Source organism: Phalangium opilio, unplaced genomic scaffold (genome assembly GCF_054372755.1).
Source record: "Phalangium opilio isolate 3A_F unplaced genomic scaffold, DU_Popi_V2 ptg000200l_1, whole genome shotgun sequence".
Classification (NCBI taxonomy): domain Eukaryota; kingdom Metazoa; phylum Arthropoda; class Arachnida; order Opiliones; family Phalangiidae; genus Phalangium; species Phalangium opilio.
Genome location: NW_028324213.1, coordinates 2,814,232 through 2,886,320, shown reverse-complemented (window position 1 = coordinate 2,886,320; position 72,089 = coordinate 2,814,232). Strand labels below are relative to the sequence as shown.

At 37.6% G+C, this 72,089-nt stretch overlaps 1 protein-coding gene and 2 long non-coding RNA genes across 3 annotated transcripts; 1 reads left to right on the top strand and 2 right to left on the bottom strand.

Moving 5' to 3' along the window:
- Nucleotides 1–22,139: 22,139 nt before the first annotated feature.
- Nucleotides 22,140–43,571, bottom strand: LOC149622107 (uncharacterized). Its single transcript, XM_089853651.1, has 4 exons — nucleotides 43,448–43,571; nucleotides 43,210–43,379; nucleotides 22,276–22,365; nucleotides 22,140–22,192 (listed from the first exon to the last, which is right to left on the bottom strand). Exons 1-3 carry the CDS (start codon nucleotides 43,546–43,548, stop codon nucleotides 22,328–22,330), a joined length of 309 nt encoding a protein of 102 aa, XP_089709777.1. The 5' UTR covers nucleotides 43,549–43,571; the 3' UTR covers nucleotides 22,140–22,192; nucleotides 22,276–22,327.
- On the top strand, nucleotides 29,440–30,696 carry LOC149622109 (uncharacterized). Its single transcript, XR_016374993.1, has 2 exons — nucleotides 29,440–30,342; nucleotides 30,414–30,696. It is a non-coding gene; the product is annotated as an uncharacterized LOC149622109 (long non-coding RNA).
- LOC149622108 (uncharacterized) lies at nucleotides 30,648–32,340 on the bottom strand. The gene is made up of 2 exons (XR_016374992.1): nucleotides 31,437–32,340; nucleotides 30,648–31,269 (listed from the first exon to the last, which is right to left on the bottom strand). It is a non-coding gene; the product is annotated as an uncharacterized LOC149622108 (long non-coding RNA).
- Nucleotides 43,572–72,089: the final 28,518 nt, after the last annotated feature.

Sequence of the window (72,089 nt, the reverse complement as noted above, 5' to 3'; positions counted from 1 at the left end):
ATTGGAGAAAGAAAATGTGGGCTTCAACAATTAGCTGTGAATGACGGGCGGTCTTAACAACGATGAAGTCTATACAATAATCACTTATTTATTTGTACCCATACATATCACCTGTGCTTACCTTTCTAAAAATTATATTAATACAATTGTATGTGTGGAAATTTGATTTACTATAAATTTAAAGTTAAACAATATGTTGTTCTTTTCAACCTCATTGTGACGTGATTTAGGCATTTTGAGTAACTGTTAAATTCAACTTCATGTTCACATGTATTACACGGCCTAAATCACCACCAAACTTAGTGTGATATTTTCCACCAATTCTCCACGTGTATTAAACGCTTTAAATCCCCACCAAATTAACGTGATGAGTTCAACCAAAACTCCACGTGTTTTACATGTCTAAATATACACCACAATTAACGTGATAGTTTCAAGCTATTCCCCACGTGTTTTACAAGTCCTAAATCATCAGCTCTATTAACGTGATATTTTCAACCTATACTCCACGTGTTTTACACGTCTAAATATACTCCACAATTAACGTGATAGTTTCAACCTATTCCCCACGTGTTTTACACTCCCAAAATCAGCACCACAATTAACGTGATATTATCCACATATACTCCACTTGTTTTACACGTCCTAAATCATCAGCTCTATTAACGTGATATATTCAACGTATACTCCACGTGTTTTACATGCCTAAATATACTCCACAATTAACGTGATAGTTCAAGCTATTCCTTACGTGTTTTACACGTCCTAAATCATCAGCTCTATTAACGTGATATTTTCAAGCTATACTCCACGTGTTGTACACGCTTTACATCGCCACCAAATTAACGTGATGTGTTCAACCAAAACTCCACGTGTTTTACACGTCTAAATATACTCCACAATTAACGTGATAGTTTCAACCTATTCCCCACGTGTTTTACACGCCCTAAATCATCTGCTCTATTAACGTGATATATTCAACGTATACTCCACGTGTTTTACACTTATGAAAAACCCAAACACGTTATATACACTTATGAAAAACCCAAACACGTTATATACACTTATGAAAAACCCAAACACGTTATATACACTAAGAACACTCAAAATACACGCAATTTACATGGTGAATTGCTACCTGGGAACATTAGCGTATAACAAAACTAAAATAATTAATTTCTCACAAACTAAATTTCTGATAGATACGTCATTTATACCACCGTTTAGGACATTATTGGTAGTATATTTTATCAAATTATGATAAAAATACACCGAGCCATTTTCGAGAAAAATGACTTTTTGACTTTTGTGTACGCCCATAGAAATAACATTAGCGTACAACAAACCTAAAATAATTAATTTCTCACAAACTAAATTTCTGATAGATACGTCATTTATACCACCGTTTAGGGCATGATTTGCCTTCATTTCTGAAGAGTTAGAGTTTAAAGAAATTGAAGCGGAGCGTAGCCAAATTATGGAAGAAATTAGCAATTTTTAATTCAATAAAATAAATTTAAAAAAACATGGCAGTAACGGAGCTTTACAAGATTTGCCTTCATTTCTGAAGATTTAGATGAAATTGAAGAGGAACGTAGCGAAATAGTGGAAGAAATGACCAACAGTTAATGTTTTTTTCCCAACGTTTTGTTTTAATAAAACAGTTTTGAAAAACCTGGCAGTAACGGAGAATTACAAAACTTACACACCAGGAGTCCCTCGTCCCCTACCTCTACCAACCCTCCCACACCTTTACCTACACTCCCACCAGGTCTATCTGCAAGTCCAAATCCTTTATACATACCATCCTCGCTAGGATACCTATTTCTAATTTTATTAACGGCACAGGATGGGACAACTTTCCCGTTCCCTCTTCCTAAGGGACCATTGTGCCAAGAACTAAAAGCTGCGTAAGCAGCGAAGCGATAGCGTGTATTGAGTTCAGCTTCATACCGTATATTTCCCCAGCCGCATAATAATTCCATTTGGATATGGAGGGCTTCTCGATCGAGAAGAAGTTTCTCAAATCGGACAGGAGGTAATGTAATACTACCAAGTCCCCTAAAATAATTTAGGTAATTAGTAAATTATCTGAATGGGTAATTTTTCTAAGTCAACTTTTGTCTAGACGCACAGCATACCCTTTCTATAGGGGTAGGCATTTCGGTACAATTCCTACATTTGCACCAACTAGGGCTTTTACCTTGATCAGGTGGCGCTAACGGACAATCAGGCGGAGATGTTCATGGAATGATTACATTGTCCAAGGTATCAATATCATCATATTATTCATTAATGATAATGGTCTTTCGGGGTTATCCTGGTCTGCCATATTTTTGGACTCTTTTCCAAAACTCCATCAAAAGTTTCACAAAGAAAGGGATGAGCATCTTCATAATCTAGGCGCAAATTAAAGTTGTACGCCTAAATTAAACAATTGTTTTTAAATAATTACCTTTTCTGTTTGTATAATCGGCATTGGTTTAACAACGCGCCGCTCCATTTGCTTTGGGTTATTAACCACGGCAACAGTCTCCATTTTAATGATTTCACTAAGACTTTGCTACGAAACACGACTGGAGTGCGGACTGAACAGGCTATTCCAATAGAGAGAATAGAAAGGGGGCTAACAACCAATCACAGGAGAGATTGGCCGTATGTGAGAAACCACTTTACTAGCAAGAAATTATTCCTTTTTGACGCATTTTACGTCAGCAGCTGACGTCAAAAGAAAGGGCGAAGGACTTTTTTAAAAACATTCAACGGTCCGCCGACCGGTTTAGAGTCCCTTTAACAGCGGCCGTAGGAATTTTGCTAATAATTTTTAGTTTTGCCGCTCTTTAGAGCTGGAAAACTATTGTTCCGCCCTCTGTTGGCTGGACGGCTGGTCGGCAGGTCGGCTGGCTGGATTTTGGTGTGACCTGATGAGATTCGTCATAAATAAACTTTTTAAATTTCAAATTTCCCGCGAATTTTCGACCCGAAATTCATCCGTAGTTCACGTTACACCTCATAGGTGGCGTAACGTATTTAATTTCAATTGAAATTATTTTTTCCCGTCGGCGCCGGGCCTCGAACCCGCCATGTCCCAATCCATACGAGACGTCAGTGAAGACGCCCGAGCGAGCGCGTTACCACGAAGCCACGCTTGCTTAGTACAAAACCCGAGTTAAGTTAGACTGTAGAGTAGAGAGAGGTAGAAGTTTGTGGATCCCCACCCACCCTCCCCTTCCCGACGCGCGGCAACCAGCTGCGGCTGGATTTTGTAAGTGGGAGAGGAGAGAGAGTAGAGAGAATGACTGCCTAGCGCCCGCCAATAACTTTTAGCAATGCGATTTAAATCAATGAAACATACTCATTTAAAGTTAAATAATTATAATTAGCTAATATGATTATTATATTTAAAAAAATTATATTATTTAAGTAATAAATTTAACGATAGTTGTTGAGAGATTCAATAGAGGGCAACATGAGATGTCATAAATAGACTGCGAAGTTTGCGAACTCCGTCTAGTTTGTTGTCTGCCTATTGCAAGGTGGATGATCGATGATTAGTTTAATCAGGTGTTTAAATGTAACTTGATTCCGGCGATACCATTAATGACAAACGCAATCAACATACTCATGGTTTAATTAAAGTTAATTAAATTGAATTGCTCAAAGATAATTATAAAATTAAATCAACAACTCAACTAAAATCACTTGTGCAATTTAAAACCAAACTTAAACAACACTTAAACCTTTAATTAATTCCCCTCACAATTTTCAACCTAAGAAATCGCAGCTGTAAGGCTTCATTCAGCCCTAGCTCGTATCCCCCCTCAGGAGCAAAAAAAAACAAAAAAACTATCTGCTCAACGATAATTTGGCTAGTTTTTGTCAGATTTGCTGTTTATTTAAACGTAATTAAACAATGGTTAAATACTGCAGCGTGTATGGATGTATAAATAAAAAGTGGTGTCCGCTTTCACCAATTTCCGCGCGACGTTAAATTGCCGAAACAATGGGATATAGCTTTAAAAATGGGTAAACCACACACCAAGTCCATGGTTGTCTGCTCCATTCCGAAATATGAACATTCAGGTATGTTTTAAGCGTATAATATTAATTTAAAACCAATTATAATTAGAGTTATTATTGTTGATAAGTTAAGTTACCCTCCCAGACTTGGACCTTTGGCTGTTCCTTCCAAAAAACTCCCGTTAAGGAAACATGATCAACAACAATAGTTCAAGGCTAATGGGAGATTGGAAAGACTGAAAAAAAAGGAATCGGCTCTCACAATCTCCAACTTTGCATGCAAGTGAAACAGCTGAAATAAATGGACCAGCAGACGCAGAAATTCTAGCTGAAAGATTGGGGATTGATGCGGTTCAACAAACTACCGAGGAAACTACGACCGACAAATGCACCACTCCAAACCCCAATGATAAATCAGGGTTGCCACGGGTCAGGGAATTTGAAAATGGGCCAAAAAGGTCAGGGAAAAGTCAGGGAATTTGAAAAATTTCAGCAAAGTCAGGGAAAAGTCAGGGAATTTAATTTTAGTAGGTAAAATTTCCGGGGATAAGTCTTTATTGAAAGAGTAATGAAAGTTTCTTCTCATCCTCTCTTAACACAGAGTGAACTCTAGAGCAATCCTAAAAAATGTCTAGAATTGTTTTTGTAAAGTTAATGCTCTCTAAAGAAATCTCTCAGACTGTTATTTATATCCTAGATAAAATTTTTCTTAATCATTTAGGTGAAAATGTTTCTTAATCTTTTTGGTGTGAAAAATACATTGGAAAACTTAAATGTAGAGACTTTATTTAATTATAAGCACCACTTAAAACGTGCTGTAAACATTTACACTTTCGGCCGAAAAGGTCAGGGAAAATCTCAGAAAAAGGTCAGGGAAAACCTGGAAAAGTCAGGGAATTTGGTTTTGAATATTCCGTGGCAACCCTGTAAATGCATTATGGTCAACACCTTGGAAAATCATACATGTTATGTTAATGCTTCTAATGGAATATTGAATACCCCCTCTATAATTTCATTAACAGGATTAAAGAGTACTGGTCTATTTGATGCAATCATTAAAAATATTAACAGTAAATTCATACCCCTTTTCATGGACAAATAAGGTAGAGAGGAAGCATGGGCCAAGAATGGGGGAAACTACGAGTCTCGAGATAGGGTATTTTTGACACTCATGAAACTAAAACTTGGCATTTGATTTCATTCACCGCTCTATCAGCTTTGTTTGGAATAAGTAAAGTTCAGACCTCAAATCATTTTAAATTAACTCTTACGCAGTTCCCAAGCTTGTTAAAACCCGTGAAAAAAAATGCAAATGAATAATGCACCCAAGACTCGTGAAATTTTGTAAAACAATTTTATTTAATAAATTTGTAAGATTCTATCACATTTTAAGGAACTTAAAAATATCACTTCAGCCTTATTTGCTCCATTATTTTTCCATTTCAAATAATTTGGAATGTAGTAATTAAAATAAGCAAAAAAACCTTTTGAAATAAGTAATTTGTAATCTTGGTTAATTGATTGTTAATAAATTTTTGGTCTTTAGGCACATATAACAAAACAATCATCTTCCAGTTTGAATAAATTACATAATGACAACTTTGAAGTCCTAAAAGGGCCAAACTAAGTTGCACTTGCCCATAATACATTTGTTTGGGTTTCAAAGAAAATGTTCCGTCCTTCTTGATTACGTAAGGAGTTTTCTTGAGGACTGTTTCTAAGTTTCCTTTTTCACCAATGACTGGACACTTCATTTCGACCAAATTATCGTTGACTAGACCGTCAGGGGAACACCCCAAGAATCGATAAGAAGGGTTGACTTCAAACCAATCTTCGTTACTTTTAAATTAGACTCTTTTTTAAAGCAACAAGAGTTTTTTTCGTTTATAATTCCATACTGTGTGAATTCATTTCCCTTAAAGTTTGACTGAAGAGCTTTTCGAATTTTTTCAGTAGGATCTTTTGGAAAATATGTGTAATACTCGTAGCAATTTTCACAAGAGAGCAACAGGTACTAAACAAAACAAAACAGTATGACCAATTTTATACTCGTGTTATGACCAAGGCTTAAGAGTTTACATAACTAATCTGGTTAATATTAGGGTGATTAGGTTTTCAACACTTATCATTTTTGAAAATATTCTCTTCTGAAAATTGTGGTTCATTCATTGCAAAAAATTTCGAGTACTAATTTTCATTAGGCACTTAATTATAAGTTTAAACGTCACATACACTGCCGTTGATGCTACAGGTCTCAGGCCTGCCATTTTTGTTTCACCTAGATCAAGCTTCGCGTTTTCTCCGGACGATGGCACTAGTGAAACTTTTCGTTCTAGGCGCGGAATCTGAGAAAAATTTCCTCACTAAGTGTTTACTTTCGCGAGTTTTAGAGGTTCGGAAAAGTATTGGTCCGACCCTGCCTGGCAGGCTGGGCGTACCTTCTACCACATTTTTATTTATAAATTATTTCCTTACTAAGTTTTTAGTTTCGCGCGTTTTAGAGGTTCGGAAAAGTATTGGTCCGACCCTGGCTGGCAGGCTGGGCGTCCCGTCAACCCCATTTTTAGTTCTAAAATTGTTTTATACTAAATTAAAATATATAAAATTGTTTTTAAATTAACTTTTTTGGCACAAATATTATGAGATTTTTGTAAGTTTTTTCGGTTCCAGCTTCTCTGATTAATTAACGCTTAGTACATCATAAACAAAAAGGATCTTTATCTCCACCATCCGTTTCCGTGTCCCGTCTAGCGTTGTTCTTTAGGGCTTATGCAAATTACTTCATTTCTATTGCTTCAAGTTTCAAGAGAACATGACTCGGGGCTAATTCTAAGCGCTTGTTGCATATTGCATATTGCATAAGCGTGCAATCAATGAATAATTTTAGTACCCAAACGCATCAATTATCCCACAAATATTAGGTTTGCAACAAAAATATCAAGAAAATTGTTCCATTTCATAGGACAGAAGTTGGTTATTTACTTGTTTCATAATCTATAACCCAAAATCAAGCTAGATTATTTTTGTTCATAATTGTTACGATATTTGATATTTAAAAGAAAAAATAACCGTAAAGTATATAGGCCGGGGTCACCTTACAATAAATTTAGCTAGCCAAGGCAAAACGTTAATATGGCCGGGGCCATCTTGTTTTAATAATGCACTAATCTTTATAAAATACGGGTGGCGCCACCTATTAATCACTTGAAGAACTCCTTTACTACCGTCTGCTGCTATAACCCGCGTAACAAGCTGTCAAGATAGTTTTTTAAACGTGTTAAATAAAATACGCGAGTTAAATAAAAAACTCTAGTCCTTTTTAATCTGATAAATAGATGAAATAAAAATCATAACTATGTTTCTGATTGCAAATAAGCGAGTAAACTTTGTAATTGGTTCCGCTAGAGGCTCACAGATGGCGCCGTCACGTTTTGATAAATGTCCTTGACGAAAACAATGTGTTTCGCAGTAAGCCCGTTTGAATTGTAACTCTCTCTATCTAGGGTACGAGAAACGTCGAGCCTTCCAATGGCTGTGGATTTTCTTCTCATTTACTGTGAACCAATCGCCTTATATACCCTTTTACAAAAGTTGTTAAAGAGGCATACGCTAGAATTCAAACGTCAACAATAACTTTATTTAAAATGATTTTAGGAAACACGTTTCTTAAAACGTCTTAACTAATATTTATGAAAATTACTGGCGAAAAAATAATTAAAATTAGATATATTTAATCAATTATTTAAGAAAAACGTCTCGACTCGAAGAGGTTTATTTGGTTTCCCAACTTGTTAATCCTAACGAAAGCAGTAGAAGCCAAAAATTGCTTTCTGCGAACACGTTTGCTCCGATTTGCCAACTGCGAACGCGGTGACAGACAGACACAAACACGTCCAGTGTAATACCTATCCGTGACGTCATCGTCACTCGGAGAGATAAAAAGAGAAGTCAGGCTATCACAACTTTAAATCAACTCTTAATTATTTCACCAGAATTCTGATGTCACACATTCACATGTTAGATTGGTAAGTTGTTTACAACCATTCTTACAAGCCAATATGGAAGTGACTCGTTGTCTTAAAGAATTGTTCATCGATTTGCTTGGTACTCTCTTTAAAAATGGCTGTTGCCTTTTGATGTTTACGTCCTTCGCAGTTTTCCTGTCAAAGTTGTCAAGAAAGTGAATAGACACTCTCTTAAAGAAACATAGATCATATTTTAAATAAAACGAAACATAACAAACCGTCCTATTTAAAGGAAAGAGGAAATGAATGTAAAACAGGATATTTTTGGTCATGAGTAAATTACCATTGTAGTTTACACGGTAATTTACCAAGGCAACTGTAATTTACGATTTTCTCAGGTAAGTTACGAAAACGGTAATTACCCTCGTCGTACCGTGGTAATTTACCACCAAATTTTCATTTATTTCTCTTGCAAAAGGGCCTAAAAGATCCGTCTTCTCAAAATGGGTAAGAAGAAGAATGTGGATATTGCTATTCAAAGGTTTTTGAACTGCAAACATCAAAACTCTGAGTTTAAATAATGTAAAATACTATTCTACCAAAAGTATAGCTGTGTTCAACTGATTTTTTCATTATTTAGCTTATAAACGATCAATATAATTCATTTTTGAATTTTTCGTCACGGCGTAATTTTCCACTTTCCAAAATTACCGTAATTTTCGAACCCTAATTAGGAGGCAAATAAATTTTCTATCATTGCAAGTTGGATTGTCCTTTTTAAAGATGGCAGCACGAGGCGTGCTATAATATTACCAATTCGTAATATATTTAAATATTAACGTAAAGAATCTACACGTTTGTCACCGCGTTACTGTCCATTAATCTACGCCAGTAACCATTCCTGCGGTTAAACAAGATTATAGTTTAATAAAGCTACTTAAATTAACACAATAAAATTATTTTTTCAAAAAAAAACCTTGACCCATCTTTCCAGACGCGAAACTACTTGTGTTGCTTAATTTTTTAACACTTCGTTAAAAAAATACTGTCTTAATATAAAGTACTTTCATTTAAATTTCATTCGCAATTTTATACGCAATTGCCATTTCAAAAATTCCTCATCTTATTTCAACTTTCTGATTAATGTTCTGTCACCTTAACGAAGTTAACATTTTGAACCAAAAATGAGTAGGCCTAGTTCATATTTCTGAAGGATTAAATTAAGTACCAAAAATTTAACAGGTGGGTTAGCTATTAGATGAGGACAATGTTGAACGTTCCGAGATCAGGTCTTTGCTTCAAATGTGAACTTATGAAGTCTGCAATCACAAGTTAATAATACAACTTCAAGGTAGAAAATACAATGGAGGATATTATGTGTTTACGGAAAATAATAATTAAAGAATGGAGCCATATTGGTCCAGGACGTTAACCAGAGTTCGACCAAGTCGACAACCTCAAAAATACACTGAAACTTTGCGCCATAACACAGCGAAAAATCTACTTACACGAAAAAAAAAGGTCCCTAAATGACGCCACTAACTATTCCCTTACGTTAGTACTACACTGTGAATAGCTTGATTTCGTGTCACCACTTCATGAATGAAAATTAAATTATGAACTTTAAATTTTTTCTACACGCGCTCCCTTGCGTTTTTAAACCCCACAATGTCGACAGAAGCTCTTCAGCCAATCAGAGAAGAGGAGACAATTTGAGGTGAGGGATAAATGAGGTGAGATTGATTGGAAATGATGACGGTCAACCTGCGGCACCGTAACTCTCCCAGCATCCCTCGCGCACGCCCCTACCCTTTGGTAGGCGATTGTGAAGTACTGCCGCGTAGCTCCATTGTATTTGTAAGAGAACTAGACTCGAGCGTGGGAAATAAGGCGGTGGCACAGGGCAAATGACCAGTTTAAAAATTAAATTGGAGGAGGTGGTTCAGTGGGCCACGTGACCACTAAGAAAATTCAAGGGTAACCAAAGTCCAGACATTAATTCTATGAGAGCGGTAGCTCTCTTAGATAAGACTTCATACTGCTCTTAATGTATAAGGAGGGTTTTTTGTTTGGATGTAACTTTTTTTGTATTGTATTAACTGTTTTGAAAAAAATCCACAGAACTACAATTCTGGCCCTCAATATGTGGTTAAAATTTCAAAGAGATCCATTAATTAGTTTATTTTATAAAAAATAAAGTTGCTAAGGGTGGTTTTCATTTCCATAAAATTAATCAGCCCTTTTGACGAAAAACTGGAAATTTCCCATAGAAATAACATGGGATTTTTTTCGCAAACAGCCATTTTGTCCAGGCACTTATAGACATAACTATACATTTGTTAGACTTGAAAACGGTTTTAAATGAAAGGTACAACATTTTACTTGGCGCTAGGCGATTTTCATTAACTATAATTAAGTCTAAGTGTGTTTAATTTAAAATTTTTAAAACCATTCCAATCTGCGATATTTTAGAATGGATAAGAGTCAGTTTATGATAATAGCACGGTTAAGGCTATTTGGTCCAATTTTCGTAGTGGTTAGAAAACAAGAGAACCTAAGCTTGTGTTAGCTAACAAGTTAAGTTGGTAAAAGACCACACACATATATATTAAGTTAACAAGATTACCGACGACTGGTAATTAAACGAGATTACCGACGACTGGTAATTAAGCTAGATTACCTACGACTGGTAATTAAGCTAGATCAGCGACGACTGGTAATTGAGCTAGATCAGCGACGACTGGTAATTAAGCTAGATTACCGACGACTGAAAGTTAAGCTTGATTACCGACGACTGGTAATTAAGCTAGATCAGCGACGACTGGTAATTAAGCTAGATTAGCGACGACTGGTAATTAAGCTAGATCAGCGACGACTGGTAATTAAGCTAGATTAGCGACGACTGGTAATTAAGCTAGATCAGCGACGACTGGTAATTAAGCTAGATTAGCGACGACTGGTAATTAAGCTAGATCAGCGACGACTGGTAATTAAGCTAGATCAGGGACGACTGGTAATTAAGCTAGATTACCGACGACTGGTAATTAAGCTTGATTACCGACGACTGGTAATTAAGCTTGATTACCGACGACTGGTAATTAAGGTAGATTACCGACGACTGGTAATTAAGGTAGATTGCCGACGACTGGTAATTAAGCTAGATTGCCGACGACGGGTAATTTAGCTAGATTGCCGACGACTGGTAATTAAGCTAGATTAAAGACGGTTGGTAATTAAGCTAGATTAAAGACGGCTGGTAATTAAGCTAGATTACCGACGACTGGTAATTAAGCTAGATTACCGACGACTGGTAATTAAGCTTGATTACCGACGACTGGTAATTAAGGTAGATTACCGACGACTGGTAATTAAGGTAGATTGCCGACGACTGGTAATTAAGCTAGATGCCGACGACGGGTAATTTAGCTAGATTGCCGAAGACTGGTAATTAAGCTAGATTAAAGACGGCTGGAAATTAAGCTAGAATACCGACGACTGGTAATTTAGCTAGATTACCGACGGCTGGAAATTAAGCTAGATTACCGACGACTGGTAATTAAGCTAGATTACCGACGACTGGTAATTAAGCTAGATTACCGACGACTGGTAATTAAGCTAGATTACCGACGACTGGTAATTAAGCTAGATTACCGACGACTGGTAATTAAGCTAGATTACCGACGACTGGTAATTAAGCTAGATTACCGACGACTGGTAATTAAGCTAGATTACCGACGACTGGTAATTAAGCTAGATTACCGACGACTGGTAATTAAGCTAGATTACCGACGACTGGTAATTAAGCTAGATTACCGACGACTGGTAATTAAGCTAGATTACCGACGACTGGTAATTAAGCTAGATTACCGACGACTGGTAATTAAGCTAGATTACCGACGACTGGTAATTAAGCTAGATTACCGACGACTGGTAATTAAGCTAGATTACCGACGACTGGTAATTTTTTATATTGGACTTACGGCGTTTTTGTCGTGATTCACGCCGTTAGAGGGATATTAAGCAAGAAAAACATGGCGTTTGAGCTCTCGGTTAGGTACTTGTGGATTCTTGTGGGTGCTTGTAGGTACATTTGGGTATTTGTATACTTGCTTGTGGGTACTGGTAGGTGCTTGTGGGTACTTGTGGGTGCTTGTAGGTACTTGTGGGTTCTTGTGGGTACTTGTGGGTACTTGTGGGTGCTTGTAGGTACTTGTGGTTTCTTAAGGGTACTTGTGGGTTCTTGTGGGTACTTGTAGTTGCGTGTCGGTTTTTGTAGGTACTTGTGGGTGTTTGTAGGTACTTGTGGGTGTTTCTAGATACTTGTAGGTGTTTCAAGGTACTTGTGGGTGTTTCAAGGTACTTGTGGGTGTTTCTAGGTACTTGTGGGTGTTTCTAGGTACTTGTGGGTGTTTCTAGGTACTTGTGGGTGTTTCTAGGTACTTTTGGGTGTTTCTAGGTGCTTGTGCTTACTTGTAGGTACTTCTGGGTACTTGTGCGTGCTTGTAGGTACTTGTGGGTTCTTCTAGGTACTTGTGGGTACTTGTGGGTGTTTCTAGGTACTTGTGGGTGTTTGTAGGTACTTGTGGGTGTTTGTAGGAACTTGTGGGTGTTTGTAGGAACTTGTGGGTGTTTGTAGGAACTTGTGGGTGTTTGTAGGTACTTGTGGGTGTTTGTAGGTGCTTAATTGTAGGTGCTATGCCCGGGTGCTTGTAGGTGCTTGTGGGTACTTGTGGGTGCTTGTTGGTAGTGGGTACTTGTGGGTGCTTGTAGGTGTTTGTAGGTACTTGTGGGTGCTTGTGGGTACTTGTGGGTGCTTGTGGGTACTTGTGGGTGCTTGTGGGTGCTTGTGGGTGCTTGTGGGTACTTGTAGGTGCTTGTGGGTGCTTGTGGGTGCTTGTGGGTGCTTGTGGGTACTTGTGGGTGATTGTAGGTACTTGTGGGTGCTTGTGGGTACTTGTGGGTGATTGTAGGTACTTGTAGGTGTTTGTAGGTACTTGTAGGTACTTGTGGGTGTTTGTAGGTACTTGTGGGTGTTTGTAGGTATTTGTGGGTGTTTGTATGTATTTGTGGGTGTTTGTAGGTACTTGTGGGTGTTTGTAGGTACTTGTGGGTGCTCGTAGGTACTTGTGGGTGCTTGTAGGTACTAGTGGGTACTTGTGGGTGCTTGTAGGTACTAGTGGGTACTTTTGGGTGCTTGTAGGTACTTGCCCCGGGTGCTTGTAGGTACTTTGCCTCCTCCATAGGATTAACATTACACTAAATTTTCGAAGCTCGTAACTCTGGTTATATTAGAGATACGGGGATATCCTTTGATTATGTAATAGTCCTATTTGCCCCTTCCCTCATTCGTTAACATTTGCTCCATAGGATAATCCATATACGGGAAAAACCTGGAAACCTCAGGGAAGTATATGGGAAAAAGCCTGGAAATCTCAGGGCAATTTGTTTTCCAAAAGTTGTATGAACCCTGTAAACTGGTCCGTGACCATACAAGGATTTTTTAAACTGGACATTAGGCCAGCGACTTTCCTGACTTGGAATAAATAAACTGGTCCGTGACCATTGACCAGAGCACGTCGTCTGCTAAACTAAAGAAGTCGATAATAAAATTAGAATGGAGTGGAAACCCCCATACCTATAGCGTTGCCTGTGTACCCCCACCTACGGCACCATAGTCCTCCCAGCATCCTCAGCGTTTAGGTAGGGTCGTACTGGACGAAATTGTAAAGGGCGCTCCCTCTATCTTCAAAATAGAAGCTAGTTCTCATACAAATAAAATGGCGCTACGTGGCAGCACTTAGCAATCGCCTACCGAAAGGTAGGGGCGTGCGTGAGGTGCATTGGGATAGATACGGTGCCGCAGATTGCAAATTATTATTTACAATCCATTTCAACTCCCTTATCCCTGTCCCAACCCCCGCGACTTCCAACAACTAGCATAGCCCACTCGATCACGTTCTCTTTTCCCCGGCTACATATTTTGTGGATGGCACTTTTTAGGCGTATTAACAATCTTGGATCATCTTTGGGAACTTTTAGGGGAGCCCTGATTATATTTTGTTTAAGGTTTTAAGCTTAACATCAAACAGACATTAGTTTATGCTACAAAAAAGTTTGATATTGACAATCTCGGATCGTCTTTGTGAAGTTTTAAGGATATCCGAATTTCATATTGGGCTTATGACAATTTTGAGCTAAAGGTTAAACGGACATAAATCAGCATTTTTAAAAATTTTGTAAAATTGTCAATTTGGTCCTATTTCTGGAATTTTTTTGGGGGGGGGGGCTCGCGTTTCAATAAATGATTGTAAAAAATTGTATTATGTTAATTACAATAAGAATGCAAACTTTTAATGATTTACGTTTTTCTTTAAGTATCATTATAAATAAATGTCTGATTGAGCTAAAGTTATGGACCCCTTTATATATGTTTCTGCTTAGTGCAGATTTTGAAAATGTAAAACAGTTTCTTAACATTCTTAATTAAAATGAAGACTGAAGGAACAGATATTAATCAAAAATGTCTTGATTAGAATCAAGACCTAAAAAGTATCGATAAGACTGAGGTTATCACTTGTCTGAAGGATCAGATATTAATTTTTCTTTTTAATTGAAACTTAAATGCATGCTTAAGAAAAAACAACGTTCCATTACCGTTTTCCGTTGAAATAAATTATTTTACTGGTAATCAATTTCAAAAATTTACTTATCTCGGCTTTTCGACCACAATTCCATTCCCCGAAAACATTTTATCATTACATTAATTACTTTTGGGAGATAACGTGTCAAAATAATCTATAAAACAATAAAAAACTGTAATAGCGGTCTGTTCAGATATGACAAAACCCTTTTAAAAGTTACAAGCACTATATAACCCTTTCGAGACTAACAGGACCTGAGCAAACTATAGCTTAACCTGCTACTAGTACGACCAGGGAGAATTGATATAAACTGGAGTTGAGATTTCATCATGTGCAACCTGCGGCCCTGAAACTCTCCCATAGTGTGTAGTAGTGTGTAGAATTTAATTTCTTCGCTGTTATCTGCCAAAATCAATCTATCTAGGTAGTGCCGCCTCCTCACTTGAATTTTTCATGATATATTAAGGTTTGAACGAACGAAATTCTAGATTACTATTTCTCTACCATGTCCCTCTGCTAACTTGAAGCAAACTTTCCTTTCTTTTTGCTGCTCATTACCGCTGCCATTCCCTTGACTTTCAGTTCGTTATAACTACTATCATGAGTTTATTTATTTCAAACCAAAATATAAAAAAATGGATTCTTTTTCCATTTGTGCTACTTAGAATTATAAATGTATATAACGTTATGCAGTGCCGAATCAAATACTCTCTAACCATTGTTAGAAATTAGAGAGAGAAATTGGGCAGTAACACTGATCATGCCCTGAACTATGAGAAAGAACAGTACGACGGTTGACTAAAGTACACTTGATATTACATCATTTTGCAAAACCGCGAGTAAAAATCTTGCTGTCCCTATTGAATTTGGCGCCATTGGTTTTAGAATAATTAAAATGTTCCACTGCGAAGCGTGCCGGTCACGAATTGGGATGTAACGTCTTTAGGAACCTTTTAAACGCAAAACCATACACGTACTCTCCCAAAAGTAATTAATGTAATGATAAAATGTTTTCGGGGAATGGAATTGTGGTCGAAAAGCCGAGATAAGTAAATTTTTGAAATTGATTACCAGTAAAATAATTTATTTCAACGGAAAACGGTAATGGAACGTTGTTTTTTCTTAAGCATGCATTTAAGTTTCAATTAAAAAGAAAAATTAATATCTGATCCTTCAGACAAGTGATAACCTCAGTCTTATCGATACTTTTTAGGTCTTGATTCTAATCAAGACATTTTTGATTAATTCAAATATAGTATTTATCCATTTATTTAGTTTAGCAGACGACGTGCCCTGGTCATTGCTCATGGACCAGTTTATTTATTCCAGGCCAGGGGGGGGGTGTCGCTGGCCAAATGTCCAGTTTAAAAATAATTCTTATTTCCCACCCTGCTAGACCCTATTTTTACGATTCGGTACTGTGCAACCCTACCTAAACGCTGAGGATGCTGGGAGAACTACGGGGCCGTTCCATAGGTGGGGGTACAGAGGAAACGTTATAGGAATAGGGGTGCCACTCCATCCCTTTTTCCTTCATGATTGCACGGATATATCAACTGCCATGATTCTCTCTTCTGTAGTTTTAATTCTTTCAGTGAAACGTTTCATCTTGAACTATTGTTGCTAACAAAAGTCGGTCCCTTGGAGGCGTATTATTTTTACCTTTTGGTTCAGCCAAGAAGTGATATCTAGTTTACTAGGGAGAAGGTAAAAATTCGCCGCCACATTTCCAGCTCTTTATCTCCAGTCCAAACGTAGGTCCGGACGGAGTTAATCCATGCCTCTAATTTCCAACCAGAATCTCATTGGTCCTTGAAAACTCACGTCAGCGCGACGCTAATGAGTTCGAAAATTACTGTCGACTGAGAAGAGGCGAAATGGCCCGGCCTCCTTTTTTTGTATTTTAAAAATGGGGACTGGGACTAAGGCCCCCGGCGAATACTTAGGCATCTTACACCTTCTCCCTAATAAACCATAGATGTCACTTCTTGGTTCAGCTAAAGAATGGAGAAAACCACACAGTGACTGTTCTCGAATAACTAACCCACCCTGACTGAAAGAACCAAGTTGTAGGGAAAAGGGGGTATGGTTTATAATACAGCATGCGGAAAACAGTCTTCTAATTACAGGGTCTTTTTGGCGGTTGTAATTAACGCTTACGCCAAGGAGAGCGGCCAAGTTGAAACGAAAGACAAACCCCAATTTCATTTATCGCATGCCGAATGGCCCGGAGCGCAACAGTCTGTATTCTCTAGCATCCATTTTACACCCCAGCGTGTACTCTAATACCTTCATGAAGCTAAAACAATTTAACCTAGAGTATTGACGATTTAGAGTTATTTGTATGCCGTTGTCTGTTATACCAAAGGCGAATAGAATTTAACAGAATGTGAGGTATTAGGATATAATGATAGTGGTGATATTTATAACAAACAATCAGCTATACTTTAACATTACCAAAAGCCTATAGATATAAAAACAAAAAGTATACTTCATTAATAATTCCCTGCTTTTGGTTCACTGTCGACGACATGTAAACTGAGAAGAAAACTACTCTCTGCTCAACCTTCTACAGGAACTAACCAATCAGAGAAAAGCTTCTTGACGTCATAGGTCTTTAGAAAGTAGTACATGATGCTGGCGATCCAAACGTTCATTTTTGGTACTAAAGCTTGCATCTGCTACATTATCAGCCTATAATCTCTGAGACTTCTGTTGAACATTTTGTTGCCGGTCCATCCTAATAAAGCAAAGGCCCATTGAGAATAAGGGCAAATGACTAAATCCACTCTTTTTGCTTTCCATAAACGTTTACTTTGAGCTAGATTTTCAATATCCTTATAAGAAACGTAATCCACAATTTGACTAGTAATATCGTTTTCTGGATATTCTTCTCGGTACTTCATGATGGTAAAACACTGGTCAAAATTGTCAATTATATTACGACTACGAGAACCTAGGCCTAATTTTGATGAGCTTGCGTTGGTTTGTTTTTCAATCCCTCCATATAAGATTATTCCCTTTGTTTTAAGTTTTGATAAGAGATCTTCTAAGATGCCAGTTTCTTTTCCCTCATTTGGTGATGTTATAAGTAGATCAAGATCGTGCCCTTCTGGTTTTCCTCTACGGAAACCTCCAGTTATTTCAATTAGGCAATTGTTTGGCAAAAGATTTTGCACCAAAGTTTTCATATTTTGACCTTCTTTCAAGGTCACCGGAGAATTTAGGTCTGAATGAAAAACCAGGCCATATACTATTCTTAAGTTTGATTTCCATAATTTAGGCGTATTTTTAACTTTTTCCAAGGTATCATAACCTTGGCTGAACCATTTTTTAGCGGTGCTTGGTCCCACACAAAAAACTGATGTTAAATCAGTCACACTTTTGAACCAATTAGAGTTTGCAGTTTTTTCAACTTCTTCACAATGTCCGTGTTCTATTATATCTGTTATGATTCGCGCGGAATGTTGGCCAATATCATGGATTTTGGTAATATCTCCCGAATGGTTTATTCTTTTAGATTGTTTCAGTGCTGTACAGGCTTTTCTAAAAGCTAAAGCTCTGGGGTAATCTCCAGGGTCATCACGTAATTCAGCTTCTTTAGCCAAAATTTCTAAAGCTTTAACCAAATCTACGTTTTCGTGGCTTAATAGTGTAGGCCTTTGACACAAATACTGGTTTCTCTTCATAATTTTTGAAGGTATGACTTCACTATCTGACAATTTACGTTTCAATTTGTAACTTTCAGTTATTTGGGGTGTATGTGATTTAACGCTGTCAAAAAACCATTTTAGAGAGAGTATTTCAATATTACTATCGTGTTTTAAATCAATAATTTGTTTCAAAGCCAATTCCTCAGAGTCTAGTTCAGTCAGTACATGGGTAACATTTTCAGATAAAGTTTCGCTTATCTTATAACCATTCTTAATAGCTTAGTTTTATATTGATTGCAACCGTAATTTTTGTATTTTTGAAAGTATAATGTATAAAAGTATACCTTTTTGTATCAATTTCATTAGAATTCATAATTATTTACTTCGAAAAACCACGATGTTTATCAGAAACAAATTTACCGCCAAAATACTAAACAATGTAAACGATATTCATCCGCCGTTAGATGGCGTTCGTTACAGAAACGACGTCACGCTCACGTGTCAAGCATTGACCAATGAGAGAACGCAAACTTTGAATTTCCAGTATAAAAGTTGGTTTGAAGTTCAGGCGGAGTGTACTACTGAGTAAACTAATAATTTTTAAAGTTAAAATTATATAAATTTAAAATGAATATTAATATATCCTTGGGAAATATAGAATTCATGGCAACAGAAATTTTTTTGTGAAGTTTATGAAAATTGTGAAGAAAAAAAGACGGGACAATGTGCTCCGTCACTCTCTCAAATTGATCCACCGTGGACATTGACATGGTCTATGCCCTCCGGGAAGATAATTTTGAGGGTCGGCGTTAAAATTAAATTGGTTGGCTCCTTGCGGATTTCGAACGCGAACTCTTTCTCCAATGTTTCTTGGGAAATTTTCCTGTTCCGCTCTTGGTCTGCCCACAGGCCTCCTTTCTCGTGCTGGAGGATTGTTTAATACTTCTTCATTTTGATGATTCGCTCTTGGTCTGCCCACAGGCCTCCTTTCTCGTGCTGGAAGATTGTTTAATACTTCTTCATTTTGATGATTCGCTCTTGGTCTGCCCACAGGCCGCCTTCCTCGTGCCGGAGGATTGTTTAAAATTTCCCTTTCCACGAATGGTTCATTTTGATGAGCTGCCCTAGCTCTACCCACAGGCCGCCTTCCTCGTGCCGGAGGATTGTTTAATATTTCCCTTTCCACGAATGGTTCATTTTGATGAGCTGCCTTAGCTCTACCCACAGGCCGCCTTCCTCGTGCCGGAGGATTGTTTAATATTTCCCTTTCCACGAATGGTTTATTTTGACGAGCTGCCCTAGCTCTACCCACAGGCCGCCTTCCTCGTGCCGGAGGATTGTTTAATATTTCCCTTTCCATGAATGGTTCATTTTGACGAGCTGCCCTAGCTCTACCCACAGGCCGCCTTCCTCGTGCCGGAGGATTGTTTAATATTTCCCTTTCCACGAATGGTTCATTTTGACGAGCTGCCCTAGCTCTACCCACAGGCCGCCTTCCTCGTGCCGGAGGATTGTTTAATATTTCCCTTTCCATGAATGGTTCATTTTGACGAGCTGCCCTAGCTCTACCCACAGGCCGCCTTCCTCGTGCCGGAGGATTGTTTAATATTTCCCTTTCCACGAATGGTTCATTTTGATGAGCTGCCCTAGCTCTACCCACAGGCCTCCTTTCTCGTGCTGGAGGATTGTTTAATAGTTCCCTTTCCACGAATGGTTCATTTTGACGAGCTGCCCTAGCTCTACCCACAGGCCGCCTTCCTCGTGCCGGAGGATTGTTTAATATTTCCCTTTCCACGAATGGTTCATTTTGACGAGCTGCCCTAGCTCTACCCACAGGCCGCCTTCCTCGTGCCGGAGGATTGTTTAATATTTCCCTTTCCACGAATGGTTCATTTTGATGAGCTGCCCTAGCTCTACCCACAGACCGCCTTCCTCGTGCCGGAGGATTGTTTAATATTTCCCTTTCCACGAATGGTTCATTTTGATGAGCTGCCCTAGCTCTACCCACAGGCCGCCTTCCTCGTGCCGGAGGATTGTTTAATATTTCCCTTTCCACGAATGGTTCATTTTGACGAGCTGCCCTAGCTCTACCCACAGGCCGCCTTCCTCGTGCCGGAGGATTGTTTAATATTTCCCTTTCCACGAATGGTTCATTTTGACGAGCTGCCCTAGCTCTACCCACAGGCCGCCTTCCTCGTGCCGGAGGATTGTTTAATATTTCCCTTTCCACGAATGGTTCATTTTGATGAGCTGCCCTAGCTCTACCCACAGACCTCCTTTCTCGTGCTGGAGGATTGTTTAATAGTTCCCTTTCCACGAATGGTTCATTTTGACGAGCTGCCCTAGCTCTACCCACAGGCCGCCTTCCTCGTGCCGGAGGATTGTTTAATATTTCCCTTTCCACGAATGGTTCATTTTGACGAGCTGCCCTAGCTCTACCCACAGGCCGCCTTCCTCGTGCCGGAGGATTGTTTAATATTTCCCTTTCCACGAATGGTTCATTTTGATGAGCCGCCCTAGCTCTACCCACAGACCGCCTTCCTCGTGCCGGAGGATTGTTTAATATTTCCCTTTCCACGAATGGTTCATTTTGATGAGCTGCCCTAGCTCTACCCACAGGCCGCCTTCCTCGTGCTGGAGGATTGTTCAATACTTCCCTTTCCACGAATGGTTCATTGTCCTCTTCTCCTGGGTCAGGGTCTTCCAGTAGGTCGTCTCTTTGACGGTTTAAATTGATTTCTATGTGGTCTCGTTCACCCCTCCTTAAATCACCTCCTTCGTAGTAAAAGTGTAGTGTAACTGGACAATTGTCGGATATTGAGATTAGTCTATCCATCTTGTTGGCTAGATTTTAAAATAAAGACATAGGATTTTTTAGGAGAAAAAATGTGTTTTTATAGGAAAATATAGGACTAAAAATGACTGGAGCTTGTCATGAAGTGGCCAAAACTGGACAATAACAGTAAACACTGATTTAAATAGAGATTGAACTTACCTGGTAGGCTTGGTAGCAGCAACCGTAAAATGCACAGAATAGTTCTTTTACACAACAAACTAGCTAAGCCTAATCCTAAGAATGCGCGTGCTGAAATACAATATCAATTGTCAGCACGCGCAAAGCTATAGAGCTATTAAATATTAAAATATTTTTGTTTGTTACCCTTCGGGTAAAGGTGGAGCACCCTCTTCTTGCCCAGGCGCGTTAACATGGTAAACGCAAAAACTTTACACCCTGAAGCTTCGGAGCTGCAAATACTTTCTCTAGAGGCGCTTATATCTTGAGCTTTCTGAAGTCGACTCAAAACGGACGACGTAATTGTACATTCCATTCTAAAACATCGGAAGAAAAAGAATTATAAATAAAATTATAAATTATAAAAACTGAACATTGAACATACCTAAGTGATTTCACAAGCATTTTCATTTGAGTTTTGAGCGTGGAAACTTCTCCTTTAAGAAGTTCCACCTCTTTATCTTTTTCCCTACGTATACGCTGCATTTCAATTATGGTTTCTTCTAAACTTCCGCATAATGCCTATTAACAGACAGTTTTAATTGTTCAATTAAATATAATTTGTAAAAATAATTAGAAATAAGGGTTAATTACCCTGCTTTCTTCGAAACCATCATCAGGACCAGGTGGGTCATCCATACAAAAAAATTCCTTTACAGGATGACTATACGAAACAAATTTAAAATAAAATTAATAACTACATTAAAATAGCTCATAATTAAAATGAAAGAGTACATTTTGTTTTAATTATTAATATGTAATACCTTTTCATTACTTCTTCATTCATCATTAGACTATTTACAAAAGATTGAAGTCCGTTTACACGATCTTCAAGAAATGCTCACCAAACCACCTTTTCGGTGGTATTGTGAATTTTAAATTAGGGAATAAAGTTTTGAGCTACGTTTCAAAAATAAAGCAAATATTTTAATTATTTATAACTTTGAAATTTAAATATTTATAGATAGTAGAAGCCTAAGTACTTTTTTATTAAGTCTTGCAAAATCAGTGTAACGTCTGAAAACAAACCAACGTCTACATGTGGTGGAATGTTCCACTTGAACTTTGTATATCTTAAAAAGAAATAAATAAATATATAAGTCGTGTACAATAATTATCAATTTTTAAGATTATTTGAATTATTTAATGATTTATTATCTTGGTCTATTTCTGTCTCGGTTTAAAATAAGGGTATTAATAACCGCAATTTCGCAATGAAATTAAATTATCTGCCATAATCAATCAATTATTTCAGTTTAATTGAAAATCAGATATAGTTAAGATGTCCTTGAAAATTCTAACACCAAGTTCCCCTAATTAGCTTGTAAAACAGATCGAAGTCAGAAATGATTTCTCTTTTTGATACACGTACTTTTCATGGGTGTTTTAGATTAAAATTGAGGGAGAGAAAAGTTTCAAGGTAGCCTAGCATCATTCTAGGCCTAGAGTCTTAAGACATTCTTAGAAGAATAAATACCATAATTATATTTATTCATAGTAATTCTCTTGATTTTGTTTAAATCCTATTCACTCAAGCATGACGACAATATCAGGGACAATTTTATTGCCGAAAAGAAATTTTTTGGAAGGGAGTTACAATAAATGATTAACCCAAAAGGGAGTTCCAAAGTTAACCAGGATGACTAAAAATATCGTGGGATTCCACACAATTTAAGTGAAAAATGGGGACAAAACGTTATTAGAAAGTAAATAACTACGCAAAAACTTCTGTAGGATGCTAAACATTTTTTTCAACCACGTCAGGGATGATCTTTTGCGTCTTTGTGGCAGATGCCAAAGCACACGTTGAAATTACGTGAAAAACACCTTCAACGTACCCAGACTTGAAAACAAAAGAGAAATACGCCTAATGCCTTTAAGGGAAAGTGACAAATTTAATTAAATTAAAGGGAGAATGAAGATTCGAAATAGTTAAATTATTTCTTTTTACACCCATTGAAATAGCATAACAAATCTAAATTAATTAATTTCTCAGGAATTAAATATCTGATTGATACATCATTTATACCACCGTATAGGGCATGATTGGTAGTATATTTTATCAAACTTTGATATATATAAACAGAGCCATTTTCGAGAAAAATGACTTTTTGACTTTTGTGTACGCCCATAGAAATAACATTAGCGTACAACAAACCTAATAAAATTAATTTCTCACAAACTAAATTTCTGATAGATACGTCATTTATACCACCGTTTAGGGCATGATTTGTAGTATATTTTATCAAATTTTGATATAAATATACCGAGTCATTTTCGAGAAAAATGACTTTTTGACTTTTGTGTACGCTCATAGAAATAACATTAGCGTATAACAAAACTAAAATAATTAATTTCTCACAAACTAAATTTCTGATAGATACGTCATTTATACCACCGTTTAGGACATTATTGGTAGTATATTTTATCAAATTTTGATAAAAATACACCGAGCCATTTTCGAGAAAAGTGGCATATTGACTTTTGTGTACGCCCATAGAAATAACATTAGCGTACAACAAACCTAAAATAATTAATTTCTCACAAACTAAATTTCTGATAGATACGTCATTTATACCACCGTTTAGGGCATGATTTGTAGTATATTTTATCAAATTTTGATATAAATATACCGAGTCATTTTCGAGAAAAATGACTTTTTGACTTTTGTGTACGCTCATAGAAATAACATTAGCGTATAACAAAACTAAAATAATTAATTTCTCACAAACTAAATTTCTGATAGATACGTCATTTATACCACCGTTTAGGACATTATTGGTAGTATATTTTATCAAATTTTGATAAAAATACACCGAGCCATTTTCGAGAAAAGTGGCATATTGACTTTTGTGTACGCCCATAGAAATAACATTAGCGTACAACAAACCTAAAATAATTAATTTCTCACAAACTAAATTTCTGATAGATACGTCATTTATACCACCGTTTAGGGCATGATTTGTAGTATATTTTATCAAATTTTGATATAAATACACCGAGCCATTTTCGAGAAAAATGACTTTTTGACTTTTGTGTACGCTCATAGAAATAACCCAGGTAGCAAAAACCCGTGATTTACACGTCTAAAAGCGGTGTACGGTAAACCTAATTATGAACGTGTAAAAAACCCATACCATGTCACCTCTAAACACCGTCTTATTCACGTTAACAAATAGAGAGAATCACGTTATTTTTATTAAATATGTAAACAATATTTGCACTTAAATTAACGTGAAAATAATGTAAGGTAATTTAGTGTTCGTAACGTGCAATTTACGTGGATAGAACGTGTACCCAACGATTCTCAGGTACCCAAAACCCGTGATTTACACGTCTAGAAGCGGTGTACGGTTAACCTAATTATGAACGTGTAAAATACCCATACCATTTCATCTCTAAACACCGTCTTATTCACGTTAACCAACAGTGAAGATCACGTTGTTGTTACTAATAAATATCATAAGATTAACTTCAAATGCGTGAAAATGAATGGCACATGATCATTTAACTTGCTGTTATATGTTGAAATCCAAAATATATCCATGTTAAATTTTAAACGCAAAGCTGGAAACTAACCTCCAGCTAGCCGACCGAAAACCAAATGGTTAAAACATTGCGATAGATAAGGAGGTCTAATATTTTTTAAAATGAAAGATTTAAAAAAGCGAACGGCCGAACACCCTAACTATTTTTAGGAGCACTATACTGAAGGAGGCGTAGCTGTATTTTAAAGCACTTATAAGGAATCGTTAATTTTTAATCCTTAAATTAAAGGAAAATCCAAGGAAAATGTCAATAGAAAACGGTACTAGATGGTAGGTGTCATTGCCATATTGGAGAAAGAAAATGTGGGCTTCAACAATTAGCTGTGAATGACGGGCGGTCTTAACAACGATGAAGTCTATACAATAATCACTTATTTATTTGTACCCATACATATCACCTGTGCTTACCTTTCTAAAAATTATATTAATACAATTGTATGTGTGGAAATTTGATTTACTATAAATTTAAAGTTAAACAATATGTTGTTCTTTTCAACCTCATTGTGACGTGATTTAGGCATTTTGAGTAACTGTTAAATTCAACTTCATGTTCACATGTATTACACGGCCTAAATCACCACCAAACTTAGTGTGATATTTTCCACCAATTCTCCACGTGTATTAAACGCTTTAAATCCCCACCAAATTAACGTGATGAGTTCAACCAAAACTCCACGTGTTTTACATGTCTAAATATACACCACAATTAACGTGATAGTTTCAAGCTATTCCCCACGTGTTTTACACGTCCTAAATCATCAGCTCTATTAACGTGATATTTTCAACCTATACTCCACGTGTTTTACACGTCTAAATATACTCCACAATTAACGTGATAGTTTCAACCTATTCCCCACGTGTTTTACACTCCCAAAATCAGCACCACAATTAACGTGATATTATCCACATATACTCCACTTGTTTTACACGTCCTAAATCATCAGCTCTATTAACGTGATATATTCAACGTATACTCCACGTGTTTTACATGCCTAAATATACTCCACAATTAACGTGATAGTTCAAGCTATTCCTTACGTGTTTTACACGTCCTAAATCATCAGCTCTATTAACGTGATATTTTCAAGCTATACTCCACGTGTTGTACACGCTTTACATCGCCACCAAATTAACGTGATGTGTTCAACCAAAACTCCACGTGTTTTACACGTCTAAATCTACTCCACAATTAACGTGATAGTTTCAACCTATTCCCCACGTGTTTTACACGCCCTAAATCATCTGCTCTATTAACGTGATATATTCAACGTATACTCCACGTGTTTTACACTTATGAAAAACCCAAACACGTTATATACACTTATGAAAAACCCAAACACGTTATATACACTTATGAAAAACCCAAACACGTTATATACACTAAGAACACTCAAAATACACGCAATTTACATGGTGAATTGCTACCTGGGAACATTAGCGTATAACAAAACTAAAATAATTAATTTCTCACAAACTAAATTTCTGATAGATACGTCATTTATACCACCGTTTAGGACATTATTGGTAGTATATTTTATCAAATTATGATAAAAATACACCGAGCCATTTTCGAGAAAAATGACTTTTTGACTTTTGTGTACGCCCATAGAAATAACATTAGCGTACAACAAACCTAAAATAATTAATTTCTCACAAACTAAATTTCTGATAGATACGTCATTTATACCACCGTTTAGGGCATGATTTGCCTTCATTTCTGAAGAGTTAGAGTTTAAAGAAATTGAAGCGGAGCGTAGCCAAATTATGGAAGAAATTAGCAATTTTTAATTCAATAAAATAAATTTAAAAAAACATGGCAGTAACGGAGCTTTACAAGATTTGCCTTCATTTCTGAAGAGTTAGAGTTTAAAGAAATTGAAGCGGAGCGTAGCCAAATTATGGAAGAAATTAGCAATTTTTAATTCAATAAAATAAATTTAAAAAAACATGGCAGTAACGGAGCTTTACAAGATTTGCCTTCATTTCTGAAGATTTAGATGAAATTGAAGAGGAACGTAGCGAAATAGTGGAAGAAATGACCAACAGTTAATGTTTTTTTCCCAACGTTTTGTTTTAATAAAACAGTTTTGAAAAACCTGGCAGTAACGGAGAATTACAAAACTTACACACCAGGAGTCCCTCGTCCCCTACCTCTACCAACCCTCCCACACCTTTACCTACACTCCCACCAGGTCTATCTGCAAGTCCAAATCCTTTATACATACCATCCTCGCTAGGATACCTATTTCTAATTTTATTAACGGCACAGGATGGGACAACTTTCCCGTTCCCTCTTCCTAAGGGACCATTGTGCCAAGAACTAAAAGCTGCGTAAGCAGCGAAGCGATAGCGTGTATTGAGTTCAGCTTCATACCGTATATTTCCCCAGCCGCATAATAATTCCATTTGGATATGGAGGGCTTCTCGATCGAGAAGAAGTTTCTCAAATCGGACAGGAGGTAATGTAATACTACCAAGTCCCCTAAAATAATTTAGGTAATTAGTAAATTATCTGAATGGGTAATTTTTCTAAGTCAACTTTTGTCTAGACGCACAGCATACCCTTTCTATAGGGGTAGGCATTTCGGTACAATTCCTACATTTGCACCAACTAGGGCTTTTACCTTGATCAGGTGGCGCTAACGGACAATCAGGCGGAGATGTTCATGGAATGATTACATTGTCCAAGGTATCAATATCATCATATTATTCATTAATGATAATGGTCTTTCGGGGTTATCCTGGTCTGCCATATTTGAAATATCTTTCAACGCCTTGTTGAAAGATATTTTTGGACTCTTTTCCAAAACTCCATCAAAAGTTTCACAAAGAAAGGGATGAGCATCTTCATAATCTAGGCGCAAATTAAAGTTGTACGCCTAAATTAAACAATTGTTTTTAAATAATTACCTTTTCTGTTTGTATAATCGGCTTTGGTTTAACAACGCGCCGCTCCATTTGCTTTGGGTTATTAACCACGGCAACAGTCTCCATTTTAATGATTTCACTAAGACTTTGCTACGAAACACGACTGGAGTGCGGACTGGAGAGGCTATTCCAATAGAGAGAATAGAAAGGGGGCTAACAACCAATCACAGGAGAGATTGGGCGTATGTGAGAAACCACTTTACTAGCAAGAAATTATTCCTTTTTGACGCGTTTTACGTCAGCAGCTGACGTCAAAAGAAAGGGCGAAGGACTTTTTTAAAAACATTCAACGGTCCGCCGACCGGTTTAGAGTCCCTTTAACAGCGGCCGTAGGAATTTTGCTAATAATTTTTAGTTTTGCCGCTCTTTAGAGCTGGAAAACTATTGTTCCGCCCTCTGTTGGCTGGACGGCTGGTCGGCAGGTCGGCATGTCGGCTGGCTGGATTTTGGTGTGACCTGATGAGATTCGTCATAAATAAACTTTTTAAATTTCAAATTTCCCGCGAATTTTCGACTCGAAATTCATCCGTAGTTCACGTTACACCTCATAGGTGGCGTAACGTATTTAATTTCAATTGAAATTATTTTTTCCCGTCGGCGCCGGGCCTCGAACCCGCCATGTCCCAATCCATACGAGACGTCAGTGAAGACGCCCGAGCGAGCGCGTTACCACGAAGCCACGCTTGCTTAGTACAAAACCCGAGTTAAGTTAGACTGTAGAGTAGAGAGAGGTAGAAGTTTGTGGATCCCCACCCACCCTCCCCTTCCCGACGCGCGGCTGGATTTTGTAAGTGGGAGAGGAGAGAGAGTAGAGAGAATGACTGCCTAGCGCCCGCCAATAATTTTTAGCAATGCGATTTAAATCAATGAAACATACTCATTTAAAGTTAAATAATTATAATTAGCTAATATGATTATTATATTTAAAAAAAATTATATTATTTAAGTAATAAATTTAACGATAGTTGTTGAGAGATTCAATAGAGGGCAACATGAGATGTCATAAATAGACTGCGAAGTTTGCGAACTCCGTCTAGTTTGTTGTCTGCCTATTGCAAGGTGGATGATCGATGATTAGTTTAATCAGGTGTTTAAATGTAACTTGATTCCGGCGATACCATTAATGACAAACGCAATCAACATACTCATGGTTTAATTAAAGTTAATTAAATTGAATTGCTCAAAGATAATTATAAAATTAAATCAACAACTCAACTAAAATCACTTGTGCAATTTAAAACCAAACTTAAACAACACTTAAACCTTTAATTAATTCCCCTCACAATTTTCAACCTAAGAAATCGCAGCTGTAAGGCTTCATTCAGCCCTAGCTCGTATCCCCCCTCAGGAGCAAAAAAAAACAAAAAAACTATCTGCTCAACGATAATTTGGCTAGTTTTTGTCAGATTTGCTGTTTATTTAAACGTAATTAAACAATGGTTAAATACTGCAGCGTGTATGGATGTATAAATAATGAGTGGTGTCCGCTTTCACCAATTTCCGCGCGACGTTAAATTGTCGAAACAATGGGATATAGCTTTAAAAATGGGTAAACCACACACCAAGTCCATGGTTGTCTGCTCCATTCCGAAATATGAACATTCAGGTATGTTTTAAGCGTATAATATTAATTTAAAACCAATTATAATTAGAGTTATTATTGTTGATAAGTTAAGTTACCCTCCCAGACTTGGACCTTTGGCTGTTCCTTCCAAAAAACTCCCGTTAAGGAAACATGATCAACAACAATAGTTCAAGGCTAATGGGAGATTGGAAAGACTGAAAAAAAAGGAATCGGCTCTCACAATCTCCAACTTTGCATGCAAGTGAAACAGCTGAAATAAATGGACCAGCAGACGCAGAAATTCTAGCTGAAAGATTGGGGATTGATGCGGTTCAACAAACTACCGAGGAAACTACGACCGACAAATGCACCACTCCAAACCCCAATGATAAATCAGGGTTGCCACGGGTCAGGGAATTTGAAAATGGGCCAAAAAGGTCAGGGAAAAGTCAGGGAATTTGAAAAATTTCAGCAAAGTCAGGGAAAAGTCAGGGAATTTAATTTTAGTAGGTAAAATTTCCGGGGATAAGTCTTTATTGAAAGAGTAATGAAAGTTTCTTCTCATCCTCTCTTAACACAGAGTGAACTCTAGAGCAATCCTAAAAAATGTCTAGAATTGTTTTTGTAAAGTTAATGCTCTCTAAAGAAATCTCTCAGACTGTTATTTATATCCTAGATAAAATTTTTCTTAATCATTTAGGTGAAAATGTTTCTTAATCTTTTTGGTGTGAAAAATACATTGGAAAACTTAAATGTAGAGACTTTATTTAATTATAAGCACCACTTAAAACGTGCTGTAAACATTTACACTTTCGGCCGAAAAGGTCAGGGAAAATCTCAGAAAAAGGTCAGGGAAAACCTGGAAAAGTCAGGGAATTTGGTTTTGAATATTCCGTGGCAACCCTGTAAATGCATTATGGTCAACACCTTGGAAAATCATACATGTTATGTTAATGCTTCTAATGGAATATTGAATACCCCCTCTATAATTTCATTAACAGGATTAAAGAGTACTGGTCTATTTGATGCAATCATTAAAAATATTAACAGTAAATTCATACCCCTTTCATGGACAAATAAGGTAGAGAGGAAGCATGGGCCAAGAATGGGGGAAACTACGAGTCTCGAGATAGGGTATTTTTGACACTCATGAAACTAAAACTTGGCATTTGATTTCATTCACCGCTCTATCAGCTTTGTTTGGAATAAGTAAAGTTCAGACCTCAAATCATTTTAAATTAACTCTTACGCAGTTCCCAAGCTTGTTAAAACCCGTGAAAAAAAATGCAAATGAATAATGCACCCAAGACTCGTGAAATTTTGTAAAACAATTTTATTTAATAAATTTGTAAGATTCTATCACATTTTAAGGAACTTAAAAATATCACTTCAGCCTTATTTGCTCCATTATTTTTCCATTTCAAATAATTTGGAATGTAGTAATTAAAATAAGCAAAAAAACCTTTTGAAATAAGTAATTTGTAATCTTGGTTAATTGATTGTTAATAAATTTTTGGTCTTTAGGCACATATAACAAAACAATCATCTTCCAGTTTGAATAAATTACATAATGACAACTTTGAAGTCCTAAAAGGGCCAAACTAAGTTGCACTTGCCCATAATACATTTGTTTGGGTTTCAAAGAAAATGTTCCGTCCTTCTTGATTACGTAAGGAGTTTTCTTGAGGACTGTTTCTAAGTTTCCTTTTTCACCAATGACTGGACACTTCATTTCGACCAAATTATCGTTGACTAGACCGTCAGGGGAACACCCCAAGAATCGATAAGAAGGGTTGACTTCAAACCAATCTTCGTTACTTTTAAATTAGACTCTTTTTTAAAGCAACAAGAGTTTTTTTCGTTTATAATTCCATACTGTGTGAATTCATTTCCCTTAAAGTTTGACTGAAGAGCTTTTCGAATTTTTTCAGTAGGATCTTTTGGAAAATATGTGTAATACTCGTAGCAATTTTCACAAGAGAGCAACAGGTACTAAACAAAACAAAACAGTATGACCAATTTTATACTCGTGTTATGACCAAGGCTTAAGAGTTTACATAACTAATCTGGTTAATATTAGGGTGATTAGGTTTTCAACACTTACCATTTTTGAAAATATTCTCTTCTGAAAATTGTGGTTCATTCATTGCAAAAAATTTCGAGTACTAATTTTCATTAGGCACTTAATTATAAGTTTAAACGTCACATACACTGCCGTTGATGCTACAGGTCTCAGGCCTGCCATTTTTGTTTCACCTAGATCAAGCTTCGCGTTTTCTCCGGACGATGGCACTAGTGAAACTTTTCGTTCTAGGCGCGGAATCTGAGAAAAATTTCCTCACTAAGTTTTTACTTTCGCGAGTTTTAGAGGTTCGGAAAAGTATTGGTCCGACCCTGCCTGGCAGGCTGGGCGTACCTTCTACCACATTTTTATTTATAAATTATTTCCTTACTAAGTTTTTAGTTTCGCGCGTTTTAGAGGTTCGGAAAAGTATTGGTCCGACCCTGGCTGGCAGGCTGGGCGTCCCGTCAACCCCATTTTTAGTTCTAAAATTGTTTTATACTAAATTAAAATATATAAAATTGTTTTTAAATTAACTTTTTTGGCACAAATATTATGAGATTTTTGTAAGTTTTTTCGGTTCCAGCTTCTCTGATTAATTAACGCTTAGTACATCATAAACAAAAAGGATCTTTATCTCCACCATCCGTTTCCGTGTCCCGTCTAGCGTTGTTCTTTAGGGCTTATGCAAATTACTTCATTTCTATTGCTTCAAGTTTCAAGAGAACATGACTCGGGGCTAATTCTAAGCGCTTGTTGCATATTGCATATTGCATAAGCGTGCAATCAATGAATAATTTTAGTACCCAAACGCATCAATTATCCCACAAATATTAGGTTTGCAACAAAAATATCAAGAAAATTGTTCCATTTCATAGGACAGAAGTTGGTTATTTACTTGTTTCATAATCTATAACCCAAAATCAAGCTAGATTATTTTTGTTCATAATTGGAACGATATTTGATATTTAAAAGAAAAAATAACCGTAAAGTATATAGGCCGGGGTCACCTTACAATAAATTTAGCTAGCCAAGGCAAAACGTTAATATGGCCGGGGCCATCTTGTTTTAATAATGCACTAATCTTTATAAAATACGGGTGGCGCCACCTATTAATCACTTGAAGAACTCCTTTACTACCGTCTGCTGCTATAACCCGCGTAACAAGCTGTCAAGATAGTTTTTTAAACGTGTTAAATAAAATACGCGAGTTAAATAAAAAACTCTAGTCCTTTTTAATCTGATAAATAGATGAAATAAAAATCATAACTATGTTTCTGATTGCAAATAAGCGAGTAAACTTTGTAATTGGTTCCGCTAGAGGCTCACAGATGGCGCCGTCACGTTTTGATAAACGTCCTTGACGAAAACAATGTGTTTCGCAGTAAGCCCGTTTGAATTGTAACTCTCTCTATCTAGGGTACGAGAAACGTCGAGCCTTCCAATGGCTGTGGATTTTCTTCTCATTTACTGTGAACCAATCGCCTTATATACCCTTTTACAAAAGTTGTTAAAGAGGCATACGCTAGAATTCAAACGTCAACAATAACTTTATTTAAAATGATTTTAGGAAACACGTTTCTTAAAACGTCTTAACTAATATTTATGAAAATTACTGGCGAAAAAATAATTAAAATTAGATATATTTAATCAATTATTTAAGAAAAACGTCTCGACTCGAAGAGGTTTATTTGGTTTCCCAACTTGTTAATCCTAACGAAAGCAGTAGAAGCCAAAAATTGCTTTCTGCGAACACGTTTGCTCCGATTTGCCAACTGCGAACGCGGTGACAGACAGACACAAACACGTCCAGTGTAATACCTATCCGTGACGTCATCGTCACTCGGAGAGATAAAAAGAGAAGTCAGGCTATCACAACTTTAAATCAACTCTTAATTATTTCACCAGAATTCTGATGTCACACATTCACATGTTAGATTGGTAAGTTGTTTACAACCATTCTTACAAGCCAATATGGAAGTGACTCGTTGTCTTAAAGAATTGTTCATCGATTTGCTTGGTACTCTCTTTAAAAATGGCTGTTGCCTTTTGATGTTTACGTCCTTCGCAGTTTTCCTGTCAAAGTTGTCAAGAAAGTGAATAGACACTCTCTTAAAGAAACATAGATCATATTTTAAATAAAACGAAACATAACAAACCGTCCTATTTAAAGGAAAGAGGAAATGAATGTAAAACAGGATATTTTTGGTCATGAGTAAATTACCATTGTAGTTTACACGGTAATTTACCAAGGCAACTGTAATTTACGATTTTCTCAGGTAAGTTACGAAAACGGTAATTACCCTCGTCGTACCGTGGTAATTTACCACCAAATTTTCATTTATTTCTCTTGCAAAAGGGTCTAAAAGATCCGTCTTCTCAAAATGGGTAAGAAGAAGAATGTGGATATTGCTATTCAAAAGTTTTTTGAACTGCAAACATCAAAACTCTGAGTTTAAATAATGTAAAATACTATTCTACCAAAAGTATAGCTGTGTTCAACTGATTTTTTCATTATTTAGCTTATAAACGATCAATATAATTCATTTTTGAATTTTTCGTTACGGCGTAATTTTCCACTTTCCAAAATTACCGTAATTTTCGAACCCTAATTAGGAGGCAAATAAATTTTCTATCATTGCAAGTTGGATTGTCCTTTTTAAAGATGGCAGCACGAGGCGTGCTATAATATTACCAATTCGTAATATATTTAAATATTAACGTAAAGAATCTACACGTTTGTCACCGCGTTACTGTCCATTAATCTACGCCAGTAACCATTCCTGCGGTTAAACAAGATTATAGTTTAATAAAGCTACTTAAATTAACACAATAAAATTATTTTTTCAAAAAAAAACCTTGACCCATCTTTCCAGACGCGAAACTACTTGTGTTGCTTAATTTTTTAACACTTCGTTAAAAAAATACTGTCTTAATATAAAGTACTTTCATTTAAATTTCATTCGCAATTTTATACGCAATTGCCATTTCAAAAATTCCTCATCTTATTTCAACTTTCTGATTAATGTTCTGTCACCTTAACGAAGTTAACATTTTGAACCAAAAATGAGTAGGCCTAGTTCATATTTCTGAAGGATTAAATTAAGTACCAAAAATTTAACAGGTGGGTTAGCTATTAGATGAGGACAATGTTGAACGTTCCGAGATCAGGTCTTTGCTTCAAATGTGAACTTATGAAGTCTGCAATCACAAGTTAATAATACAACTTCAAGGTAGAAAATACAATGGAGGATATTATGTGTTTACGGAAAATAATAATTAAAGAATGGAGCCATATTGGTCCAGGACGTTAACCAGAGTTCGACCAAGTCGACAACCTCAAAAATACACTGAAACTTTGCGCCATAACACAGCGAAAAATCTACTTACACGAAAAAAAAGGTCCCTAGATGACGCCACTAACTATTCCCTTACGTTAGTACTACACTGTGAATAGCTTGATTTCGTGTCACCACTTCATGAATGAAAATTAAGTTATGAACTTTAAATTTTTTCTACACGCGCTCCCTTGCGTTTTTAAACCCCACAATGTCGACAGAAGCTCTTCAGCCAATCAGAGAAGAGGAGACAATTTGAGGTGAGGGATAAATGAGGTGAGATTGATTGGAAATGATGACGGTCAACCTGCGGCACCGTAACTCTCCCAGCATCCCTCGCGCACGCCCCTACCCTTTGGTAGGCGATTGTGAAGTACTGCCGCGTAGCTCCATTGTATTTGTAAGAGAACTAGACTCGAGCGTGGGAAATAAGGCGGTGGCACAGGGCAAATGACCAGTTTAAAAATTAAATTGGAGGAGGTGGTTCAGTGGGCCACGTGACCACTAAGAAAATTCAAGGGTAACCAAAGTCCAGACATTAATTCAAATATAGTATTTATCCATTTATTTAGTTTAGCAGACGACGTGCCCTGGTCATTGCTCATGTACCAGTTTATTTATTCCAGGCCAGGGGGGGGGGGTGTCGCTGGCCAAATGTCCAGTTTAAAAATAATTCTTATTTCCCACCCTGCTAGACCCTATTTTTACGATTCGGTACAGTGCAACCCTACCTAAACGCTGAGGATGCTGGGAGAACTACGGGGCCGTTCCATAGGTGGGGGTACAGAGGAAACGTTATAGGAATAGGGGTGCCACTCCATCCCTTTTTCCTTCATGATTGCACGGATATATCAACTGCCATGATTCTCTCTTCTGTAGTTTTAATTCTTTCAGTGAAACGTTTCATCTTGAACTATTGTTGCTAACAAAAGTCGGTCCCTTGGAGGCGTATTATTTTTACCTTTTGGTTCAGCCAAGAAGTGATATCTAGTTTACTAGGGAGAAGGTAAAAATTCGCCGCCACATTTCCAGCTCTTTATCTCCAGTCCAAACGTAGGTCCGGACGGAGTTAATCCATGCCTCTAATTTCCAACCAGAATCTCATTGGTCCTTGAAAACTCACGTCAGCGCGACGCTAATGAGTTCGAAAATTACTGTCGACTGAGAAGAGGCGAAATGGCCCGGCCTCCTTTTTTTGTATTTTAAAAATGGGGACTGGGACTAAGGCCCCCGGCGAATACTTAGGCATCTTACACCTTCTCCCTAATAAACCATAGATGTCACTTCTTGGTTCAGCTAAAGAATGGAGAAAACCACACAGTGACTGTTCTCGAATAACTAACCCACCCTGACTGAAAGAACCAAGTTGTAGGGAAAAGGGGGTATGGTTTATAATACAGCATGCGGAAAACAGTCTTCTAATTACAGGGTCTTTTTGGCGGTTGTAATTAACGCTTACGCCAAGGAGAGCGGCCAAGTTGAAACGAAAGACAAACCCCAATTTCATTTATCGCATGCCGAATGGCCCGGAGCGCAACAGTCTGTATTCTCTAGCATCCATTTTACACCCCAGCGTGTACTCTAATACCTTCATGAAGCTAAAACAATTTAACCTAGAGTATTGACGATTTAGAGTTATTTGTATGCCGTTGTCTGTTATACCAAAGGCGAATAGAATTTAACAGAATGTGAGGTATTAGGATATAATGATAGTGGTGATATTTATAACAAACAATCAGCTATACTTTAACATTACCAAAAGCCTATAGATATAAAAACAAAAAGTATACTTCATTAATAATTCCCTGCTTTTGGTTCACTGTCGACGACATGTAAACTGAGAAGAAAACTACTCTCTGCTCAACCTTCTACAGGAACTAACCAATCAGAGAAAAGCTTCTTGACGTCATAGGTCTTTAGAAAGTAGTACATGATGCTGGCGATCCAAACGTTCATTTTTGGTACTAAAGCTAGCATCTGCTACATTATCAGCCTATAATCTCTGAGACTTCTGTTGAACATTTTGTTGCCGGTCCATCCTAATAAAGCAAAGGCCCATTGAGAATAAGGGCAAATGACTAAATCCACTCTTTTTGCTTTCCATAAACGTTTACTTTGAGCTAGATTTTCAATATCCTTATAAGAAACGTAATCCACAATTTGACTAGTAATATCGTTTTCTGGATATTCTTCTCGGTACTTCATGATGGTAAAACACTGGTCAAAATTGTCAATTATATTACGACTACGAGAACCTAGGCCTAATTTTGATGAGCTTGCGTTGGTTTGTTTTTCAATCCCTCCATATAAGATTATTCCCTTTGTTTTAAGTTTTGATAAGAGATCTTCTAAGATGCCAGTTTCTTTTCCCTCATTTGGTGATGTTATAAGTAGATCAAGATCGTGCCCTTCTGGTTTTCCTCTACGGAAACCTCCAGTTATTTCAATTAGGCAATTGTTTGGCAAAAGATTTTGCACCAAAGTTTTCATATTTTGACCTTCTTTCAAGGTCACCGGAGAATTTAGGTCTGAATGAAAAACCAGGCCATATACTATTCTTAAGTTTGATTTCCATAATTTAGGCGTATTTTTAACTTTTTCCAAGGTATCATAACCTTGGCTGAACCATTTTTTAGCGGTGCTTGGTCCCACACAAAAAACTGATGTTAAATCAGTCACACTTTTGAACCAATTAGAGTTTGCAGTTTTTTCAACTTCTTCACAATGTCCGTGTTCTATTATATCTGTTATGATTCGCGCGGAATGTTGGCCAATATCATGGATTTTGGTAATATCTCCCGAATGGTTTATTCTTTTAGATTGTTTCAGTGCTGTACAGGCTTTTCTAAAAGCTAAAGCTCTGGGGTAATCTCCAGGGTCATCACGTAATTCAGCTTCTTTAGCCAAAATTTCTAAAGCTTTAACCAAATCTACGTTTTCGTGGCTTAATAGTGTAGGCCTTTGACACAAATACTGGTTTCTCTTCATAATTTTTGAAGGTATGACTTCACTATCTGACAATTTACGTTTCAATTTGTAACTTTCAGTTATTTGGGGTGTATGTGATTTAACGCTGTCAAAAAACCATTTTAGAGAGAGTATTTCAATATTACTATCGTGTTTTAAATCAATAATTTGTTTCAAAGCCAATTCCTCAGAGTCTAGTTCAGTCAGTACATGGGTAACATTTTCAGATAAAGTTTCGCTTATCTTATAACCATTCTTAATAGCTTAGTTTTTTATTGATTGCAACCGTAATTTTTGTATTTTTGAAAGTATAATGTATAAAAGTATACCTTTTTTGTATCAATTTCATTAGAATTCATAATTATTTACTTCGAAAAACCACGATGTTTATCAGAAAAAAATTTACCGCCAAAATACTAAACAATGTAAACGATATTCATCCGCCGTTAGATGGCGTTCGTTACAGAAACGACGTCACGCTCACGTGTCAAGCATTGACCAATGAGAGAACGCAAACTTTGAATTTCCAGTATAAAAGTTGGTTTGAAGTTCAGGCGGAGTGTACTACTGAGTAAACTAATAATTTTTAAAGTTAAAATTATATAAATTTAAAATGAATATTAATATATCCTAGGGAAATATAGAATTCATGGCAACAGAAATTTTTTTGTGAAGTTTATGAAAATTGTGAAGAAAAAAAGACGGGACAATGTGCTCCGTCACTCTCTCAAATTGATCCACCGTGGACATTGACATGGTCTATGCCCTCTGGGAAGATAATTTTGAGGGTCGGCGTTAAAATTAAATTGGTTGGCTCCTTGCGGATTTCGAACGCGAACTCTTTCTCCAATGTTTCTTGGGAAATTTTCCTGTTCCGCTCTTGGTCTGCCCACAGGCCTCCTTTCTCGTGCTGGAAGATTGTTTAATACTTCTTCATTTTGATGATTCGCTCTTGGTCTGCCCACAGGCCGCCTTCCTCGTGCCGGAGGATTGTTTAAAATTTCCCTTTCCACGAATGGTTCATTTTGATGAGCTGCCCTAGCTCTACCCACAGGCCGCCTTCCTCGTGCCGGAGGATTGTTTAATATTTCCCTTTCCACGAATGGTTCATTTTGATGAGCTGCCTTAGCTCTACCCACAGGCCGCCTTCCTCGTGCCGGAGGATTGTTTAATATTTCCCTTTCCACGAATGGTTCATTTTGATGAGCTGCCCTAGCTCTACCCACAGGCCGCCTTCCTCGTGCCGGAGGATTGTTTAATATTTCCCTTTCCACGAATGGTTCATTTTGATGAGCTGCCCTAGCTCTACCCACAGGCCGCCTTCCTCGTGCTGGAGGATTGTTCAATACTTCCCTTTCCACGAATGGTTCATTTTAATGAGCTGCCCTAGCTCTACCCACAGGCCGCCTTCCTCGTGCCGGAGGATTGTTTAATATTTCCCTTTCCACGAATGGTTCATTTTGATGAGCTGCCCTAGCTCTACCCACAGGCCGCCTTCCTCGTGCCGGAGGATTGTTTAATATTTCCCTTTCCACGAATGGTTCATTTTGACGAGCTGCCCTAGCTCTACCCACAGGCCGCCTTCCTCGTGCCGGAGGATTGTTTAATATTTCCCTTTCCACGAATGGTTCATTTTGACGAGCTGCCCTAGCTCTACCCACAGGCCGCCTTCCTCGTGCTGGAGGATTGTTTAATATTTCCCTTTCCACGAATGGTTCATTTTGACGAGCTGCCCTAGCTCTACCCACAGGCCGCCTTCCTCGTGCCGGAGGATTGTTTAATATTTCCCTTTCCATGAATGGTTCATTTTGACGAGCTGCCCTAGCTCTACCCACAGGCCGCCTTCCTCGTGCCGGAGGATTGTTTAATATTTCCCTTTCCACGAATGGTTCATTTTGACGAGCTGCCCTAGCTCTACCCACAGGCCGCCTTCCTCGTGCCGGAGGATTGTTTAATATTTCCCTTTCCACGAATGGTTCATTTTGACGAGCTGCCCTAGCTCTACCCACAGGCCGCCTTCCTCGTGCCGGAGGATTGTTTAATATTTCCCTTTCCACGAATGGTTCATTTTGATGAGCTGCCCTAGCTCTACCCACAGGCCGCCTTCCTCGTGCCGGAGGATTGTTTAATATTTCCCTTTCCACGAATGGTTCATTTTGATGAGCTGCCCTAGCTCTACCCACAGGCCGCCTTTCTCGTGCCGGAGGATTGTTTAATATTTCCCTTTCCACGAATGGTTCATTTTGATGAGCTGCCCTAGCTCTACCCACAGGCCGCCTTCCTCGTGCCGGGGGATTGTTTAATATTTCCCTTTCCACGAATGGTTCATTTTGATGAGCTGCCCTAGCTCTACCCACAGGCCGCCTTCCTCGTGCCGGAGGATTGTTTAATATTTCCCTTTCCACGAATGGTTCATTTTGACGAGCTGCCCTAGCTCTACCCACAGGCCGCCTTCCTCGTGCCGGAGGATTGTTTAATATTTCCCTTTCCACGAATGGTTCATTTTGACGAGCTGCCCTAGCTCTACCCACAGGCCGCCTTCCTCGTGCCGGAGGAGTGTTTAATATTTCCCTTTCCATGAATGGTTCATTTTGACGAGCTGCCCTAGCTCTACCCACAGGCCGCCTTCCTCGTGCCGGAGGATTGTTTAATATTTCCCTTTCCACGAATGGTTCATTTTGACGAGCTGCCCTAGCTCTACCCACAGGCCGCCTTCCTCGTGCCGGAGGATTGTTTAATATTTCCCTTTCCACGAATGGTTCATTTTGATGAGCTGCCCTAGCTCTACCCACAGGCCGCCTTCCTCGTGCCGGAGGATTGTTTAATATTTCCCTTTCCACGAATGGTTCATTTTGACGAGCTGCCCTAGCTCTACCCACAGGCCGCCTTCCTCGTGCTGGAGGATTGTTTAAAATTTCCCTTTCCACGAATGGTTCATTTTGACGAGCTGCCCTAGCTCTACCCACAGGCCGCCTTCCTCGTGCCGGAGGATTGTTTAATATTTCCCTTTCCATGAATGGTTCATTTTGACGAGCTGCCCTAGCTCTACCCACAGGCCGCCTTCCTCGTGCCGGAGGATTGTTTAATATTTCCCTTTCCACGAATGGTTCATTTTGACGAGCTGCCCTAGCTCTACCCACAGGCCGCCTTCCTCGTGCCGGAGGATTGTTTAATATTTCCCTTTCCATGAATGGTTCATTTTGACGAGCTGCCCTAGCTCTACCCACAGGCCGCCTTCCTCGTGCCGGAGGATTGTTTAATATTTCCCTTTCCACGAATGGTTCATTTTGATGAGCTGCCCTAGCTCTACCCACAGGCCTCCTTTCTCGTGCTGGAGGATTGTTTAATAGTTCCCTTTCCACGAATGGTTCATTTTGACGAGCTGCCCTAGCTCTACCCACAGGCCGCCTTCCTCGTGCCGGAGGATTGTTTAATATTTACCTTTCCACGAATGGTTCATTTTGACGAGCTGCCCTAGCTCTACCCACAGGCCGCCTTCCTCGTGCCGGAGGATTGTTTAATATTTCCCTTTCCACGAATGGTTCATTTTGATGAGCTGCCCTAGCTCTACCCACAGACCGCCTTCCTCGTGCCGGAGGATTGTTTAATATTTCCCTTTCCACGAATGGTTCATTTTGACGAGCTGCCCTAGCTCTACCCACAGGCCGCCTTCCTCGTGCTGGAGGATTGTTTAATATTTCCCTTTCCACGAATGGTTCATTTTGATGAGCTGCCCTAGCTCTACCCACAGGCCTCCTTTCTCGTGCTGGAGGATTGTTTAATAGTTCCCTTTCCACGAATGGTTCATTTTGACGAGCTGCCCTAGCTCTACCCACAGGCCGCCTTCCTCGTGCCGGAGGATTGTTTAATATTTCCCTTTCCACGAATGGTTCATTTTGACGAGCTGCCCTAGCTCTACCCACAGGCCGCCTTCCTCGTGCCGGAGGATTGTTTAATATTTCCCTTTCCATGAATGGTTCATTTTGACGAGCTGCCCTAGCTCTACCCACAGGCCGCCTTCCTCGTGCCGGAGGATTGTTTAATATTTCCCTTTCCACGAATGGTTCATTTTGATGAGCTGCCCTAGCTCTACCCACAGGCCTCCTTTCTCGTGCTGGAGGATTGTTTAATATTTACCTTTCCACGAATGGTTCATTTTGACGAGCTGCCCTAGCTCTACCCACAGGCCGCCTTCCTCGTGCCGGAGGATTGTTTAATATTTCCCTTTCCACGAATGGTTCATTTTGATGAGCTGCCCTAGCTCTACCCACAGACCGCCTTCCTCGTGCCGGAGGATTGTTTAATATTTCCCTTTCCACGAATGGTTCATTTTGATGAGCTGCCCTAGCTCTACCCACAGGCCGCCTTCCTCGTGCCGGAGGATTGTTTAATATTTCCCTTTCCACGAATGGTTCATTTTGACGAGCTGCCCTAGCTCTACCCACAGGCCGCCTTCCTCGTGCCGGAGGATTGTTTAATATTTCCCTTTCCACGAATGGTTCATTTTGACGAGCTGCCCTAGCTCTACCCACAGGCCGCCTTCCTCGTGCTGGAGGATTGTTTAATATTTCCCTTTCCACGAATGGTTCATTTTGATGAGCTGCCCTAGCTCTACCCACAGGCCTCCTTTCTCGTGCTGGAGGATTGTTTAATAGTTCCCTTTCCACGAATGGTTCATTTTGACGAGCTGCCCTAGCTCTACCCACAGGCCGCCTTCCTCGTGCCGGAGGATTGTTTAATATTTCCCTTTCCACGAATGGTTCATTTTGACGAGCTGCCCTAGCTCTACCCACAGGCCGCCTTCCTCGTGCCGGAGGATTGTTTAATATTTCCCTTTCCACGAATGGTTCATTTTGATGAGCCGCCCTAGCTCTACCCACAGACCGCCTTCCTCGTGCCGGAGGATTGTTTAATATTTCCCTTTCCACGAATGGTTCATTTGGATGAGCTGCCCTAGCTCTACCCACAGGCCGCCTTCCTCGTGCTGGAGGATTGTTCAATACTTCCCTTTCCACGAATGGTTCATTGTCCTCTTCTCCTGGGTCAGGGTCTTCCAGTAGGTCGTCTCTTGGACGGTTTAAATTGATTTCTATGTGGTCTCGTTCACCCCTCCTTAAATCACCTCCTTCGTAGTAAAAGTGTAGTGTAACTGGACAATTGTCGGATATTGAGATTAGTCTATCCATCTTGTTGGCTAGATTTTAAAATAAAGACATAGGATTTTTTAGGAGAAAAAATGTGTTTTTATAGGAAAATATAGGACTAAAAATGACTGGAGCTTGTCATGAAGTGGCCAAAACTGGACAATAACAGTAAACACTGATTTAAATAGAGATTGAACTTACCTGGTAGGCTTGGTAGCAGCAACCGTAAAATGCACAGAATAGTTCTTTTACACAACAAACTAGCTAAGCCTAATCCTAAGAATGCGCGTGCTGAAATACAATATCAATTGTCAGCACGCGCAAAGCTATAGAGCTATTAAATATTAAACTATTTTTGTTTGTTACCCTTCGGGTAAAGGTGGAGCACCCTCTTCTTGCCCAGGCGCGTTAACATGGTAAACGCAAAAACTTTACACCCTGAAGCTTCGGAGCTGCAAATACTTTCTCTAGAGGCGCTTATATCTTGAGCTTTCTGAAGTCGACTCAAAACGGACGACGTAATTGTACATTCCATTCTAAAACATCGGAAGAAAAAGAATTATAAATAAAATTATAAATTATAAAAACTGAACATTGAACATACCTAAGTGATTTCACAAGCATTTTCATTTGAGTTTTGAGCGTGGAAACTTCTCCTTTAAGAAGTTCCACCTCTTTATCTTTTTCCCTACGTATACGCTGCATTTCAATTATGGTTTCTTCTAAACTTCCGCATAATGCCTATTAACAGACAGTTTTAATTGTTCAATTAAATATAATTTGTAAAAATAATTAGAAATAAGGGTTAATTACCCTGCTTTCTTCGAAACCATCATCAGGACCAGGTGGGTCATCCATACAAAAAAATTCCTTTACAGGATGACTATACGAAACAAATTTAAAATAAAATTAATAACTACATTAAAATAGCTCATAATTAAAATGAAAGAGTACATTTTGTTTTAATTATTAATATGTAATACCTTTTCATTACTTCTTCATTCATCATTAGACTATTTACAAAAGATTGAAGTCCGTTTACACGATCTTCAAGAAATGCTCACCAAACCACCTTTTCGGTGGTATTGTGAATTTTAAATTAGGGAATAAAGTTTTGAGCTACGTTTCAAAAATAAAGCAAATATTTTAATTATTTATAACTTTGAAATTTAAATATTTATAGATAGTAGAAGCCTAAGTACTTTTTTATTAAGTCTTGCAAAATCAGTGTAACGTCTGAAAACAAACCAACGTCTACATGTAGTGGAATGTTCCACTTGAACTTTGTATATCTTAAAAAGAAATAAATAAATATATAAGTCGTGTACAATAATTATCAATTTTTAAGATTATTTGAAGTATTTAATGATTTATTATCTTGGTCTGTTTCTGTCTCGGTTTAAAATAAGGGTATTAATAACCGCAATTTCGCAATGAAATTAAATTATCTGCCATAATCAATCAATTATTTCAGTTTAATTGAAAATCAGATATAGTTAAGATGTCCTTGAAAATTCTAACACCAAGTTCCCCTAATTAGCTTGTAAAACAGATCGAAGTCAGAAATGATTTCTCTTTTTGATACACGTACTTTTTATGGGTGTTTTAGATTAAAATTGAGGGAGAGAAAAGTTTCAAGGTAGCCTAGCATCATTCTAGGCCTAGAGTCTTAAGACATTCTTAGAAGAATAAATACCATAATTATATTTATTCATAGTAATTCTCTTGATTTTGTTTAAATCCTATTCACTCAAGCATGACGACAATATCAGGGACAATTTTATTGCCGAAAAGAAATTTTTTGGAAGGGAGTTACAATAAATGATTAACCCAAAAGGGAGTTCCAAAGTTAACCAGGATGACTAAAAATATCGTGGGATTCCACACAATTTAAGTGAAAAATGGGGACAAAACGTTATTAGAAAGTAAATAACTACGCAAAAACTTCTGTAGGATGCTAAACATTTTTTTCAACCACGTCAGGGATGATCTTTTGCGTCTTTGTGGCAGATGCCAAAGCACACGTTGAAATTACGTGAAAAACACCTTCAACGTACCCAGACTTGAAAACAAAAGAGAAATACGCCTAATGCCTTTAAGGGAAAGTGACAAATTTAATTAAATTAAAGGGAGAATGAAGATTCGAAATAGTTAAATTATTTCTTTTTACACCCATTGAAATAGCATAACAAATCTAAATTAATTAATTTCTCAGGAATTAAATATCTGATTGATACATCATTTATACCACCGTATAGGGCATGATTGGTAGTATATTTTATCAAACTTTGATATATATAAACAGAGCCATTTTCGAGAAAAATGACTTTTTGACTTTTGTGTACGCCCATAGAAATAACATTAGCGTACAACAAACCTAATAAAATTAATTTCTCACAAACTAAATTTCTGATAGATACGTCATTTATACCACCGTTTAGGGCATGATTTGTAGTATATTTTATCAAATTTTGATATAAATATACCGAGTCATTTTCGAGAAAAATGACTTTTTGACTTTTGTGTACGCTCATAGAAATAACATTAGCGTATAACAAAACTAAAATAATTAATTTCTCACAAACTAAATTTCTGATAGATACGTCATTTATACCACCGTTTAGGACATTATTGGTAGTATATTTTATCAAATTTTGATAAAAATACACCGAGCCATTTTCGAGAAAAGTGGCATATTGACTTTTGTGTACGCCCATAGAAATAACATTAGCGTACAACAAACCTAAAATAATTAATTTCTCACAAACTAAATTTCTGATAGATACGTCATTTATACCACCGTTTAGGGCATGATTTGTAGTATATTTTATCAAATTTTGATATAAATATACCGAGTCATTTTCGAGAAAAATGACTTTTTGACTTTTGTGTACGCTCATAGAAATAACATTAGCGTATAACAAAACTAAAATAATTAATTTCTCACAAACTAAATTTCTGATAGATACGTCATTTATACCACCGTTTAGGACATTATTGGTAGTATATTTTATCAAATTTTGATAAAAATACACCGAGCCATTTTCGAGAAAAGTGGCATATTGACTTTTGTGTACGCCCATAGAAATAACATTAGCGTACAACAAACCTAAAATAATTAATTTCTCACAAACTAAATTTCTGATAGATACGTCATTTATACCACCGTTTAGGGCATGATTTGTAGTATATTTTATCAAATTTTGATATAAATACACCGAGCCATTTTCGAGAAAAATGACTTTTTGACTTTTGTGTACGCTCATAGAAATAACCCAGGTAGCAAAAACCCGTGATTTACACGTCTAAAAGCGGTGTACGGTAAACCTAATTATGAACGTGTAAAAAACCCATACCATGTCACCTCTAAACACCGTCTTATTCACGTTAACAAATAGAGAGAATCACGTTATTTTTATTAAATATGTAAACAATATTTGCACTTAAATTAACGTGAAAATAATGTAAGGTAATTTAGTGTTCGTAACGTGCAATTTACGTGGATAGAACGTGTACCCAACGATTCTCAGGTACCCAAAACCCGTGATTTACACGTCTAGAAGCGGTGTACGGTTAACCTAATTATGAACGTGTAAAATACCCATACCATTTCATCTCTAAACACCGTCTTATTCACGTTAACCAACAGTGAAGATCACGTTGTTGTTACTAATAAATATCATAAGATTAACTTCAAATGCGTGAAAATGAATGGCACATGATCATTTAACTTGCTGTTATATGTTGAAATCCAAAATATATCCATGTTAAATTTTAAACGCAAAGCTGGAAACTAACCTCCAGCTAGCCGACCGAAAACCAAATGGTTAAAACATTGCGATAGATAAGGAGGTCTAATATTTTTTAAAATTAAAGATTTAAAAAAGCGAACGGCCGAACACCCTAACTATTTTTAGGAGCACTATACTGAAGGAGGCGTAGCTGTATTTTAAAGCACTTATAAGGAATCGTTAATTTTTAATCCTTAAATTAAAGGAAAATCCAAGGAAAATGTCAATAGAAAACGGTACTAGATGGTAGGTGTCATTGCCATATTGGAGAAAGAAAATGTGGGCTTCAACAATTAGCTGTGAATGACGGGCGGTCTTAACAACGATGAAGTCTATACAATAATCACTTATTTATTTGTACCCATACATATCACCTGTGCTTACCTTTCTAAAAATTATATTAATACAATTGTATGTGTGGAAATTTGATTTACTATAAATTTAAAGTTAAACAATATGTTGTTCTTTTCAACCTCATTGTGACGTGATTTAGGCATTTTGAGTAACTGTTAAATTCAACTTCATGTTCACATGTATTACACGGCCTAAATCACCACCAAACTTAGTGTGATATTTTCCACCAATTCTCCACGTGTATTAAACGCTTTAAATCCCCACCAAATTAACGTGATGAGTTCAACCAAAACTCCACGTGTTTTACATGTCTAAATATACACCACAATTAACGTGATAGTTTCAAGCTATTCCCCACGTGTTTTACACGTCCTAAATCATCAGCTCTATTAACGTGATATTTTCAACCTATACTCCACGTGTTTTACACGTCTAAATATACTCCACAATTAACGTGATAGTTTCAACCTATTCCCCACGTGTTTTACACTCCCAAAATCAGCACCACAATTAACGTGATATTATCCACATATACTCCACTTGTTTTACACGTCCTAAATCATCAGCTCTATTAACGTGATATATTCAACGTATACTCCACGTGTTTTACATGCCTAAATATACTCCACAATTAACGTGATAGTTCAAGCTATTCCTTACGTGTTTTACACGTCCTAAATCATCAGCTCTATTAACGTGATATTTTCAAGCTATACTCCACGTGTTGTACACGCTTTACATCGCCACCAAATTAACGTGATGTGTTCAACCAAAACTCCACGTGTTTTACACGTCTAAATATACTCCACAATTAACGTGATAGTTTCAACCTATTCCCCACGTGTTTTACACGCCCTAAATCATCTGCTCTATTAACGTGATATATTCAACGTATACTCCACGTGTTTTACACTTATGAAAAACCCAAACACGTTATATACACTTATGAAAAACCCAAACACGTTATATACACTTATGAAAAACCCAAACACGTTATATACACTAAGAACACTCAAAATACACGCAATTTACATGGTGAATTGCTACCTGGGAACATTAGCGTATAACAAAACTAAAATAATTAATTTCTCACAAACTAAATTTCTGATAGATACGTCATTTATACCACCGTTTAGGACATTATTGGTAGTATATTTTATCAAATTATGATAAAAATACACCGAGCCATTTTCGAGAAAAATGACTTTTTGACTTTTGTGTACGCCCATAGAAATAACATTAGCGTACAACAAACCTAAAATAATTAATTTCTCACAAACTAAATTTCTGATAGATACGTCATTTATACCACCGTTTAGGGCATGATTTGCCTTCATTTCTGAAGAGTTAGAGTTTAAAGAAATTGAAGCGGAGCGTAGCCAAATTATGGAAGAAATTAGCAATTTTTAATTCAATAAAATAAATTTAAAAAAACATGGCAGTAACGGAGCTTTACAAGATTTGCCTTCATTTCTGAAGATTTAGATGAAATTGAAGAGGAACGTAGCGAAATAGTGGAAGAAATGACCAACAGTTAATGTTTTTTTCCCAACGTTTTGTTTTAATAAAACAGTTTTGAAAAACCTGGCAGTAACGGAGAATTACAAAACTTACACACCAGGAGTCCCTCGTCCCCTACCTCTACCAACCCTCCCACACCTTTACCTACACTCCCACCAGGTCTATCTGCAAGTCCAAATCCTTTATACATACCATCCTCGCTAGGATACCTATTTCTAATTTTATTAACGGCACAGGATGGGACAACTTTCCCGTTCCCTCTTCCTAAGGGACCATTGTGCCAAGAACTAAAAGCTGCGTAAGCAGCGAAGCGATAGCGTGTATTGAGTTCAGCTTCATACCGTATATTTCCCCAGCCGCATAATAATTCCATTTGGATATGGAGGGCTTCTCGATCGAGAAGAAGTTTCTCAAATCGGACAGGAGGTAATGTAATACTACCAAGTCCCCTAAAATAATTTAGGTAATTAGTAAATTATCTGAATGGGTAATTTTTCTAAGTCAACTTTTGTCTAGACGCACAGCATACCCTTTCTATAGGGGTAGGCATTTCGGTACAATTCCTACATTTGCACCAACTAGGGCTTTTACCTTGATCAGGTGGCGCTAACGGACAATCAGGCGGAGATGTTCATGGAATGATTACATTGTCCAAGGTATCAATATCATCATATCATTCATTAATGATAATGGTCTTTCGGGGTTATCCTGGTCTGCCATATATGAAATATCTTTCAACGCCTTGTTGAAAGATATTTTTGGACTCTTTTCTATAACTCCATCAAAAGTTTCACAAAGAAAGGGATGGGCATCTTCATAATCTAGGCGCAAATTAAAGTTGTACGCCTAAATTAAACCATTGTTTTTAAATAATTACCTTTGCTGTTTGCATAATCGGCTTTGGTTTAACAACGCGCCACTCCTTTGGCTTTGGGTTATTAACCACGGCAACAGTCTCCATTTTAATGATTTCACTAAGACTTTGCTACGAAACACGACTGGAGTGCGGACTGGAGAGGCTATTCCAATAGAGAGAATAGAAAGGGGGCTAACAACCAATCACAGGAGAGATTGGGCGTATGTGAGAAACCACTTTACTAGCAAGAAATTATTCCTTTTTGACGCGTTTTACGTCAGCAGCTGACGTCAAAAGAAAGGGCGAAGGACTTTTTTTAAAAACATTCAACGGTCCGCCGACCGGTTTAGAGTCCCTTTAACAGCGGCCGTAGGAATTTTCCTAATAATTTATTTAATAATGTAGGTTTATTTGTGACCCCTGCAAAAATATTAACTCTACGAATAGTTTGACCTCAAAGAGTGTAAATTTGACCCCAGATGATCTGTTGGCTATTATTAATGAATTCCACCAAATGGAAAGCCTAACCAGAAGCAAGCAAAATATTCTTGATGGTATTTACTAAACTCTTGAATTATTGGTAGACAAAATCTCCGATCTTCAAAATGAAATAGATCATTTAAAAAACGACAATAAGTTGTTAAGACGGGAAATAACGTTTTTACTAAGGCCAAACGGAATTGGGACAATCGGATCACAGCAGGGATTAGCCTCCCTTCCTACTTTGTTTAATGGTGATTACCGACAACCACTAGGAAATACGATGAACATGGGTGGTTACGTAATCTCGGGCTTATCAACAAATACTAACAAACTTCAAAAACTAACTGATAAAACAAATACAAGTTCTAACGCAACGAAAGCGGGGAATAAATCTATAAGAACGGTAAAAAACATTAAAATTGGGGGAAAGGTGTCAAATAAATTAAAACCCTTGCCACCTCGAGCTAAAGTGATTCCCAAGAAAGCGATATTTATATCACGCCTTCCTCCTTGTACCAGCAATAATGACCTCAAAGATTGTATTCTGGACGGCACCGAATTCAAGACGGTAGTTTGTACCAGAATAAAATCTAAACACCCAACTTATGCATCTTTTTACGTGACCGCTGACGTCACCGAATTTGAATTACTTAACGATCCGATAAATTTTCCTGCGGGTTGCTTTATGTCGACCTTCAAAGGTCCATTGCACCTCGATCAGATTCATGACCACGTGAACCCGGCAGAAACGAATAAATCAGCAGATATCAACGCAATCGATATTGAAGTCTAATAAGCATAATACTCCATACAATATTTATTATGTTCGAGGTCTTAGAACTAAAAAATCAGAATTCTTCTCGAACTGTATTTTACAGGACCATGATATGATTTGTTTGACAGAAACGTGGCTTGACTCGTCACACTACTCTACAGATCTTTTCCCCGACTATTATACTGTTCTTCGATCTGACAGAACTAAGTCTACACGTGGTGGGGGAGCTCTAACCGCACTTTCTAAAAACTTAAAATTTTTAAGGCGACCAGACCTGGAATTGAACTTTGAATCAGTCTGGGTCGAGATACAATGCACCCAAAACCAAAAACTATTATTGGGTAATATTTATTTGGCCCCAGACACTTCATTTCACGCGTATGAGGAATTGAGCTCGCATATTTCACACAAACTACTCACATACAATGGCCATATAATTTACATGGGTGACTTCAATTTACCCGGAGTTGACTGGAATCAAGGTACATCTTCCTTCTGTAGATATGACATCAGACCTATGGCGGATAAAATTATAGACATGGCTACTTCTTGTAACTTATTACAACTAAACAATTATAATAATAACTAAACAATTATAATAATAACCAAGGGAAAGTTCTCGACCTTTGCTTTAATAATAGTGGCCACTGTCAAGTTAAACCTTCATTGAACTATCCACTAGTACCAATCGACCCATACCATCCCCCATTATTGATATAATTTCTTTGTTCTATCCCCAACTCGAATTCAGAAGGTAGAAATTATAACCTCCGAGACTATACTAAACGGGACTATTATAAACTCTATACTTCAATTAGAGATAGTAATTGGTGTAAATTTTTTGAAACCAGGGATATCGAAAGAGCTGTAAACTTACTGAATTCGTATATAATTGAGTCCATGAATTCCAGCATTCCACTTAGACAGGTCACCAAAAGAAACAAAGCAAACAAATATCCTACTTGGTTCTCCCATGAGTTACGAATTGCATTACGACGCAAGAGATATTACCATCAAAAGAACAAAAGGAAACTCTCCCCCATAGATTCAAATAATTACAAACATTACCGTGTTCAAGTTAAAAAACTATTAGTCAGAGACAGAACTAATTACGGGAAAAAAATCAGTGACTAATGACCCAAAGACATTTTGGTCTTACGTAAGAACAAAGACTAATCCCCATAAGGAAGTAATCCATTTAGAAAAGAATGGAAACATAATTACCAATGAAAATGAAATTACAAAATGTTTTTCAAAGATAGCGGATGACAAATCGAACTTAAATTACTCGATTGAAACAAGTAAAAAAGCGATAAACCTATCAAATATTATAATATCAGAGGCAGACGTTCTAAAAGCAATAGATAAACTAAAACCAAAAACCACGAAAGGTTATGACGATATACCTAATTTTATTATAAAAGGTTGCAAAGAGGTTTTAAGCGCACCTCTTGCACATATATTCAACCTTTCGGTAGGCCAGGGACTCTTCCCTGAGAGTTGGAAGGTTTCTTTAGTCTCACCCATTTTTAAAAAAGGCTTTAAGGGAGACGCGACTAATTACCGCCCGGTCTCTTTTTTATGCGCCATGGCCCTAGTTTTCGACTTTATACAAATGGTTTGCTCCTAACCTTCCAGAAACCCAGCATAGTTTTGTTACAGGCCGTTCTGTTGATACCAATCATTTAACATTTCTAAATTATGTCGAGCCATTAGTTAAGAGTCGCGGACAAGTTGATGTGGCATATTTAGATCTATCTAAAGCATTTGACAGAGTATCGCATCAAATATTGCTAAAGAAATTAGCGGCATTCGCCTTGTCCGGTCCCGAATTAAAATGGGTTGTAAGCTATCTTCATGGAAGAAGAAATTTTATTAAGTGTAACAATTTTTTGTCCAATATATCTTATGAAGTCTTGTGTGAAGTACCCCAAGGATCTTCACTGGGCCCATTATTCTTTAATATATACATCGCAGATATTTCAAGTTATATAACGAGTTCTCAACTTTATCAATTCGCGGACGATCATAAGTGCGCGAAATCGGTAGTTAAGATTTCTGATTGTGAGGCACTACAACAAGATTTAGTAAACCTGCAAAAATGGTGTAATTATAATAACATCCCTATAAATGAAACCAAAACGAAAATTATAACTTATACCCGCAAAATAAATCCCCTAGTATACGACTATAAATTAAACGATAAAGTTTTAGAAGGGAACTGACTATTTGTGACCTTGGTGTGGTCTTTGATCATAAGTTGCTATTTGTTGATCACGTAGGGTATAGTTCAACCCGAGCACGAAGAACTTTAGGTAGGATATTAAGCATAGCTCTCCAAATTCGATCACCCAAATGTTTTCTGAAGCTTTACAAGACTTTAGTTCGCCCACTAATCTTTTTTGGCTCCCTCAGCTTTGGAGGGACTTGCAAAACTAACATTGACAAACTGGAATCCGTCCAAAGAAAATTCATTTGGTATTATTCATCCTATTTCAAAAATAGGCATTTTTATATTTACGAAAACACACTAAAATCTTCAAATCTGGAAAGTATATCACGGGTTTTAAAAAAACTCGATATTGTTTTTCTTTGTAAACTGATTAACTATAAAATTACTTGTTCTGTAATATTACATAAAGTGACCTTTAATATTCCTAATCGAAAAACGAGAAAGCATAAAACATTTTACACCAAATTATCATGTGACCCTATAAATAGAATCTTGAGAACGTACAATGATAACTTCCAGCATGTAAACTAATTTAATTGTACTTTGACCCTAAAGAACTTTGACGATCAAAATATTAGACAGCAGCATGATCGAAATGTAATTTCTACCATAAAAAATTTATAATGTAACAATTTCAATTTTACACTTAACATGTGACGCGTTCTTTTAAGAATTTAGATATTTCTCCTTACGAGAATAAGATTTTTATTTTATTTTATATAAATCTATGTGTACTACCTTAGACACCTAGCAGATACTCCTTGTATTGTTGTGGTACACAATAAATATTATTATTATTATTATTATCACACAACTATAATAGCTATAAATGATTAGAAATATGAAAAACAAAATCAAAAGATAATTCTCTTTCTTTGTTAGAGTTTATTTTTGGCACTAATATAAGGCGTTTCAATCTCCCTTACATTTCTTCTCAAACGTTTTTACTAAATGACCACATTTAGTGTAGTCTAACCCCAATAAGCAAGATTCTATGAAAGATAATGTTTTGTAAAGGGTTCCAGTATACTCAATATTAAATATCCAAAAACATGCAAAGGAACAGACGATGGCATTAAATAAATTGGACGCTTCGGAAACCTTCATCATATCTACATATATCACATATTCATCACTTGTTAGAATTTGTGAGCCTGAATATAAAATAGCAGGCCCTTTTTGAATTCTTTCCAGATCTTGCTTTTTGCAAAATAGTCTGGTATAATTTTCTTTAAATATGCTCGGGATTAACAGGAAATTTTAAAAAAAGCTACAATATGGAAGTATGATGATTTTAGGATGTATAAGCTACAGTTCTACATTAAGTCATTTTAATATGAGATTAAGATAATTAATAAATTTTACTATTAGACTGGTTTTTGTAAGTAATTGTGTTTAAATATGTTCTGATTTAAAAAAAGTATTAATATTAAAAATCAAAAGAACATACTTCGCACTGATTCCGCTTGTTTAAGCTTTTTAACTTCTGTCATTATTTCTGCTTTCAATGTAATTGTGTCTTTTTTAGCCGAGCTCCAAATTTGAGCAGCGTACAATATAAGCGAGTCTTTAAGCTTGCTTTCAAAGCTTAGTTTTGTTACTCTTTTGAACTCCAAAAACAGCTAATTTGAGAATGACAATTTTAGGTTTTTTCAAGAAATTTATATTAGGCCTATATTATTTTTACCTGTCTTTCACTAAACAGAGCAGGGTATTCTTCTAGAACATTTACTAATGTTGACTCTTTTATCGGTCTCTAAATGTTTTGTCCATTTTAGAATCAATAAGTACCAAGTCAATTTCTTTTTTTTTGACATTTCCGTTGACATGGCAAGTTTAAAAGCTGCAACACTTTCGTCGTCCTCCTCAAAATCCAAATTTATATTCTGGATAAATGGTAGAATTTGTTTTTATTATTGCCTTGCAAAGATATTTACATTGCAATTGTTGGGAAATAATTTAATTTACTACCTGCAATCTCACAACGGAATTACTGATAGGATTATCTGTCTCTTTGGAGGGCCGTTTTTAGTACAGTCAATCTAGCTCAAAAAAGGGCCTTACCCGGAACAAATTGCGATAGTTTTGAAATTGGGGACTTTTATAGAACTTGAAGCGCTCTTTCACATGGTGCAATCTCCTCCAATCAGCAACTTGAGGAAAATCCGCCATCTTGAAAAATGGCCGCCAAAATTACTAAAGTTCTACGTAACTTTGGCTGTAATTATCGGATTGAATCACAAAAAATCTTGTAGTGTAGCTTAAGAAATTCCACATGATTTTCATTATATTAATTTTTAGCGTTAAACCAACCGGAAGCTGGCAAACATGCATTAAAACCGGCTAAATTGATAAATTTCGTGAAATGCAAAAATTCTACCGAAAGTAATTAAAGATTTCTTTAAAATCTCGCTGTTCAAATAGTAGGAAGCGCTCTTCTAAGACTTTTTGTCTATCCTACGATTAAAGAGGGCTAAAAGTGTCCGCCATCTTGAAAATGGCCGCCAAATTACGCTAAAATGATCATAACTCGTGATCTAATCATCCAATTCACACGTTTCATACCTCAAATTGTTTGTTATAATATTTCCTAAAGTTTTACTTCTAAGAGTTTTGGTCATTTTATGCACCGTTGTTTAATTATAATTGATATTTTAAATAATATAACTAGTTTTCATAATAACAAATTGTTTTAAATAAATAATTTACTTTGAAATGAATGTTCAGTTCTCATTCATGATCTTTTAAATTCATAATTTGACTTTAGCGCCATCTTTCCCTCCTAACATTAACTATAACTGGAACTGGAACTAATAGCCATTGACGTCCCAGTACAGAGTACACCACTCATAATCGAATGTTATCATCCTTTTTAATTCGTAATTAGATCTTTTGTTTTTTTTGTGATGGATGAGGATTGTTTGTTGTGTGGTCAAACAAACCCGGGCCAAAATACTGTTCTAGTGAAACGAGGACTAGGTGCGCTTATAAGTGCGAGTATAAGAAGAGGTGATGGGCTAGAAAATAAGATGCAAACTGCTGAAAATGTTGGTGTTCATGAACAATGCCGCCGAAATTATACACGGGAGAAAAACTTTGTGCGTGCTACCCAAGCAAATGCTACGTGTTTATTGGATGAAATTGCAAGTTTAAGATCAAAAACTCCAACGTTTGAATTTAAACAAGAATGTTTAATTTATGGGAAAAATGCTGAAACTGATTACAAAAATCAGAGTAGAAACATAGTTTATGAAGTCAGGACGAATCAAATAAAAAAACTCTCTTGGAACGGTCTAAGGTTCGCAATGATGAGTGGTCAAGGTTAGTGCAAGCTCGATTGGACAGTGTAATTGACCTAATTGCCGCAGAGGCAAGATATCATAAAACGTGCTATGTTAAGTGTTTTAATGAAAGGCTAGGGGCAAATACTGTTGGGCGTAAAGCTGACGTTGATAAGGAAGAAGCACATGCTAAACTATGCAGCTTTCTAGACGAGAACCAAGACGAATGCCAGTACACCTTGCATGAGTTAGATGCAAAAATGCAGTCCTTCTGTAAAGAAGGAACAGAGACTTACAACATCAAATACTTGAAGAAAAAGCTCGTAAATTATTATGGTGGGCGCATTACTGTATGCGCAAAGAAGGGAAAAGAAAACATTGTAACATTTCGAGATACTGCAGAGAAAATACTAACTGGCAGCTGGTATTGTTCGAAAAAAAGTAATGAAGTTGATGAGCGTACGCGAATTATAGAAGCTGCAGCCAAAATAATAAGGGAAGATATTCAATTGGAAGTGTATGAAAAAGCCGTGTACCCAACAGAGAACGAATTTAGAAATGGAGGTTCAGAACTAGTCCCAAAATCCTTACTTACGTTTCTCAAAGTTGTATCGAAAAGGACTAATGATTCTAGTAAAAAAGACGTCAAAGATAACGCCATCGCACAAGCCATCATAACCGTAACTAGACCCAGGTCATTCATTTCACCAATTCAGTTGGGATTAGCAATTCACTTGCATAAGCAAATAGGATCAAGGTACATAATAAACATGCTGTATCATTTGGGGTTGTGTTCTTCCTATAACGAAGTACAGTCTTTCGAGAATTGCGTGTTAAAATCTAGCCCTGATCAAACACTGGAACCTTCTTTCAAACAATTCGTGTTCGATAACGCAGACGTCAACATATGCACAATCGACGGGCACGGCACATTTCATAGCATGAGTGGAGTGATGTGCGTTACTCCCGCTTCTGCCCATAAAACTAATTCACGAATACTGCGGAACACAACTCAAGTTACAGCGGAAATTGCTGGTTCATATGGAAAAATTGACCTAAAAGTTTACAAAAAACCTAAAGAAAGCGGGCTCAGTAAGCTGCACGCCCGAGATGTGCAATTAAATGCCAAGGAGCTGGTCATTTCGCTTTAAATGTCTAAGAAGCTGGACCTAGTGTGGCTATGCGGCGCTATTGAGAAGCAACCGAGTCCAACTCCGCAGTGGAGTGGGTATATGGAACTGGTCTCGAGTTGTGATAAACAGTTTGACGTCAGCAAAGTCGTTGTACTTCCTTTCGTCAACATGAATCCAACAAACCTATCCACGATCTATACAGCTCTTTTTTTTTGCTGTCGAACAAAGTCGACGATATAACCAGAACATTTGCCCAGTTACGTTTGATCAGCCCCTTTTCATCAAAGCGATAGAAATTGTTTTAGAATCACAGGAAGAGTTATCCTCAGTCGTAGTGAAGCTAGGTGGTTTTCATACTCTGATGTCATTTATGGGCGCTGTGGGATACATTATGGCTGGAAGCGGAATATCAGAAATTTTTGAAACAGTTTATGCGAAAGCGTCAGTACCGCATATGCTCAATGGTCATTATTTTTCACGTGCCCAACGCGCCCACTTTCTACTCCAAACCGCCTTGGCCGAACTCATTCTCAACTTAACGGATGTTGATGAAACACTCAAGAAACAAATGACCATAATTCACGATGACTTAGCTACAAATCTTCTTACCAATGAAGACGTCTGTAACTCTCAAGATGTTGTTAAATTGCAGGAAAGTTTCGATGGAAAAATCAAGGAGTTACGGGAGTCTTCGCGAACATCGAAACTATGGCTACTGTATTTTGAATTAGTTACAATTATGCGTCTGTTCGTTAGAGCCGAAAGTACTGTGTAAAAAATAGGTTACCATATTTGCACGCATCCGCTCACCTCGCTTACGCTAAATGTGCAAGAAATGATAACGCTTAGAAGTAAAATGACCAGTGAGGAGTATGATGGCTTCGTCAGACGGGGATTTTTCACAGTAAGACGTACTGCTAAATTCTGGTCTGGAATATGGTCTGATATGACCATTGAGCAAGTTTTAATGAGGTCTATGAAGGCAACTGGTGTTCTACACGCGGTCGTGGCCTCACAGAGAGCACAATTTCAAGATGGGTTTTAACCCTTCCAGTGTGTGTTAGCGTTAGTGAAGCCTTAGAGGAATACTCTGGAGTGTCAACAGCGACTTCCGAACAGCACATAGAATTAAGGGAATCGAGGAAATCTCGCGATTTAAGGGATTATTTAAAATTTTTCGGGTTGGTTAAGAGACCATTATCCTTTCAAGAATGCTGAGGAATCGATAGCTTTGGGAACAGGAGCTATAGCTGATTCGACAATTAATTGTGACGCTGCGTATCAAGTAGGCTGTACTTCAATGGAAAACATTATTGGAAAACCTTTCTCAGATATTCGACTCCGAAGAAACGATAAAGTTCGACCATTAGCAGCGAATGCTGTACTTCTAGAAGACGAAGAGATAGTTGTTAACCCCCAACAACTGTTCAACAGAATAGCTTGCGCATTACAAAGAGGAGCAAATTTGAAACTATACATGGCGTATGAATTATCTCCAACTGCTCCAGCGCTATTTGATGAACTATCTTTTCGCAAAACCAATAAAGCTGCTCTGTCTCATATGTTAGAGACTCTCGATCCATTGGTTTGCCACTCCTCTGCGGTAAATTTTGATCAAATAGTTGTGGACGGAGGCTTATTGCTTCATCGAGTTGCGTGGCCTCGTCCAGCGTTGTTCGGTGAAATTTTGGTCCTGTATGTTCATTCAATGTATGTATAAGACATTATGGCCCTAAAGCAACTGTAGTTTTTGACCGCTACTCAAATAGGTTGACAACCAAGGGCGAAGAGCAACACAGACGTAACTGCAAAACCATGGCCCCTGCTGTTACCGTAGAGGAACAGATACCAGCTTCAACTAGCCAAGATACTTTTCTTAGAAACTCGAAAAATAAAGAATCGTTAATATCTTTACTAAAAGCTAAACTGGAAGTAGCCGGAAGAACTGTAAAACAAGCTGAGAACGATGCAGATACCCTTTTTGCAAGAACAGTCATTGAACACGCCAACAAAGAAAATGTAAACATTGCCTTAGTTGGCGAAGATACAGATCTTTTGGTCCTTCTAGTAGTTCTTGGGTATCCTGCTAAAGGAAGCTGATTATTTTTTGTGAAACCCGGCCATGGAAATATGCCAGATAAAACGTTGAGTATTAAAGTCATTCAAGAGAAACTGGGTTCTGCTAAGAAGTCACTGTTTGTTCTCCACGCCACAACTGGATCTGATACAACATCGGCACTGTATCGCCGAGGAAAGAAGAAAGCATTTAACATTTTGTTGAAAAATGTGATTCTCCGAGAAAAATTGGAAGTGTTCAATTCGTCAAATACAACCCACGAAGAAATAGACAAAGCGGGAGAAAATTTCCTACTAACCCTTTATGGTGGCTCACCAAATGATACATTGGATTTGCTAAGATACAAATCGTACGTTAAAGCCACAGCACAGTCAGCTTTAAGCTCCGACTTCGAAATAGCTTCGCTTCCACCAACAAGCGCAGCAGCGAAACAACATATGTACAGAGTATATCATCAAGTACAAACTTGGCACGGCAATGAAATGGACCCGACTAATTGGGGATGGAAAATAGTCGGAAATTTTCTTAAACCAATTATCTCAAGTTTAAAACCGGCACCAGAAGAACTTCTGAAAATTGTTTACTGCAAATGCAAGGACACATGCGATAACACTTGCAATTTCCGTGTAACCGGATTAATGTGTTCCTCCATGTGCCGACGTTGCAAGGGAATTTCTTGCACAAACGAAAATTGCGATATTTTGGTAGAGGATGAACATGATGACGAACTTTCTTAAATTATTGTATACTGATCACATTATTACTATTTTCAATTTCTGTAAAAGGTTTTCTTGCCAAAATTAATTAATCTTATCAAATAATAGAAAAAAATATAATTGTGAATTGGATGATTAGATCACGAGTTATGATCATTTTAGCGTAATTGGGCGGCCATTTTTCAAGATGGCGGACACTTTTAGCCCTCTTTAATCGTAGGATAGACAAAAAGTCATAGAAGTGCGCTTCCTACTATTTGAACAGCGAAATTTTAAAGAAATCTTTAATTACTTTCGGTAGAAACTTTAAGCTTCAGGAAATTTATCAAATTAGCCGGTTTTAATGCATGTTTGCCAGCTTCCGGTTGGTTTAACGCTAAAAAGGAATATAAGGTAAATCGTGTGGAATGTCTTAAGCTACACTATAAGATTTTTTGTGATTTTGGCGGCCATTTTTCAAGATGGCGGATTTTCCTCAAGTTGCTCATTAGGGGAGATTTCACCATGTGAAAGAGCGCTTGAAGTTCTATAAAAGTCCCCAATTTCAAAACTATCGCAATTTGTTCCGGGTCAAACCCTAGATTGACTGTACTACAAATAAAATTGGAGAAAAGTCTAGAAATCATCAAACTATAGTACATTCAATAACCAGCTCTGGATCACCTAAGAAATGTTCAATGAACATTTTTGATGAAGGAAAGTATGACAGGTTATGACATCTATATTCTTCCAACATCGGATTACGACGGAGAAATGTCAATTCCAGCAAAAAAATGAGACTTACATCATTTTCATGGACGAAAATGGTGTCACGACTAAAGCTTAATGCAGATTGGCTCGCACAGAGCGTCAATGTTTTACTCGGCCGAAAACATTGAAGACTAAAGGTAGGCTCTCACTTGACCGAAAACACGAGGGAAAGCCGGCGTAACTTGGGCTGACCGAAAACTTTAACGCCGAGCACGACGGAACTGCCGTTCCGCTCATTTTGGTCGGGCTCTAAACGTGTTCTATTTTTTCGGCCATACCCGGCGTAAATAGAAAAAGTCAGCCAATGAAAATGCACGTTGTAGTTAAGTCAATGTCATATGTCCGTGGAGATTTCAACTTATTGCACAATACGCGAAGACATAACTTCCAAAGTGTTGAAAATGCCTCCCAAAAGGAGGAATGTTCAATCTACAGAAAGAAAAACCAGAAAGAGATTGAGCATTAACAAAGAGGAATTTATTGAAGAAGTGAGAAAATATCCTTTTCTCTACGACTTGTCGCATAAAGAGTATGAGGATACAAATTTGAAGGATGCACGTTGGGCCTCTATAGGGGCCTTGTTCCAAGTAACAGATAAGGGTTTAATATTAATTGAAATGAAAATGGTAATGTGTCTTTTATAACACAGGCAATGAAGCCTATAATACATGGAAGGCCATAAGGGATAGGTATGTTAAAGAAAGATAGCAAAAGGAGCGGAAAGGGGGCTGAAGAAATTGTGGTATCGAAGTGGGCTCTGTTCCCTACTCTTGACAGTTCCTTAGGACAAACCACCAAGCCACGAGAGTAAGCTTTTCACATATGGCGCAGATCACTAAGTTAAATGTAAATAATCTTAGAACTGCAACTAACGTTGACATGGGTACGGAGTCGCAAGCTTCAACCTCAAAAGATGATGAAATGGACAAAGAAGCAACAAAAATATTTAAGTCTCTAGAGAGGCCTTCAGAGGATGAATTGTAAGATAGTTGTTACGGATCATTATGTTTACATATATTGTTCGTTACTACAGTATTTAATTACTTATGTAATGTTAATCTAGCAAATGGTCTCCGTTTGATATTTTCTAAAAGTTGGTTACCACCATTCAATACAAAAGATTTCTTCTCTTTAATTAGTGGCGAAATGTCAGATGATGACTCTGTCCCTCCATCAGTTATGACGGAAGAGGGTAAGGAACAATCTGAACAGTCCACACCGATTCCTACCCCAGCACGTTCCACGCCAATTCCTATCCCAGGACCGTCAAAAAAGGACAAAAATCTGACGCTCTAGATGATAAATTTGAAAAGATGATTGACATATCAGAAAAAACTCTTTATACGCAACTGGCCACAATAAAGAAAACAGAAAAAGACGAAACATTTCATTATTTCACGAGTTTAATGGGACGTTTTAGAAACTTAACCAAAAAAAACCAAAACGAAGCAAGATACAAAATAGAAAACATTTTCTATGAATTAGAAAAGAAATAAAACATATTTTTTACATAGAACCTCTAGTCACTCGTTCTAATTGCCATTCTATCTTGCCTTCATTACACAAATAATTTGCTAGTGTGTCTCTCATACGTCCAGCATTAAAAGGGTGCCGATTTAAGCGGAACCGGTTAATGCTAGGTATAATTGCACTTCTTGGTCCAACCTCTCTTCTCCATCGCCCTTCCACAATTTCTCCATCTCTTCCTTCATGATCAATGTAATTTGTCGAGGGCACATACAGTTTTTCCCCGTTACTTTTGGTAGCCTCTTTCACAAGTATGAAATTATGGAGGCACACCGTAGCTTTAATAATTCCAACAATGTTTTCTGGTTTCCCTTGGATTGTTCTATGAAATATTTGCCACCTTGCTGCGTATATACCAAATGTGTTCTCAATTATTCTACGTGCGCGGCTTAAACGGTAATTAAATATTCTTTGAGATAGAGTTAAGCCTCTTCTCGGGTAAGGCCTCATAATATTCATGGTTAAGGGAAAAGCTTCATCAGCGACAATGAAGTAGGGAAACATTATATCGAAATTTGGAAGATTCGATGGAATCGGGAGAGAGAGCAAGCCTTCATTAAGCTTGCGTCCAAATATTGACCTTGCAAATACACCACCATCGCTCTGGCTTCCATATGCTCCAATATCTACCATTGTGAATTTGTAATTGGCATCACATAGGGCCAAGAGAACGATGCTAAAACATTCCTTGTAATTGTAATATAGTGATCCACTTTTTGGAGGACACTGAATAGTTATATGTTTCCCGTCAATTGCTCCGACACAATGAGGGAGATTCCATTCAGACCAAAATTTGTCACTAATTCCTTGCCATTCTTCAGATGAGGTTGGGAGTTTTAAATAATTCGGCGAGAGCACAATCCATAAAGCTTCACATGTTTCTTTTATGATATTACTGACAGTACTTGTTCCTAGTCGGTATGCAAAGGATAGACTTATCTGCATATCGCCGCTTGCAAGGTATCTTTATATAATTCACCTCACAATGTTAGGGTCTACAGGTTAATCATTTATTTACATGTGCTATTAACCTCAGAGTTAATGATAGCTTCTCCTCCGGAGAGACTGATTTACGAAATTTTGTGTCGGGTTTATAAAGCAGCGGCCTAACCAACGTCAGAAGCTCATCGAATTCCACTTTATTCATCCTAAAAAACCTTTTAAAAACAATTAGAGTACTACCACTGGTCTTTATATATACAAAATAGGTTACATTCAAAGGTTTTTACCTAAAATGTTTTTCATCGTCCCATCGCCGCATTTCATTAACCAAATTGACTTGGTATTCTTGCAGTTGCCGCTTCAGAAACAGATCTTGAACCCAAAAACGCTTTCTATCACTCTTGTGATAATGTTTGTACCTTACGTACAAGTGATTAATATAATTATAAATAAATAATGCATTTATAATATTATTGGAAAACTCAGGAGTCATTCAAATCCTCCATTTTCTTTGTTTACCTTTGCGTACAACCCTTTACCGCCCTCTCGGTTTCGATCCGTCGACCGATCGATAATGATCACGTGACCCAATAAATTGTCAGCATTATTTTAAGTTCCGCTGCAAGTGAGAACGCTCTACCGCTGGCGGACAGCGGTAAAAAAAATTTGCAACCGCTGGCGGTTCGTTTCCGTCGAGATTTTTGGTCAAGTGAGAACCTTACTTAATATCGCCAAACTCAACTTAACTTCTGTCCAGCTTAGCTATGCTTTTTTTCGGTTGTCGCTTGACGTCTGGCGAACAGGCGTGATTTACGCCAAGTGAAAACCATGCTTTATTCTTTAGTAGACCAGTAATGCACAAAAAAGGCACTGCACGCGATTCCATGGATATTGCAATCATAAAGGGAACTGGTAAAAGTGACAGCTTTGATGGTTGGAAATTCGTTGCACGAGGACGATTTTCAAATACAGTATAAAGCTAGGGCTCGAAAAAGAGTTGTGATAATAATAGTTTGTAAAAGTGTAGAATACGTTTTACCTATGTGTGTTATATAACACATAACTGTATACATCCTCACACCCCCCACCCCACACATGCCTGTCGGTAATAATGTAATTAGTGCGGTTTTTTTTTTCATTTCATAATAAGTGATAATAATGCAATTTTTTTTTTCATTTCATAATAATGATATTAGTGGTCTTTTTTTAATTTCATAATAATGATATTACTGGGCTTTTAAATTTCATAATAATGATATTAGTGGTCTTTTTTTAATTTCATAATAATGATATTACTGGGCTTTTAAATTTCATAATAATGATATTGGCGGTTTTTATTTAATTTCGGAGTAATGATATTAAAGGGGTTTTTTAATTTCATATGAAGTGATAATTTTTTTAATTTCATAAGAAGTGATATTTTTTTTTAATTTCATAAGAAGTGATAATAGTTTTTGGTTTTTTTTTGAATTTCATAATAATGTAATTAGTGCGCTTTTTTAAGTTCGTTATAAATGCTATTGTGGGTTTTTTTTAAATTTCATAATAAAGATAATGGTGTCTTTTTATTTGACAAAAAATCGTACTGGTGGTTTTTTTATTTCCCAATAAATTATATTAGTGGGGGGGCATTAAATATAATTTTATGGTCTAATGGGGAAAATTTACACCCATTTAAATAAATAAAGTTTCCCCATTTTAAATAATTCAACAAAATAAATTAACTTTCCCCATTTTAAATACAAAGTTTACGATTCAAATAAGTCCCTTTCGTCGTCTTCGCAGTCTTAGCTTTTTGAAGTACTCTCGATTCCGTCCTCATTTTTACGATCTTCGTTGATTGCTTGCTTGCCCATGTTTTCTTTATTATTGGAGAAATCTAGAATCGTTGTAACCGTCGAAAGGGGCAAACTTTCACCAGTGGATGCTGTCGTGTTTGATGCCACATTTTCCTGCTAAATGGTAATAAATTTAAGTTTCTCCGTCAGTATTTATCGACACTGTATATATATTGTTATCTGTCCCGCCATATAGGCCTAAGTAAATATATTTGTAACATAGAGTCCCTTTTACAAAGGAGGGGTGGCGTAGCGGCTAGCGCTTTCGTCTCGCAGCAAGAAGATCCCGGGTTCGATCCCGTACTGTGTCACCGGGTGAAAATCTGGGAACAAATCTTTCTGCGTAGAGTTTGCAAGTTCTCTCCCCGCTTGTTAAAAGGAGTTTTCCTTCGCGGTCTAACCCGGTTTCTCCTTTCCATCAAAACTTGCAGAGGTTAACAGTAATACTTATTATAGGGCGCTGTAGGTTAGCTGTGGCATAGGGGATAGCCACCACCCCTCTATGCATTGTAAAGGGACCCACCTGTAAACAAGCCACAGGCTTAGTGTGGAAATCCCTTCATAGACAAAGCTCATATTATTATTTTAGGTTCTGGACTATAAAGTAATGAATTTTAATTAACCGCCACTAAAGTTTTGGTTATTAATTAGTCTTGAAAAGCGCAGGTTATGTTGTTATCTTCTAGAACTTTTCTACGAAACTAAATAAAATACCTGTTTTAATAGTTCCTTTGAGCGAGGTTGTTCAATGTCCCGTAAAATTTGTTCGTCTAGGTTCATAACTGTATCTTCATCACTAGATGGAATGTCGTTCTGGTTGTAGATACAACAAGGAGCTAAATTGACTTCCAGGAACATCGTTTGAAAATCTTTGATAGTTGAAGTTCGGTTAACGCTTGGGCTGTCGTTATTGAAACTTTTTGCGTTCTGAAGTGAATTTTTGCTCCAAATCCAAACAAGGTAATTGTTTCCAACGAAAGAATTGATTCTTTAGATGTTATTAACACTTTATGTTTATGCAATGTTTTGTTTTCGATTTGGAGATCCACTAGTGTTGTTCCAATGCAATTGCTCACATCTTCTACGGATTTGATTGACTCGTTTAAACGTTGGAATGATGCGTCACTCAATGTTTCTCAGATGTTTTGTGGCAATCTGGAATAATAACGATCGGTGCGGACAGTACTGTCACACGCTGTTTTTTAGTTTCCTACATTCACTCTGACCAGATATGGAGGTTTTTCCGTTCTATAGGCAACGGAAAAATTATTATTAGAGATAGAACATTAAGATTTTAAAGGTGTGCAGTTGGATTTAAATTGAGCAAACACAAATAACTTGTTAGTAGGTGTTTTCAGGGCGTGGATAGCCTCTTAAGGCTTAGCACAAACTTATCAATCCCTCTTATTTAGTTAAAGCATTTGGAACTTCCGTGTAAGTGAATGAGCCTGGTTTAGATTTGGGAAAAAAGAGATGAAAATACAATATTACTTCTTTTAAACACGATTGTGTAAGAACGGATCCCATAAATTTTTAATGGGACAAGATATTGTATTAAGAGGTAGAAATATATGTGATCAGCATAAATAGCACTGTCATAGACAGTTTACGACCATGGAGAATTCATACAATTTACACCAGGAGGCGGGGTACCTGTTGGACAGAAAGTCGTCAGCTTTTGCGCTCTAGATATCCCGACCATCTGGTGTAATTAGTTTGAATCCTCCATGAGTGTAAACTATGTATGACTCAATAGGAACCCTGACCTAAACTAACAAAGACAAAAGCCAAATGTTCTCGTGTTACCGTTCAATCTAAATCAAAATTATTGGGCAAATCTAATTAACACTTAAAAACTACATTCCTTAATATGAAAGCAATAAGTGAATAAAACTGCGATTCTTGACCGTAATTCTGATTCTTGACTCCGGCACTTGATGGTGAAATCGGTATTTGATGGTAACTTTGTCTCTTGACGGTAGCTTTGGTCGTTGACGGTAATTTCAATCCTTCAAGGAAACTGAGGTACTTGGCAGCAACTCCAGTACTAGACTCAAACTCCGGTTCTTGGTAGTAAATCTGATGCTTGATCGTTACTCCTTGAGAGTTCAGGAGAACTTCAGAAATGATGGCTGAAATAAAATGTTTGAATTATAAGAAATGCACAATCGTCCTCTTAGGACGTAGGAGGAGAGAGCAGAGAGAGAGCGAAAAGAGTGTTCCTCGCCATACCTACAATTTACGTTCCACCAAAGGAAACCCTTTGTAACGTTTTTGGGTGGGGGAAACCACGACACTCTTTTCATTTAACCCTTGGGAATTGTAAGAAACCTTACGATTACCAAAAGACAAATTTATCTTGCGCATACGCGCGACTTAAATAGTAGTACCAAATGCAGTTGCAACGGCACCGGAAGTCGCGCCCGGCGTCAAGGGAGCGGTCCAGTGATGGCGGTGGCCCAACACCAGCCGCAGAAACAACAAGGCGCCGTGGGGAAGCAGGTGGGAAGGGCACCCGTCCCACCAAAGATGACAGCAAAGGTGCCCCAACAGCCAAGTAGGTGAAGCGTCGCCACTTGGTACCACTCGCGCCAAATATATTTCCCCAGTAGCACAAGCCTTCCGCATAACAGTCGGTTAAAGGTCGAATAGTCGGTTTACGGTCCAGTCAGCTGTACCATGCTTATTCCGACACTTTTCCGACTCATGAAGCCGACTACTTCATTTAGTTGGCAATGCCTGTTGAATGGTTAATTTGAAAATATGCACTGAACGCACTCCGGTGTCATTAAATACGATTATGTATAATCCATGTAGATCTTTAGTTTTATGGAATTTTGTCGGCTGTATGAGTTGATTAATTTGGATTTAGTAGATTGTTGGGCGCTAGCCATGAATTAACAAAATTAACTTAATGATATAAATAAACTTAATTTATACTAACTTAAGCCACGGAATTATTATTTAATCAGAATTTCCAACAAAAATGGTAGCAGAGCGTGGTTGCGAGAAGTAAACAGTAATGGACTAAGGCTTAAGTTAGGGATACTATTAAATGCGATTATGGCGGCAGCGGAACCTGGAACGTTTTCTTTTCCGAAATTAAACCATGGAAATTATAAAAGATGGAAGGCAGATATGCGAATGGCGTTACTGGATTTTGGTTTGTGGAAATTCGCCGAAGGGACAGCGGTTCAACCTAGTGCAGAGGCAAGATCGGAGGAGATTGAAAGGTATGAGACGAGAAGTGAACGTGCGTTGTCGAAAATAACTCTTGCCCTCGATAATGAACACAAGGATATTATTGCACATTGTAAAACGGCTAAAGAAGCATGGCAAACGGAAAACCATGGCTAGGATAGGGGCATTACGTACTGAATTTGTTAGCCTACGGTATACACCCCCGGAAACAATGGCTGGTTACATAGCAAGGGTAACAGCGGTTGCTGAACAATTGAAGAATGCTGGAAAGACGGTCCCTGATGATGAGATTGCTCATCAGATGATCTATAAGTTACCCCCACAGTACGCGATTACGGCTAATATTGCTTATGGACTGGATAAAGCATCATTTACGTCTCAGAAAGTGAAATCCTTATTATTAGCGGAGGCTGACCGGTTAAAGCATTTAGAAGGTGATGACGTCGTGAAAAGAGACTCAGAACAATGCAGTACACAATAAACAAGGGCAGAAAAGGTGTTATCGTTGTAACAAGCCTGGATATTTTGCTCGAAACTGTAGAGGGAAGCCAGCTCGGAATCAGGATGATAGCAATAAAAGAGATAGGACACAAGGAGGAAGAAAAGATATATCCTTCTTATCAGCGATGCTTACGGTAGCAAAGTCGGATGTATGGATTTATGATTGTGGAGCGACCCACCATTTTTGTACCAAGAAAGAATGGATGTTTAATTACCAAGAACTATCTACCACAGTTGATACGGCAGAAAAACAAGCTAAAGCGGTGGGAAAAGGAGACGTGGCTTTAATGGTTAATAGCCCCTCGGGAATAAGAAGAATATACTTGCGTAATGTTTACCACATGCCACACTACAAGAGGAATTTAATATCCGCCCGCATGATTGATGAAAAAGGCTTTCGATCTGTTATTAATAACGGTGAATTCAGAGTTTACACACCAGAAGGGCCATTACTTATGGTATCAAAGCTTAAAGATGATAAACTGTATGAGGTAGATGCCTATGCTGAAATGGTTGAGGAGCGTCAATGTCATGTTAGCGTGTCAAAGGAAATGGGCATATGGCATCAAAGGCTTGGGCATCCCAGTATTAATCGCATGAAAAAGTTATCACAGATGGAGATGGTGTACGGGTTGCCAACGCTGAAAGGAGATTTGGGTGTCTGTGCCTCGTGCAGACTATCGAAAGCGACAAAGGCAGTCTGTAAAGAAAGAAGCTCCATTGTTACGAAGAAACCTCTCGAGCTTGTTCATAGCGATGTGTGGGGGCCATCACCGGTCACAACACGAGCAGGAGCAAAATATTTCATATCATTTATTGATGATTTCTCTCGACTGGCCATGGTATACACAATGACGTCAAAAGGTCAAGCATTTGAGTACTACACCATTTATAAAGCATGGGCAGAACGACAAACGGGAAATCGTCTACAACGACTTCGAACCGATAATGGCATGGAATATTGCTCTAAGATTTTTGAAGACGATTGCATTAAAAATGGGATACAGATAGAAAGAACCAACATTTATACACCGGAAATGAATGGCATTGCTGAGCGATATAACAGAACCATCATGGAAGGGGTTCGTACACTCCTAGAAGATGCTCATTTACCTCAGAATTTGTGGGGTGAAGCTCTCCATGCATATGCGTATTTGGCAAATCGTCTACCTCATTCGAAAGGGGAAAACAAGGTACCAGAAGAACGATGGTCTGACAGAAAACCATCCGTACGACATTTAAAGAGATATGGTTGTCTAGCATATGCATATAAGCCTATACCTTACCGAAATAAACTAGAGAGACGTGCAACACCAGGTGTTCTTGTCGGATATGCTGTAAACACTCGTGGCTACCGGATCTGGTTACCAACAGAGAAGAGAGTTCTTGAGACGAAACATGTTAAATTTGATGAAACAAAACTGGGTATCGACAACATTAGTGGAGCGGATGATAACATTTTTGATCCGGTATATAATGATCTCTGGCCTGAACAAACCAATATTCTGGAAGACGAAGGAGTAGCAGACGAATTGGACGTAGTCGTAACAGAAGAAGATAAGATAGAGCAGGCCAAAGATATGGAAAATGTGAAGCCCCGTTGGAAGAGAATAGAAAGACCCCGGAAAAAGGGATCGGAGAAGGGAAGAATCGATGTATATTATTATGATCAATACAGCGAAGGGGCTAAAGTACGCATTCGCTCGCAGGACGAAATGAGAAGATACTTACAAGACAATGGAGAAGTATATAGTCCTGAAGATTTTAATTTTAAGCCGACAGTGGAAATTGCACCAAACGTTATTGAAGCCCATTGTATAGAAATTCCATCAACCTACGAACAGGCTACAAACAGTAAAGAAAAAGCGAATTGGAAAAGGGCTATGGAAACAGAACTAACAACTATAAAGGAACGGAATGTATGGGAACTAGTGGAGAGACCAGATAATGGGAGTATTATTGGAAGCCGCTGGGTCTTTGACGTGAAGCGTAAGGCATCTGGGGAGATTGTCAGATATAGAGCAAGATTGGTAGCTCGGGGATTTACGCAGAAAGCGGGACAAGACTATTACGATACCTATGCTCCAGTAGTTAACTTCACACTGGTTCGATTATTCATTTTCATATTTGCGGTATGCTTGAGATGGGTACATGTACAGGTCGATGTAAAAGGAGCCTATTTATATGGCAAGTTGGACGAAGACATCTATGTAACACAACCCATTGGATTTGTGGAACCCGGGAAGGACGATTGGGTATGGAAGTTAAAAAGAGCCTTATATGGGCTAAAACAGAGTGGCAGACAATGGTTCTCTGAATTAGACGCTACATTACTCAATTTTGGATGTACGCGATTAAAAGCGTGTAATTGTATATACACCTATGGATGTGATGCACTAATTATAGTATATGTTGATGATATTATTATTTTGGCCAAAACACTAGACGTGAAGAATGATGTTACGCGACTGCTCAATAACCATTATGAGCTTACGGTTCTCGGAAATTTACATTATTTCCTTGGTGTGGAATTTGAGTTCCTACAAAATGGTTCGCTACGAATACATCAAGCGAATTACATAGAGAAACTCAAGGGGGAATTCAAGATTGAAGAAGCGAGTAAGAAGTTGCTAGTTCCACTTCCAACGGACATCATCTTAACAAGGAAAGATAATCACACAACTACAGACTCGATAGAACAATTGTATCGAAGATTAATTGGATCATTGAATTACCTATCCCAACATACAAGACCTGATATAGCGTTCATTGTATCAAGCTTGTCACGGTTTACGTCGAGTCCTGGGAAGAAGCATTAAAATTATTTAGAAAATGTATTGAAATATGTCTTTGATACCGCAGAGTATAGCTTAACATATATTCCTTCAAGCAAGCTCAATTTAGAGGTATACTCCGACTCATCATGGGCCTCAGATGTTGATGACCGGAAGTCGACAAGTGGGTTATTGGTCAACATCAGTGAGAACCCCATATACTGGAAATCAGTTAAGCAAACAGTTGTAGCGCTTTCCTCAATGGAGGCAGAATATGTTGCCATGGCTGAAGCATCAAAAGAACTTGTGAGGATCAATCGTGTCATATTGGAAATAGAACAGCTCATTGGCAATGCGAGAGATGAGCATCTTCCAATTATCAAGTGTGACAACCTTTCCGCGATATATTTTTCGAAAAGTTGTATAGAAAATAACAGATCAAAACATATAGATATAAAATTTCATTATATTCGTGATTGTTTAACAAAAAGAT

Excerpts from the sequence above, each read along its gene's own strand:
- LOC149622107 (XM_089853651.1), bottom strand. The coding sequence starts at position 43,548 with ATGCAGCGTATACGTAGGGAAAAAGATAAAGAGGTGGAACTTCTTAAA. Across the intron at positions 43,380-43,447 it reads ATGCTTGTGAAATCACTTAG|AATGGAATGTACAATTACGT; the intron begins GTATGTTCAATG and ends CCGATGTTTTAG. Across the intron at positions 22,366-43,209 it reads GCTCCACCTTTACCCGAAGG|ATATACAAAGTTCAAGTGGA; the intron begins GTAACAAACAAA and ends TTTCTTTTTAAG.